The sequence below is a fragment of the Elaeis guineensis genome, chromosome 3 (genome assembly GCF_000442705.2).
Source record: "Elaeis guineensis isolate ETL-2024a chromosome 3, EG11, whole genome shotgun sequence".
Classification (NCBI taxonomy): Eukaryota; Viridiplantae; Streptophyta; class Magnoliopsida; order Arecales; family Arecaceae; genus Elaeis; species Elaeis guineensis.
The window spans coordinates 10,441,953-10,514,041 of NC_025995.2; the positions used below are offsets into that span (position 1 = coordinate 10,441,953).

At 35.9% G+C, this 72,089-nt stretch overlaps 1 protein-coding gene and 1 long non-coding RNA gene across 2 annotated transcripts; one reads left to right on the forward strand and one right to left on the reverse strand.

Moving 5' to 3' along the window:
• Positions 1–21,628: 21,628 nt before the first annotated feature.
• On the forward strand, positions 21,629–48,001 carry LOC140856428 (uncharacterized). Its single transcript, XR_012139626.1, has 2 exons — positions 21,629–22,353; positions 47,104–48,001. It is a non-coding gene; the product is annotated as an uncharacterized lncRNA (long non-coding RNA).
• Positions 33,379–57,406, reverse strand: LOC105042205 (protein argonaute 10). The gene is given in 24 exon segments (XM_073253646.1): positions 33,379–33,712; positions 34,167–34,198; positions 34,296–34,390; positions 44,560–44,633; positions 44,723–44,858; positions 44,962–45,025; positions 50,343–50,405; positions 50,701–50,843; positions 50,927–51,064; positions 51,727–51,848; positions 51,930–52,086; positions 52,187–52,309; positions 52,499–52,570; positions 52,717–52,824; positions 52,943–53,059; positions 53,158–53,293; positions 53,622–53,728; positions 53,821–53,930; positions 54,064–54,197; positions 54,306–54,324; positions 54,327–54,454; positions 54,792–55,000; positions 55,361–55,916; positions 57,201–57,406. Coding segments are annotated over 23 exon segments (2,919 nt in total). The 5' UTR covers positions 55,811–55,916; positions 57,201–57,406; the 3' UTR covers positions 33,379–33,530.
• Positions 57,407–72,089: the final 14,683 nt, after the last annotated feature.

Below are 72,089 nucleotides of genomic sequence, written 5' to 3' on the forward strand. Positions count from 1 at the left end.
TTGATCCAGAAACGGCTTAAAAATCCTGTTCATCATATCCATAAAAGCAGCTGGTGCATTGGTTAGTTCAAAAGGCATTACTAAAAATTCATAATGGCCACCTGGTTCTAAATGCAGTCTTAGGTACATCTTCATCTCTAATTCTTAGTTGATGATAGCATGATCGTAAGTCAATTTTGAAGAAAACTTGAGCACCTTGAAGTTGATCAAATAAGTCATCTATTCGAGGAAGAGGATATTTATTCTTTATGGTTATCTTATTCAACTCCCGATAGTCAATGCATAAATGCATGCTCCCATCTTTCTTTTTCACAAATAACACAGGAGCTTCCCAGGGTGATGTACTTGGTTGGACAAACTTTTTATTCAAAAGTTCTTGCAGTTGATCCTTTAATTCTCATAATTCTACGGGAGCCATCCGATAAGGAGGTTTTGAAATAGGTCTGGTTCTTGGGGTGATATCAATTTTAAATTCAACCTCACGCTCTGGGGGCAGTCCGGGTAGTTCATCTGAAAAAATATCAGAAAATTTCTTGACAATTGGGATATCATCCAACTTTATCTTTTTCTTCTCGGCGTCTATTACATGGGCCAAAAATACTTTGCATCCTTTCCTCAAAGCTTTTGTTGCATTCATGATTGAGATAATACCCAAAGATTGTTTGGGTTCCGTATTATGAACTTCATCTTGAAAGAAGAATTGTGGTTCATCCAAAATTTGAAATACCACTCTTTTTTTAAAACAATCAATATGTTCATGGTACGAAGATAACCAGTTCATCCCAAGAATAACGTCAAAATCATACATATTTAGCTGAATCAAATCTGCTGCTAATTCTTTTTCTTCTATTTGGATTATGTAATTCTTAAAAATAATGTTAGCAACAACAATATTTTTAAAAGGTATGCTAACATATAATGGTTCATTTAGTTTTTCAGGCACACAATTTAAAGAAGTAGCAAACTTGAGAGATATAAAAGAGTGAGAAGAGCCAGAATCGAATAACACACAAGCATGAATAGAATTGACTGGGATAATACCTGTCACCACTTGATCATTTGCATCGGCCTCTTGCTGGTTTAAAGTAAACACTCGTGCATTTTCTTTCTGTTTTTGATCAACTGGTTTGTTAGGTCTAGAGTCATCTCTTTTCTTATTTGGGCAATCACGAGCCATATGTCCTTTCTCACCACATAAAAAGCATGCTCCTATCCTCTTGAGACAAGGTCCATTGTGATTTTTTTCACAATAGGAGTAGGATGAAGATTCTTTCTTCTTATCAGAGTTATTATTTTTAAAATTTTTCTACTGATCCTTTAGATTTCCTGCTGATCTCGGTCTCTTCTTATCTCCTCTTTCCAGATCTGTTCTTTTCAATTCAGACTCCACTTTCAAAGCTCGCTCCAGTACGTCCTTGTAGTTATTGAAAATATGAGAAGACAGACGGGATCGAATTCTATATCTTAGACCTTGTTCGAATCTGTTAGCTTTACTGCTTTCAAACTCCATAAGCTGGAGGCAGAAGTGGCCTAGCTCATTAAATTTGTTAGCATATTCTAACACCGTCATATCATCCTTTTGCTTTAAGGCTAGAAACTTATTTTCTTTTACCAATCTCATTGTCCTCGAAAAGTACTGATCATAAAATATCTCTTTGAATTCTTTCCAAGTGAGCTGATCATCATTGTTTTCATAGGCAGCTTTTATTGCAGTCCACCAAAACTCAGCATTCTCTTTTAACATAGGAACGGCTAATCGGACCTTCACATTCTCAGGGTATTGCAGGGCATCAAACAACTTTTCCATCTCTCGAATCCATGTCTTTGCAGCCATAGGATCAGATCCACCCTCAAATAGAGGTGGGTTGAGCCTTCTGAATCTCTTGTAGTATGACTTCATAGATAATGTCGGTCGAGGAGCAGTTTGTGCTTGCTGCTGGATAAGCTGAGCTACCACTTGACATACACCAGCAATGTCCGCCTGAGTAGCCGGTGCGTCAGGAGCCCGCTCAACTGGTTGATTTGCAGCTCCCCACGACGTCAATCTTTCTCTTCTTGTCCTAACATCCATATTTGCCAAGGTCTCGCCCTCCCTATCGCTCATCGCTTCCTATTCAAATGCCAACATACATTATTTTATAACAAAGTTGCAGTATAGTTAATAATTTAAGTCAGAATCTAACTATGCGTAACCTAACTACCCACTGTTAGGTTTTAAGTTCTACCCTTGAGTAAACCTATCGCTCTGATACCATAAAATATCACGCCCCAAATTCGGGACATAACATGACCATGCTATCGAGGGATGGACCCACGATAACACAAAGCCAAAATTCATCTTTTTAAATATAATAACAGGTGTATCATAAATAAATATAATAATGAAGTTCAATTCAAATATTTAATTAAAGCAAAACTGGTTCCGAGTATCTAAATCCAAAGATAAAATAATCCAAGTCTTAAAATTCATAATGACTATAATCCATAAACATAAACTGAATTCTTAGTACAAAATTTTCAAGCTTGCTTTGCTGATTCCCAAGCCTGGATTTTCTTTCTATTAGTCCTAGCCTTATTTCTCTGTACATGAAAAAGAAAACAAAAAGAATATGAGCTACACCAGCTCAGTAAGTAGACTTCCGCTTCCTTACCGGATCAAGCATAAGTTTTCTATGATAATGCATCATTTAGCAAATAGTAATTATTGTAAAAATAAACATTTCATAGAGCATATAATAAAACAAGTTATAAGCTCATCATGCATGCATAAATCATGTATATTTCATAATTATGAATCGTAAATCATTTTCATCATGTATTCATGTCATGTTTCAAAATATTGCTCACAGATATTCGTGCTAAGATCACTATTATACCCGTGACAGGGTCATATTTCTTAATCGACAGAGTTCTTAATTCATGTGCCAACTTTATACCCGCTGGCAGGGCCATGTTTCGTATGGATGCTAGCTCCGGATATCGACCTTCCCGAAGAGATTCATTCATAGCCATCTGAGAGCCTTTGAAATCATTATATCTTTTTCTTAAAGCATATATATACATAGATGGAAAAATAATGAAATTCATGCTTCATAATCATGCTATTTTCATAAGACATATTCATGAAATCAATGCTCATAATAAAACATGCTTTTTCATATCACATATGCCGATCCTTATTTTATGAAAAATTATGATTTCATCAATAGTAATTCTTTATATAAAAATATGATCATTTAAAAATAAATAAGGAGCATAAAATTTACTTACCTCGATCGTCCTGAACCTTTTAATCTTTCTTAAAAGAATCGGACAGTCCTATTTAAAATATTAAATCATCAATAAATTTTATTTTATATATTTAATAAAATTATATAATATAAAGAAATGATCGATTTGATGATTAGTCCAATAAATCTCTCCCTTCGGCTCTAAACTGATTTAAGGTCATAGGTCCCTAGGAGTGGAGAAGATGGCCTAATAAAGGATTCATAGGGCTTCTTAGAGAGAGAAAATTTTTAGAGAGAGAAAATAGAGAGAGAAAGTAGAGAGAGAAAGATTCCAATTCTAGAGAGAGAAAGACTTTAGAGAAGGATGAGAGAAACTTTCTTTCATGTGTATTATTATTATTATTTATTATTATTATTATATAAATACATATTTTTCTTTTCTTTTCTTTTTCTTTTTCTTTTTCTTTTTTCTTTTCTTTTCCTTTTCTTTTTCATGTGGCCTTCTTTGGCCGAAATAGGGGACCTAGAGGTTCCCGTACCTTAGACCGACCATTCACGACCGTACCTTGTCCGACGATGGCCGGCGGTAAAGGGCGACTCTCCCGAGTTCAGAGAGGCCCGAGCCGGCAGTCGGCATGACCGTCAATGCCTTAAAAACCAGAAAAAGGGAGAGGCCGAACAGGACTTCCCTTTTCCGACGAAATCCGGTGACTCCTGTCGCCGGCAGTCATGCCCACCGGCACGAGAGAGAAGGGAGAAAAAGGAGGAGGGACTTACCACAGCCTCCGATGACCCCCACCGGTGTGAAATCACGACGAGCACGAGTCGAGAGGCCGCGGCTTCAATCAGAAAAATCGGAGAAGAACTCCGACGATCGTCGGTGACTGTTGTGTCTTCTCTTAGAGGAGAGGAGGGAGGTTCTTATAGAGCGCGTCCTAGGGTATTTTAATGGCCCTAGGACTCCGATTCCTGATCGAAACTGGGGAAGGAGAAGACTCCGATCGGGAGTCTTCTTCCCTATTTTTTTTTTCCTAAGTGGGCTTAGTGGGCTTTTGGCCCATCGGGTCGGGTTATCACATCAGCCATATCACATCAAGATTAAATCTTGATCTATTTTTCAAATTTGAAATCTTTGCATAGGCTTCATCAGTCAACTAGAACCCCATAAATTTTGAATGAATTAAGGTGAGTTAACCTTAGATTTATCTAACAATCAATGAGATGATTCTAAACCAACCTTTCTTTGTAAAATAATTAATTCAAATCTTCAACAAATTAAAAGATCTAAGGTCAACATCCTTATAAGTAGAATTAATCTAATTATTTCTCATAAAGCTTTTTTCACCATAATCCTTAGCATATAAATAAACTGACATGAAATCTTGTCCCCTCTTTGTCAAAACTCATATAAATCTTCCAAAAATATAATAATAACAAGAAACTTTAGAGCAGCTTAGAAACCTAAACTTAAACTTGTGAATAATTAATACACCCACTATCTCCAAGAAATATAAAGAAGATTAAATAATCCAATTCAAAGATAGTATGTAATATAAATTATTAAAGATTCTACCAAAATGTATATATCATGCTCTCACAATAAAATCCAATCGACCAATAGGATCAAATATATTTTTTATTTATATGCAGATTTCATATATGATCATCTCGTAGGGTTCAATGCTCGAAAAATATTTCTCTCCTGTATGATGCAATATTTTTCTTAGGTCACATCCTAAACAACTTTCTTTCCAAAATTATAATGATCAGATAATCAATATTAAAAAGTCATAAGATCTTCAGCCGTGTCCAGTTTAGAATTCCAAAATCATCTAAATAGTAATTGAACGGGTATATACAACACAACATAACTTATCAGTATAACATCCAATATTCAAAAGTTCACACGTTTTAAACTTAGATCAAACTCTACTTATTGATATCCAAGACATAACTCATCAGTTTTGTTATATACATCATATGCTACTTGTACATAAATTTTATCATAATACCTATTAATTTGAATTTTAGATCTTGAATTCTTTCTACTATCTCTATTATGTTCCTTGTGATCATAACCTTATACTTAAATCTCACTTAAGTTACAGTCTCTATTGATCATAACCTAAGCTCTGTTATTACTTATGTCATCCCTAATTATTTATACCACAATCTCAAGTGATTATAACCTAGGCTCTAATACCATAAAATATCGCATTCTAAATTTGAGATATAACACGACCATGCTACTAAGGGATACCGTCCTCATTAACACGAAGCCTATCAATCATAATCAGTTAAAATTTATCATAAATAAAATATAATAAGAGTTTTTCAATTTCATGATTCATCAAGTAATCAAACTAAAATTGATCCAGAGCATGTATATCCAAAATCAAATATCAAACTCATGTCTCACAATTCATAAATAATTCCTACAAGTCCATCATCAAATAACTATATTTTAGCTATAAAATTTTTAAATTTGCTATGTAGATCCTCAAGTCTAAATCCTTCATTGGTCCTAATCTCATTCATCTATAAAAAAAAAATAACAAAATGAGCTACACTACTCAGTACGTAAAATTTATGTTCCTTATCAGATCAAGTATACATTTTTTTATAATAATATAATATTTAAAAAATAATAGATGATATAAAATAAAGTATTTCATAGAGCATATAATGAAATAAGTCATAAAGATGATCATGTATGCATAAATCATGAATGTTTCATAAATATAACTTATAAATCATTCTTTTCTTGTATTTGTATCATGTTTCAAAATGTTACTCATAGATATTCATACTATACTCACTTTATACCCATGACAGAACCATCATTGTAATCAATAAGTTTCATAATACGTATTCGTTACCAATTTTATACCTATTGCAAGAGAGCCATTTATCAATTGACCGCACTTTTGTAAGACTATCATAGCTATCTAAGAATTATTAAAATTTTACATATTTTTTAAAATAAAATATTTATATAGATAAAAAATTCATAAAATTTATACTTCATAAACATGTTATTTTCATAAAATATATTCATGAAATCAATGATCATAATAAAATATATTTTTTTATATCTCATATGCTGATTCTTATTTTATAAAAAATATGATTTCATTGATGACAGATTATTTATATAAAAAATATGATAATTTAAAAATAAATAAAAAATATAAGATCTACTTATCTTGTTCATCCTAGATCTTCATATTTTGTTAGAAGAATCGGCTATTCCTATTAACATATTAAAAATATAATTAATTTTTTATTTGATGAATTTAATAAAATTAAATCATAAAAAAAGAGGACTGTTGATCAGATGGTCAATCTAACAGATTGTCTGGGCATCGAGATAATTCAGGACCTTCTAATCGAAGGTCAGATCTAAGTGACTCGATCAAAAAATTATGAAATATGGATTGAATCATATCTAATATCGATCAATAGAACTCATCAATAGTAGATTTTAAAGATACTGACATGTCCGATATGAGTTTTATATATGACACAAATATCAAAGTAGTTTTAGGTCATCTTGTTAGAGTCAATAATAGATCCTAAGAAGAGGAAGACATGGCCCAATACTGAAATCTTTAGATCTTCTTAGAGAGAGAAAGTAGATGAAGAGAGAGAAAATGAAGAGAAAATCTCCATATCCCTCAAAAGAAAATTCATGATCAAGATCATCATGGGTTATATTAGGATGCTCAATACGGGTTAACAGAGATCAGATACTATGAATTTCTAATGAAGGCCAGGTTGGGACCCAACCTACTGCAAGGATATCAAAGCAGTTTTGGATCTCTTTTAAAAGATCATCTTAGGTTCATACTGAGGCCCATGGATTAGATAGAGAGAGAAAGAGGGAGTAGAGAGAGACTCTAGAGAGAGAAGGAAAGAAACAAGAGAGGGAACCTTTTCTCTCTTTTTTCTTTTTTTTTTTCCTTTCTTTTGGGTCGATTGGGTGGGGTTTTGGACTAGGCTCAAACAAACTACGTCTCACATGAAAGATATGAGTGAAGCTGCTTATATTGTCGGTATTGAGATTTATAAAGATAGATTCTTAGAGTCGCTTAGAATATCTCAAAGGACTTACATCTTTAGAGTATTAGAAAAATTTAGGATGAAAAAATATTCCTCTAGGTGTGCTCTTATTGTAAAAGATGATAAACTTAATAAACTTCAATATTCAAGAAATGAGAAAGAAAGAGAGAAAATGAGGTATATACTTTATGCATTTGTTGTTGGGAGTTTAAATTATGCCTAGGTTTGTATATGTGCAAATATTGCTTTTATATATATATATATATCGAAGCTAGGGTGTTACCAACATGATCTAGGAATGGCGTATTAGCAAGTTGCAAAAAAAATCATGCATTATCTGTAGGATACAAAAGAATACATGCTCATATATAGATGATCTGATCATCTTAAAGTTACTAGCTTTTCAGATTGGGAGTTTGCTAGATGCACCTTTAGAAGGAAGTTTACCACCAGATATATATTTTTACTTGTAGGAGATATTATATCTTGGATGAGTGTGAAATAAAATCTTATCATTACATCCACTATAGAAGCAAAGTATATAGCCTATTACGAGACTTCCTTACAAGTATCTGGTTATGGAATTTTATCACATGACTTAGAGTTATTGACTTTATTAGCAAATTAATTAAGATATATCATGATAATAATTCTATAATAAAGTTTTTTTATAATACGAAGAGTACAAGCACTTATAAACATATTGATATCAAATACTTTACTCTTCATGAAAGAATAAAAGAGAACATAATGTCTATAGAACATATTGGTATAGAGTTAATGATCGCAGATCCATTGATTAAAGGACTCATTCTCAAAATTTTTAAAATCATGTTGATCATATAGGACTTATTCACTCATTTTATGATTGATATAGAATGGACACTATGTATAAAATCATCATATTAGGTTTTATAATAAAGTTTAGTTGATTTTGTTTAATGATGATCAGCTATTTATTAGATGATATAAAATGACCAAGAAATAGACATAAAGTTTCATCTATTCATAAAATAAAATTTTATATAAAAAATTTGATTATGAGGTGTTATTAGTATTATGATGCATGGAAGATCATGTGTCGATTGATAATATATTTGCCGCTATGATTTATACTGATGATTATTTTGTAACTAAATATACAATGTATATCCTATAGAGGAATTAAGTTTTTAAATGTGGCCATAGTAGTTTCTAATTTTCAGATCCAAATAAAATTTCATTAAAAATTTTTGAAATATTTTAAATAATTAAAATAATGATATCTGTGTTAGATTGTGCAAGTGAGAGAATATTGAAATTTATTTGATTAAGCCCATTTAGATGTGGTTGACACTAACATATACTAAAATTTGTTTTACATATTTTAGATTGATTTGGATTTTGATCAAAAATAAATCTCTGATAAAGTGATAGGGATATATTTGATCATTATTATATAAAGTCAAACTCTGGACAACTATTATGGATAATGTCCATCTCTCAGTCTTCATGATTGATTCAGATACTGTCTCTAATAGATAAGATATATTATAAAAGATATCCTCTTCAGACTTAGTTTCCAACTCATCTAAGAGCTTGTAAGATCTTCTCAATCAAAAATACTTGGAGTTGAGATTAAGAAATCAAGATGCTGCTCGATCATAGCGAGGAGCACATCCAGCTTGATTTCTTCTTATGATTATAAATAGATTTATTCAAGAGATCGTGGATTGCATTGATGATTTTCTTCATATAAGTTTGATTATTCTATAAAGTTCTAATACACCTTTCAGTATCTATATCAAATCTAAATACTAAATATGAATAGAAAACAAAACAAGAGCCACATGACACATGCGCGCACACATATATGTATGCATTAACTAATTAAGCCATTCACCATTTCTCCATTCGAAACATATGCTGCGAGGATGGAAGTTCCAAAAATTGAAAGAAAACAAGAGGAAAAATCACCAAAAATTCATAAGAAATAAATTGCAAAAGTATATATGTTGTACACAATTGATATATATACATGCCAGTGCTCGCAAGAACCAAAAAAGGTATATAGTGACAACTATGTCAATTTGAAATTATGTCGATAGGTTATAAAGATTTCATGATGTTGCAAAAAGATGAATATTCTGACGTTGAAACTTTTAAATTAAAACTTATGACATTGTTCATCATGTCCTATGATGTATTGTAACCTTGGCAGTAATGTCCACGAAATAATGCTCATATTTCAGACACTGCTTATCATCTTAACCTCCTACCCAACATTCAATGGAGCAAACCAAGAACACCTCTCAACATCTATATCGAATATAAATACTAAACATGAATAGAACAAAAAAAAGAAAAAAAGAAAAAATCCACATGAATCATATTTCCCAACATCTTTTTCTCTGCACTCAAAAATTCAACGCATGCATGGAGATTATTCCATTATTGCAGAATCTTTCATGCACGCGTGATATCGAATTTGGTGACAGCGTGATAAAAGGCGCAATGGCCTCCCTGATGCAACAATCCACCGCGAATCAAGTGCCAAATGGTCCCTCCTTCTAATGAATGCAATGATGCTCCATGAAAATTAAATAAACAAGAAAAAAGAGTTCTATATATATCAATCTTGGCCGGTGTTATATTGATATTTAACAGCCTCTTGCAGCCACACTGGTCATGCTTTTTGATTGGTGGTATGTCTTATTCAAAGAGGAGGGAGGGCTAGGACCACACCCTATGAAGCCACAAGCTATTTGGACCACTTTGGTCCCAGGGTTCTGATTTAGGGCCCCCTTTTGTTTGTTTTTTAAAGGGTTTGTTTCCTTCTCCTTGTCAGCAACACATGCATGGGACCTTAAGCCAGCATCAGCTTCAAATGACATGCAACCAAGTTGGAGAGAGAAAAAAATGAAGGTAACAGTCAGTACCAGTTTCTGTATAAACTAAAGAGTACATGTATCTGTCTCCAACTACTTGATACCAACTTCACTAACATATAAATATGACCTCATTTGCTCACTGGACCACCATATATTTCAGAACAGTTCATGCATACCGTACGATTGGAGTAACCATGGCATCGATGGCTGATGTCGGCCGGGGGCACAGTTGAGGTCATCGCAGTGCATCAGATAAACTCCTGATCACATGAAGTAGTCCTTCAAGTCATAGCCAGATTCCCTAGCATCAAAGGCAGGCTCATTTGCTCAGTGGACCACATGTTCCAGAACTGTTCATTTTGCCACCATACAACTAAATTAGCCATGGTGTCCACAGCTCATATGGGTCAGTAGGTACTAGACTGTTGGGATAATTTATACTGCATTAAATAAACTAGCCCTCCAATCTATGATGTAATTTGAAATAGTATGGGAGAGTTCATAGCTTCAGAGATATGGTTCTCAGGAAAGATGGGAAGTTCAAAATAGTATGTATTTAGATGCAGGTTATACAGGTTAATTAATTATTCGGTCTCCATCACAAGTTTGTGGCACTTGGTAGATAAAGTCTATTAACCTCTCCTAAAAGCATCAAATATGCACCATTGATATTAAGCTCATTTACGACACTACTTTGTTTTCTTTGATACAAGTATGACACTATTTTGTTGCTCACTTTTTTATGGCCATAAAACTTTAGATGATCTATAGGTTGTTGGGCTAATGGGTTCTAAGGCATAAGGCCCAACCTTTGAAAGGGGCAATTTCTTGTCAGGTTGTACCATCAGCATATAAATTGTTCAAGAACCTTTATGGAAGGCATTGGAAAGAAGAGTAAACAGGCACTAAGGAACAACCATTATATGACTGTAGATTTCCTAAAACATTTGAATCCTGGTGTCTTATATCATGTGACCATCTAGGCAAGCAGTTTCAGATATTATCCTACAAAACTTGGTGGGGTGAATAAATGATGTAACACTAGTGGCCAAGGAGCATATTTCCTCATATTTGTTGACCACCCTCTAGCCCAACATGCCTTTTGGTGGACATTTAAGTGGTTGAGACCATACCCTGTGGATAAGCCTACATTGATGCAGAAAGTAATTTGATGATTAGTATTTGCTGGTTGAGCCTACCTTTGCTTTTTTTTTTCCAAAAAAAAAAGGGGGGGGAATGCTGATATTTAGGTGGTAGCTTGCCCTTATTATCAAATGCAGGCGATAACATAAGGGTCAAGAAAACTATTGGGGCCTTAATTTGGATCGACTTGAAATTGTGTTTCAAAAATCTGGATTAACTACAATTATTGATATGGCTTCTTGATTTACATCACCACCTCATATTTTGGTATGCCATAGATCCAACACACCAATAGTCCATTTTGTTTCTCTATGTATAGAGGTAACTAGATGTACAATTCTTTTGCTTTAAAAGAGTCTTGAAGGTTACAAAACATGATTAATGATGCGAATTTTCAATTTGAATAACTTATCATGCATTTGTAATTAATAACATTTGCATACTAAATCTTTTTGAAAGAATTGCAGCCCAGGCTATTCATATATCCATCTAGTATGTGCATCTCTGGGTCTAGGTTGGATCTAGTTGCTTGTCTATGCAGAGAAAACTTCAATAAATAATAAGTGTCATGCTAGGTGAAGTCCATAGAAAGTCCAACACTCATCAAAATTGATCTAAATTTTTGTTTGAGCTAGTTGAGCATTTGCATTAGCCTAACTTAGCTAGGTTGCAATAGTTGGAATCATGTCTATTGTCGATCAAGCCCTGATCCTAATAATCTCCACGACCAAAAACAATCTTTCTAGACCTTTGGTTTTTTTGATGCTCTCCTCTTGATGGGATAAATCTGATCATTAGATCTATTTGGATGGACTAAGGCATTACTGCCCCTCTTAAGAAAGGAAGGTTTTGGGTCTTGAAGAGTGTGGATTCAAAGTGTGCGTACATGTTGCATATTGAGAATTGATCAATTTTTAATAATATATTTTTAAATACAAAAATATGTATCATTTATATTGATAAGATATCTCCCTTCATAAATATCTTGATTCTATAACAAAAACAATAACCACAATAACAACAACGATAGCAACAACAAAAATCTTTGGATTCGACGACGAAGACAACAACATGTGTGTTTTTGTACGCTGCATATAAAAGATTGATTAATCTTTAATAGTGTATCCCTAAAGATCTATTTTGATTTCATAACAGCAACAACACTAACAAAAACATAGGACAATTTTGATTTCACAACAACAACAATCATAAACAAAAAGTGAGGTCAAGGGACAGAACCACGGTAACCTCAGGAACGCAACATGTGGTAGAGAGAGAGAGAGGATGGTGCAGTTAATACTTAATGGCAAGGTTGCAGTATAAAATACCAATCCCCTTCTGAAATGTTGTAGCCGGACATTATTTTGATATCAAGGTTAAATTTATTTTAATAAATGAAACCTTTTTTTAATGTAGTCCTTGCCTCGGAATGGTCAAGCTTTGCAAACCGTAATTACCACCCTCTGCTCATATGCAAACATGAGGTACGGCCCTTGCGTCTGGATCCAAGCCTTCCTTCACCCTTCCCTATGTCCTGAACACCTACCACAGCTACGCCTACGCTCACCACCGGCACCTACGCTCCTTGTACCCTGTAACTCTCTCTCCCTCCCTCCCCACCTCCTGATTCAAAAGCTAGTTTTCCCGTCTAATCCTCTCCTCCTGCCATTGTAAACCGCGCACTTCTACCAACAAAAAGAAAAAGAGAATCCCCACAAACTCCAGACTGGGGGATCAGTGTGATACTCCCATTAGCTGTACCTCCCCGTTAGTCTTTTCGGAGTTTTCCTTCTCTTGTTCTATCCCGTAACCTTTTTCTTGGGTGGTTTGTGTTTTATATACCAGGTTTTCCTTTTTCTTTTCTTTTCATTTTTGTTGTTTTTATCTACTATTCTATTGTTGTCTGGCTTTCCACTGGATGATATTTTGGGTTGAAATTCGCACCCATTTGGTTCTTTCCACTTCTTTGTTTTACAATATCTATCTTAGTTCTCGTCAGAAAATATCTTAGTCTAGCTCTTGCTTTTTTTTTTTTTTTTTTTTTTTTTTAACTGCACATTTTCATCTTTTGACTTGACTTTTTTATGCAACTAGTTCTAGGTCCCATGGCACATCTTTTTGCTGAATTCTATTATGTTGCCATGCATGAGTTATTTTCTTTTTTTAATCTTTTATCTATTTTTTAATTTATGTAGTGCAATCTGAGCTCCGACTTTTTAGAAGTTTGAAGTGTTCAAGTGGTGTTAAATGTTTGCCCCTTTTTTACCCAGTAGAAAGTTGACCTAGACATCTAGCATTGAATGCTTTGGGCTCTTGCCATGTTACCTCTAAGTCTTTTTTTTAATGTTTTTTTTGATACAATGGAATTTTTTTTCTAATTTTTGATCTCTTTTTACTACTCCTGGGTCCTTTTATTGATTTATATCTTCCCATTGCCTCTGCCTTTGTCTTCCTCACCGCCTTTCTTCCTCTCCACCTCAAAGCCATCTTCTTCTCTGTTATATCAGGGAGAAAAAAAGGGAAAAAAATCAACTTCTTGTTCATCTTCCCCTCCTCTCACCTCCACTACCATTCTGTCCCATCAATTTTTTGTCAGTCACTTGCCTTATTTTTTTTTTCTCCTTCTATGTCTTCTAGTAGGTGCATTGTTTTCATCTTTGGTTCTACCCTTTTCTTTGTTTCCATTAAGATGTTTCCATGCTAATATTTCTCTGCATTCTTTCTGTAATTCTAATAACTTTTCTCCTAGAAAGAGGACTCTTTTTCCTGAACAAATATGTAAACAGTGATGCAAACTGCTTCTTTTTAGCTTCCCCCTTGTGAGTTTTCTTGTCTCTATTAAAATGAGATATTTGATCTTGGTTTTTTGGGCATTTATTTTTCTTCACAGGAACAAGAATAGCTTTATATGGTCTAGTGGGATATAAGTTAGCTCGTTATTTCATTTGCATCTTGGAAGTTGACCTAGTTGCTTATCATTGGATGCTCCAAGTCCTTGTGAGGCTACTCAATTAAATTTTTTCTTCCTATAGAACCACTTGTCTTAGTTGCTTCCCATGTGTCCTTAACCTTGCTATCTGAAACATGCATCTTCATCTCTAGTTGTTGTAGCTCTCATGTTTCTCTAGTTCACCTTCTCCCTCCTGACTTTGTTTCTTTATCATCTCCAATGTTCACATAACCGTATTGAGAAGTGCCCAAGGGAATGACTGAAGCTGCCAGCATGATCTAGCTCTGAATCCTAGATCCATAAACATAACCTCCTTTTTCCTTATAGATCCTGTCTGTCCCCTCTCCATGTCTCCCTGTGGTCACCCACTAGGGAGGGATACACAAGGGTGTATATGCCAAAAAGAAGAAACTATATTTATTTTATGTAAAGTAGATATTGGCTCAACTTGTCTAGATCATGCTTTGACAGCTTCATTTGTTCCCTTGGGCGCAGCAGATCCCTCACTCATCACAGAAAAGGAAAGAAAAAGTGAAGAGCAATGTGAGTATATTCTTCTTTTGTTGCTTCACATGACCATGCTTACTGACTCTTCTTATTTTCAAGATTTTTGTCAGCTAATCCTATCTCCAACAAGGAGGAGCTTCTCAACCTGGTATATTTCAGAACTTTCCCAATTAGTGTTCTACTACCACCACTGCTAACAAAGTTATGCACCCCATATGAGTGGGTTTTAAGATATATATATATTTTTTTGGTTACATATTTCAAAGCTGAGACAATAGAACAGTGGGTCACACTTTATTCCCCAATGATCTTTTCTTTCCATGGTCTGTATGCTTTTCTGTCCCCATTCATCATTTATCTGGCTTCCTGAACCCTAGAAAGTATCTAAAAGTAGTAGCTTCTGATGTCATGGACTACACCATTTTGACAAGACAAATGGGAGTGAGCACAGGTGTTTCACAGGAACACTCGTTTACATGGAAAAGATGTCTCAAGTTCAGGCTTTCTCAATGAGCTTTTGAAGGCAATGATGTCTCTTCTGGTCTGGTAGCAGCCTGCTTTGGATTATGCTTCCTGATTCTTGTGTGTTTAGGCTTCCCTTCTTCTTCAGTTGCAGTCTGAAGTGAGCTCAATGCACTATTTGTACAGTACTTTTTAGTTGGATGAATACTATGCTTGATTGAAGCGAGAATGACGTTATCCACATGCTGTCCTTGGATACAATGAACACAGTCTATGCCTTCATGCTTCTCAACTCAATAGTGGATTGGGCTTTTGAGCTGCTTCTCTCTTGTTTTCATTTCAACCTTCTTTATTTTGCTCAAGAGAGAGTCATGCCTTTAATCATATGGTATAGAAGATATAGGAGATGATGATTCATGTCATGTCTTGTAACTTAAAATAGATGGGATGGAAAGCTATGTTGTTTCAATTCTTACCTGTGGTTTGCCTTGTGAAAAGAACGCAAAAACCTAAGTTACTAGGAATGAGCTCCACATGCTTATAAATGGCCAAACACATTAATGGATTTGAGATCTTCTACCAGCAAAACAAAAAAATATCTTTGAGATCATGAACCAACCTATTTCGCGAGGCAATTTTGTTTCAATTCTTGAGAGAAATCCACATCTCTTAGTTACTTTCCAGCTTTTTAGCTGGTCCAAAGTGACTTCGAATATAGAACCATATTGTGCAAGGACACAACTTTGGAGGTATCTTGGCAGATACCCTCTCTTTTTAACAGGAAGCCTGCCCTTAGGGGGCCCACCTTTGGCATGTGGACTTCTTCTTCTCCTTTTTAAGTGTTAAATGAGGTTCCATCACCAGATTCTTCAGATTATGTTCGTATGGTTACTCTTAAAAAATAAATGTCCAACATCTTAGGTGCTTTTATATAGCTCACATGTATTTCCTAATCATAATCATTACCAGAAAGGTTTTGGATCAAAGTGGTAGCATGGGCCGGGAGGCATGGTAATATAGTCTCTGAAGCAAGAGTGAACAAGAAGTGGTATAACTTGAGTACCTATTTGCTTTCTTTACTGGTGGAAAATCTTGCATATCATACTCAGGAGGAGAATTACATGAAGAAACCTTCTAATATCACAATTTTATTGGAGAATTGAGTAAAAATCCTGGTAACCTTTACATGCACTTATGTCTGCTATCTTTGACCTCGACATCATGCTAGAATGGCCCATCATTATCTCCCAAAAATAAAACTAGAGTAGTCGGTAAGAAGATCTTGGGCGCATTAATAATCACGTTACCAACTATTAAGTTTATGAGTTGGTTTCATATATTATGTCCCAATTATCTTAAAACACCAATGTGGTGAATTGAGTCATTGCCCATAATTCAATTCAAGTAAAATTAAGGATGGCAATGAAGGTAGCATGGGACTCACTTGTTGCCGTGGTAAGTGGTGTATATGGAAAAAGAGAAACAACAAACTCTTCTGATTGGAGGCTACATAATCACATGAAAATTTTCAACAGGTTTTGTATCTACTCAATAGTTGGACGTCAAGATATGAAGGAAAGTTCAAAATACAGATAGTGGAGTTGATTGCAGATTTAAAAGGAGATAACAAAACTTCAACTTTCATTTTGTTTAAATAATTTGAAGACAACTAACAAATGAGAGGAAAAAAATGATGTTGAAACATTGCAAAAAATGGATTTTTGGTTCTTATTTTTCACGACCGTAGAAAGAGACTAAAATAGGCAGGGGCCTCTTAGTGAGGCTGAAATGGTGTATTTTTATATGATGCTGGTTTTCAGTGCAGTTTTTTAATTTATCTTTATTATTTTTTTCTGAATAGATCTTCTTGTGCATATACTTAACCTCAATAAATTTCATGGGTGGTTTATCACCTCCCTCTTTAATCAAAAAAAAAAGAATGGCAATGAAGGTCAATTCAGCCTTCGAACTTTGACCTAAACTACTCGGTGAAATTCTAAGGACATGGTTGGTAATGGCAACTAGATAATATTATCAAAGTTTGGCAAGTTGCTCAGCTACAAGAACAACCACCCCTACAACTAGAATTCTGGGACCAACCCAACAATGCTAAAAGGTTTAGCTAGAGATGCTCACACCTACTTGATAGGTTGCACTTAATTCAAAAGAGTGATTCCAAGGAGTCTTGAAATTCTTTTTCTTCTTTTTAGTTGAAAATCCTCAGCATTTATTGATGGGAAGAGTAACTCTTCTATGCATACTCATGCAATTCAGAAGGTAGATAAGGACTGATAACAAAACCAAGAACCAACCTGTGAACAGGCTCCTGCTAATTTGGATCACCCTTTAGTTTGTTATTTAGTGCATTCACTATACTCAGGTACATACAGAACACCAAACAAAAAAAAAAAAACTGCACTCAGGTACATTATGTTCAATGGGAACAGGTACTTGAGTTGTAATTTTCACATGCACAAGATTCCATAGCATGGTAGTAGATTTATTTTGGGAATTCATCAAATCGTCAACCTATTATAAGGTCATCTAAGTACTCTTAGAAAGTAGCCTGTTATTCTATTAGGCCTCTGGGATCTTTCTCTCCATCCCTTTGTCAAGATCAAGTAGTTGAATTAATTAATTGATTAGAATATGTACTTTATGTTCAAGTCAAGAAGGGCACTACCTAATCAAATTCCAATTAAAGAAAGAACCAATTCAAATGTCTCCGTAATCCTTTGTGCATTTGGCTGCAAGGACTTCAAGATCTAATTAATGGTCTACAACTGCAAAGAGAAATTAGATCCTGATTTATCCCACCAAACACATAGCCAAGTTGAATTGATGTGCTCTCTATGATCTGTATCTAATTCCCATCTGTTCAGTCTGAGGGATTTCTTTGGTCAGATCTAATTAATTGTAGGCTAAGCTGGTACAGCTTTTATGGCCTTCAGATCACTGTTCCAATGCCTATCAGATTTATTTAGGTCAAAACTAATTCTGGTTTGGTCCAATTTGACCATGAGACTGATGCCTAACCCCAGAGGAGAATAAACTCTATTTCCTAACTAAAACTCAACATATAGGTCCACATCTCAAGTCCATGCATCAAATGGAGCCAAAGTCAGGTTGATAATTCAGCTCTCGCTGATCGATCTGTAGACCAAAATATCATTGCTTTGCATCTTGTCCAACTATGCACTTACCTCGATCGGACCATTTATCCTAGTAACAGATCAGTTTTTATTGATGAAGTCCCTAAACTATTCTTGTTCGCCGAGAAAGGTGGTACTTAGGCATTTTGGATAATGTAGATTCTGATGAAAGAAGTAATTGACACTTTGGAAGGCATTTAGCATTTGATTTGAAAAATGAGATTGTAGCTATTCATAAAAGGAAATGTAAACCTAAGATGGGGTTATAAAGGTCATTCGCCCAAGGCAAGGATTCCATATACTTCTGAGCCAATTTTCGTAAATATAATTTTTTTTTGCTTCATCACCTGAATAACCTTATAATGGTCCTCTAGTACAACCCCTACCTAGGTAAAATGGGTTCATGGGGGACCTCTCTTCCCCTAAGTTATCCACATTTTGGTGAAGTGAACTTAGTGCTGCCAACCACTTTCTCTCAATGGGAAAAAAAAGCGAAATCTATGATTTGAAATGATACTTCAAAGGAGATTCCATTTGATCTTTTTCCTGTTACTTAATTGACTAGCAATGGTTATCATAGTTCTTCAATCCTTTTAGACACCATGTTTTCAAAGTACGAACGATAGAGGTTCGTTGCTTATCATAGACTTTTTTCTCATTAACTATTAATTAAGTCATGTCAATTCATTGTAAGTACCCTTTTGCTCAAAAAAACCATTGTAACTACTAAATTATTTTTCATTCAACCTCCCCCTTGACAAGAGGATTGTGAAAATAATATATTAGTAAGATTCTTAGTCGCCTCCTTGTCGGCTTAGAAATAATTAATTCTGTGGTCCAAAGGAAGGCTTTACCTGAAAAAGTTTCCTTAGCTTTGTCTTCGGATGCGCAAGCCTCTAATCCCATGTCAATTTCAAGCAATAAAATAACATTATAGAACATGGACTTTGAAGAGCATTCAACCGTGTAGCATGGAAATTGAATCACAAGATCACATCCCATTTGGCTTTTGGTGGCAGAAAGTAATATGAGAGGATTAAGCTACCTTAATTTAAAGCAAGTAAAGAGCAAACATTTCCACTGTAAATCCACCTCAGAAGTTAACTAGTTCAAAGGCAGTCTGCAAATTAGATGGGTTAATATATATGTGTTCCTTAAGCTGTTCTACTAAACTCTTTGGTTATAAACTTTATGATCAAGTGCAAACAGGGCTATAATGGCCCGGTGGTTGGGCTCTTCTTCCAATTGGAGGTGATTCCAAGCTTGGGAGATGTGTCCTGATGTCAGACCTGGGTAGGTATTCCATCACATCTACAAACAATGGGGTGATTGAGGCCTACCTCTGGATTTATATCCGGGATATATTTAGATGGAGGGAGTTGGAATTTAAAATAAAAATAAAAATTAATAATTTTTATTTTGATTTTAGAAAAAAATAAAAATATTTTAATTTTTTAAAATTTAATTTTTATTTTTTATTAATATTCAAATTTTATTCCGATCACAAACTAAATATTTTAAAAAATATTATTTTTTAATTTTTATTTCAATTTATTTTAATTTTTATTGCAGTTATGAACCAAACATGCACTCAACTCCCGCGGATCAAAAATTTTATAGTCTATCCTCAATTTTGAATGCCATTTGATATTTAATTCTTGCATCTATTCACAAGTACAAACAAACAGGGTAACTGTATGTACGAAAAAGAAAATATCAATTGTAAAAAAAATATATCTCTTTATTACAATAAGTGGATTTCAACCAGAAAAGAGAAAGCAAACCATTCCATAAGTGTTTGTGTATGTGTGCAGACGTGCATGTGAGCTAAAGATACTGAATTGCAAGAGAGATTTCATTGGAAAATGTTAGTGATCTCAAAAAATTCCAATCATATACATATGATTTTCTTATTTCTTTGAAGAGTCTGCTATAGATAGAGACCGATCTTAGTAGAAGCTAATGTCTCGAGCTAGGACTTAATGAATAACAAATACAAGCCACAAACAGTAGCAGCAATTTTTAAAATAAAAACAATCATTTCATCGAAAAGAAAAGATTCCTATTTGTAATGGATTTATTGTACAAGATACATATGTATACACACACATATATACAATATGTGTGTGAGAGAAAGAGAGAGAGAGAGAGATGCTGTAATAGTGATAATGGTGCACATACGTAACAATCACTGTTTATATGATGATATATGTTATGGTATAATGGTAGAGAGGGAAGAAAGAGAGAGCCACATGACATTGTTTGGTTAGGATGCGCTCTTCCTGTGGAGACTGATCTTAATAGAAGCTATTGTCTTGAGCTAGCACTTAATGAACAACCAATACGAGCCACAAACAGCAGCAGCAATTTTTAAAACAAATGCAATTATTTCATCAAAAGAAAAGATTCCTGTTTGTAATGGATTCATTGCATGAGAGAGACCGGTGGTGGGGGGTGGTGGGGGGGGGGCGCCGCGGGGGGCGGCGCGGGGTGGTGGGGTGGTGGAGAGATCATTTATAATTAATACTTCTATGCCCTTGAAACAGAGATGGCCCAAGATCATTACTGCTTCCACAATGACTGAAAGGATCCAATTCATAACTATAACATTTCTAAAATATATGTATCTTTCAAATTAAATGCTAACTTTCTCCCACAGCACATCATGGGTGATGACAACGATGTATCAAAACTACTAATGTATATTTCTAAAATATATGTACCAATATTCTATAATCATATCAAAATTAACCAATATTAAGTCAATATACTTACCAAAACTTTATATAAAAATTAATATTAAATTCTTTGAACATTGTTATTGTCAATAAATCTTTACTATGACTGATATACATGCATACATACGATTACATATGTATGTATGTATACACGTATATGCACGTACACACACATAATTAAAGCTGTTGTAATAGTGATAACAATAGTACACAAATGTAACAATCACTGGTTTATGTGATGTTATATGTTATTAAATAATGGCAGAGAGAGAGAGAGAGAGGAGGGGGGGAGAGAGAGAGAGGGGGTCACATGACATTGTTAGGTTGAGATGCCTTAAACTTGTGGCACTCAAAACAGAAGGGTCCATGCAAAAATGGTCCCCCCCCCCGCCTCCCCCCTTTTTTCTCTCTGGCTTTGAATGGGACGTGGAGATGCATGAAAGGGCCCCCGAAAAAACTATTAAAAGCTCACAGCAAATATAGAAACCTTAACCTGCATGGTGGTGGGGTGGGCATGACCATATTCAATTCTCCATTCTTTGGGACCACCATCTTTAAATTATTCCATGTCTTCTTTCAACCATTGCCAACACCCAATGGCAAAAGACGACCAAAAGCTAAGACCCCTTCTACACCTCCCTCCTTTCTTCTATATAGTTGTCCTCTCTTCACCCCCCAAACCCCTCTGGAAGCCTCTCCCTTGAGAACAATATCCTTTGCTTCTCTTCCTATTCTCCTCTCTATTCTCCTCCCTTCTTCCATACCAAAGCCTTCTATTGGATGCATGCATGGCTTCTCTTGGTGCACCACAAGTTGGTGAAGCTGCCAGCATGATCTGATGTCTCCTCTATCCTTGTATTCTTGATTTTTCCAGAAGGAAGCCCATCAGATCATCTGGCAGTTTCATCTACTGATGGGAGCACAAAGAAAAACCCAACCCTGATCCCCACCTGCTCACTCCGGTGTCATGAAGAACCCTTGGGGATCCACTGAAATGTTTATTGGTTTTGAATCTCTTGGTTGATTGATTTAATCTTATGGATGCCTATAATCTCTACTTTTAGGTTTTTTAATTTGTACTTCTTAATCTTGTCTTGATTGATGTTTGTTACCAGTAGTTGTGTGATACGACGAGGAGGACTAGAAGAATCGTATCAAACGAGGAGGACGCTAGCTAGGGTTTTGCGGTGGAGGGCGTGGGGCCTTGGCCTTGGATATTGGAGCTACACATCCTTCTATGTAAGTTTTATTTTTATTATATCCTTTTGGCTTTCTTTTGGCCATCTTTGTCATCATATTTATAGTTTCTTGGGGATATTTGATATTTGGAGCCTGTTAGTTCGAAGATTGGCATGAACTCTACCTCTAGTAGGAAATAGCAACCATATGTACAATTTGGCATATATGTTACATGGTGCTGGAGGAGGAAACAATCCTTTCTCCTCTTCTGTGTTGTTTCTATCCTATTTGCATTGTATGTATGCACATAGATGCATGGTTATGGACAAATGAGTGCATCCATGCGCAGAGAATAAGAATTGCATTCATATATGTGTCTGGATGTGCTTGTGATGAACTATGAGTTTGTGACAATACTCATATTTGATATATGAGGTCTTGCATATAGCACAATTTCTCTCTACAAATTCTAATTGTTTTCAAAGCTGAATTGGGTTAAATTTGCTAAAACCTTTCTGTAATTTTTTTTGTTTGCAATACCCAATTTGGGGATAAAGTAGAGAAAATAATTTCTGGTTTTTGAACCTATATGCGTGCAATGCTTTTTAATTATATCATAGCATCATTTTTTCCTATGATAAACAAGTCATATTTTAAATGAAATCATCAACTTATTTTTTAAAAATTAAGCTCCAGATTTCTCCCTCATTCCAACAGTGTCTTTCATGTACTAAATCTATTCCTTCTTTCTTATTTTCTAGCTTAGTGCGGTTGTCCTTATTCCTCCCTTATTTCTCCTTCATCTTAACAGTTTCATCCAGATATCTACTTCTGATACCCTATAAACTCTCCCCTCTCATTTCTTCCTCTTTTTTGGTTCTTTTGGATTGCTTTGGTTGCTTTTGTTTGCTTAGAAGCACCATTTATTGCGAAAAAGTCTACATATCCTTTTGGTTTGTTGGTACCAACGCGACCATAAATCCCCACCCACCTTGGTTCCTCTTGAGTGCTACTCATGGGTTGGAGGCATATGGGAAACTGTCATGTCCCACTCAATGTTTGTTTCCATGCAGTTTAGAGTTCTTCTCAAGAAGTCCCAAACCCCATGCCACCTTTCCTGACCTTAACATCAAAATGGCATATTTCACTCTAGCTAGTCTTCTAAAGGTGATCCTGAAGACACTTGTTTTATCAAGCCCTTGTGTGGTGGGGTTGACATGGGCAGCTAGTTTAGTATGAGATGTCAAAAAGGAGACATGAGAGAAAGGGGAGATGAAAGTCTTTCTAATTTTGGGAGGGAATCTCCCTTGGACCATGATGTCTATTGATTGGAAAAATGAGAATTAAGGATGCTGAGATGCTGTTGTTATCATTATAGCTACAATTATATTTGATTGTCTTCACATGGGCTTGCAAATAGTAGATGAAGAATTCACTAAGGAAAAATTTATTTCCTGGGAGAAATAGGTTTTGCTTTCTTGCATGTTGTGATCTTTTTTGGGAAATAGGATTATGCCCATTAATTAACTTGAGTGTCTTTATTGTTACTATACCTAGTTGTGGGTGGCCTTGTTCTAACATTAAGTACACCATACAGTCCTGTTCTAGTTATCCAAAAAAAAAAAGAAAAAAAAAAAGAAAAAAGAAAGACAAGAAAGTTTGAGAATCGCATGCATCCTCTCTTTCAGTGCCTTCATATTAGATCATGATATTTGAATTAGCTTAAAAGCTAAATCTGTGCATGTGTAGAGTGGAAATAGAAATTTCTCATTGCTTGCCATCAAATCGACCTATAAGTAGCCAGTGTCTCGATATTGTGATGTCAGAAATGTTGATCTTGTAAGCTAGATCGTGTTACTAAACATGCCTTGGAAACATGAAATGATATATTCATAAAACATATATCTGGGATCAGTGGTTACCACCATGTAGTTTGTTTTATAGGCATTGGATAGATTAAAGTCATAATGTTTATTCATTTCATGCTATCTGTGATTTAGCTGTAGTTGTATATTTCTTAAATAGCGCAAGAAATTTGATTAGGAACTCTGCTCTCTAATCTTTCATTATTAGCATGGTGTAGGGCTAATGCAACAAACCATGAGAAAAAAAATAGATTTACAGGCATAAAAAAACATTTGTTGATGAAACATCTGTCTTGTGGTTAATGTTTTGAGAGAGAGAGCCATCTGAGGTAAATTATTGAGGTCCAAATATTTGGAGATCTACCCCCCATGACTGAAAACAGAACCTTCTTCAGATAAGAGGAGGGATGCATCACTTAGGCATCCCCAGGTCACTTGATGTCCAGGAATTTGGATAGCGGTTGTAGTCTAATTTTGGCAGATGTTTAACTTAATTCATTGTGAGAAGCTGTTAAACCAAAAACCTTCAAAAACGACAAGGCAGCTTATGAAAGGTCATACACTTTGATGATTTTGTTCAAAAAATAAAATTATTAGAAAAGATCATGAAATAGCTTATTTATGACACAATGATTCTAAAGGTTATTAAGGAACTCATTCCACCTGCTTAGTTAGTAAGATAGCCTCTAATATCTTTACAAGTTCAACTTTCTACCTTGCATATCAAATACCCAAAGCATCACTCATCCTGCTGGCTTCGAACTTTTCTGTTGCAAAGATTTTCAGTAATCTTCAGTTGGCCTTGGCTCCTTAGACATATCTGCTGACTTGATGCATCTTTGTTACCACATGATGATGACATATTATTGTCCTCAACTTGGTTGTCTTTTTTAATATGAAGTATGGAAATAAACAAATGCCTGGATGTGATGTCATTAGTTTTTCTTTGAGAACCAGGATGGATGGAACACTGCAATCAAGAAAGTTGCCAACTTAGAGAGTTGGCATGATAAGAAGCTGTTATTCTAAGTAATTGATGTTTGAATACGATTTCAGAGTATCAATAAGTACCGAACTGAGTTTGGTCAGATGTCACCTGAAACTTACAATATTTCACTCAGTACAGAAATTGAAAGTGAACTTTCTAGGTGATTAATTATTCAGTTCCCAAGTTACAAGTGATTTATTTTGATCCATGCTAAAATTCCCAGATTATATACACCACTTATTTCTTGCTTTTTCATTTTTATTCTTTGATTTTCTGATAAATTGATGAACAATATTGTTGTAGTAGTGTTTTCGTTTCTTATTTATCATTTTGTGGTCTAAGAACTTAAATATTATTTTGAGGAAGTAAGTGGTTGAATATTAATTTAATTATTTAGATGCGCTAATGATATTACGATATCTTGACAGTGCTCACGGATAGGGCTAAATTCTATCATCTAGACATATAATAAGGTGAGATATATTTCTCATATTATATATATACCTAGAGATGAAAAAATAGTAGTGAAACTATGAGGCCTCATAAGCACTTTTTTTATTTTTATTTTTATTTTGAACGGGGGGAAGGAGGAGGTGTTTAGCCAAGTAAAGTTGTTGACTACGCACTTAAAAGAGAACATTACCTCATTTCGAATGCAATGCATATACTATCATTGTATAGGTCACTCTAACCATCCTAGTTAAAGAGCACCAAATCTAGCCATCGCATCTACCAGATAATTTTGCTCTCATTTAATATGTTTTATATTGTTTGAGCTCATTCCATTAAATATATTTTAACTTTATATTTTTCGAACTTTCTTAATAGAATATCAATATTAGCTCTAACATTCCTATCTCCCATTGTGGCTCTACATTCTTCTTTATAACTTCAATCAAAATTGATGAATCTAAAAGAATCCTTGCTTTTCTCATACAAGGAGCACTAATAGATAAACTTTTGTGTTTGCCTCCAAATCCGAAGTGGAATCGCACTGGTTTTCTAGTCAATATAAGGCCAGCACCAAAGTCTTTGATTACACAATCAAGACTATCTTTTCTTCCCTCCATCATTATGGATACACAAGTATTGGAAGAGAAAATAATATCAGCTCTTATTTGTTTACTTTATTTAATGAAATCTATTCTTTAAAAAGTTTCTAATTTCTTTTGTGGCTTTGAATGCAAGGCTTTTGCCTTCTAAACTCTGTTAATTATGTAGCGGTCAGTTCATTTTTAAGGATTTCATTATTTGGATAGACTTTCGGTAGTTTAGAGAGGTAGGGCATCTCTCTCTCCTCTCTCTCTCTCCTCTCTCTATATATATATATATATATATATATATATATATATATGTATGTATGTATGTGTTGATGACAATGGGTGCTGTAGCTCACTTATTGTCTAAAAGAAAATTGCAAAGTCAATTTAGTTCAAAGTTCTACTATACGAATATTTGCATGTAAGTTTTCGATACCTCATTACCATGAATTATATCACCTTCCTATAATTGCAAGCTGCGCTTACAATATAGGGATGAGCTGTAGTTCTTGTCAATCACCGCATGATTTATGTCTCCTTGAATTAAAGTAAGCACAACTTGATTTCGATGTGACCTAACCATAACCAAATTGGACTATGCATTGAAAGAACTATATGGTCAGGGAAAATTATTTTAGAATAAGCATAGCTCTTTTTTAATGCAGACTACCAAGTATGGCTCCCGTCCAATGTTGCAACCATTAGGAGCATCTCCACAATGTTTAGTCTCTCATTATTTATTTGGATTTTAAGAAAACTTATTCTCCTTTTCTCTTAGTCATGCTCTTCTTGAGTTCTTTCATCTTTAAGCAGTTTTTGTTAGTGAGAGAGAGTGAAAGTGCAACTGTAAAAGAGGAGGATGAATTAATTTCTCCACTCAACCTCAATGTGAGAACCTCTTCATCTAAGTTTCAGCACCTCTCACTTGTTACAATTATCTTGTTATGCTTATGCTTTTCCAGTAAGCTTCTTTTTAATTTATATATATATAGAGTTCAGTATGCATGCATGTTTGGGTGGAAAAGAAAACTACTTAAATTGAGAGAGGATTAAGAGTGTGCTTGTATAAATCTGGCTGATCTGTGGATGTAAATCTGGCTCTTGTTGTGAGGCTCTTTGGTGCAAACTAATTCATAGCATGAGTTATGGACCCACATGCTGATATTTACATGGTAACCAAGTATCATGAACATCTTGAACTGCTTGTTGAGAGATTGTAACAAAAGCTAGATGACATGAGTTTTTTTAAAAAAAAAATTTCAATAATTTCTTTGAAGACTTGGGAACCAACCATCTTGATTATACCTGCACCTCCCATCACTTCTGAAACCAAGTCGCCAAGAAGATCGAGTCTAATGCTTGCAAAACTAAGATGTTAAGTAATGAAAAATGCTTTGTGCACCTTGATACATACCCTGACTGGATTTTTTTAGGTACTGCTAAGAATAAAATGGTCATTAAATCCCTTTATAAACTAGTAGAGAGAGAATACAAAGGAATGAAGAGCCCCCATTAAGGATGTCTTGGAATTACAAAGACTCTCCACTCTTTAATAGGAAAAGGGATGTTATGCAAAATAGAAGCAAGGGATCTGCTCTTCTTAGGAAAGACTTTGATGATTCTTTTCCTCCATATGCCCCCCAAGTTGTCATTTTTTATTTTTTTTGACTGAAAGGGTGGGAAACGCACCCAATACTAAAATTTGTCGATCCCATCTTTTCCTCATAGTTTAGGGATGCCTTTCTTGTCTCCATGCAGTCACTATCAAGAAGAGAGGAGGGAGAACAAGAAGCCCCAAATTTCCTTTTTAATCTTCTCCAAATACATTTGGTGACTGAACATTTTATGAAAAATTGGTTGGTACTTTCGGTCCCTAAAATCTTTCTTTTTCATTTTTTAAGAATATGGAAGCTCCCAAAATCTATATATCAGATTCTCACATCTTTAAATGCATAATGGAGAAGGGCAAAAATACTTTTTGAATTAGGGGTCTCAATGAGGTCAGCTGTTTATGGATTGCTATTAACAACATTGTTGCATATGTAGAAATAAAACTATAGTAAATATGGTAGTTATAACAATTCAGGACTTCACTTAAAAAGGCTAATCCAAATATATACTTTTCAGATTTTTTGATTTTATATAAATACTCAAGATTTATTCAGTATATGATCAACATGATACTAAACACTTGTTGGCATGGATCTCTACACATTCCCCCTATTTCTGATCAAGCTAAGAATCTAAATTCAACCAAATACAATCACAAATATCATGACTCATCTATGGTTAGCTCCAAATAGGTCTATGTTGTATATCACTTAGTTCATATGTCCTGTGAACTCAATCCACTTTAATTTTATTTTAGCTATGCAATATCTCACCCTCAAAATTTCGGTTCTTTAGCATTGGATAAGTAGATATGCATAGTGTGTAATAAATATGAGGTTAAACGTATGCTCCTATAGGTTCTCACGTCATACAACATGAGGACCTCCCAGGGAGGTCACCTTCTTGGTAATTTCTCAAACATCGTTGACTATAAAATTTTGATGGGATCCAGTGAACTAGTGTCGATGTGATTGTACTTAATGGTACAGACATCTTCAATCCAAATACCTATAAACTCTTTGGTCTTCTGAAATGAACCAAGCAATTTTATGGAGTTTCTAGTTGTGAGGACAAAAATTTCCAACCTTTCGTAAAAAGATTGAAAATTTTTTTAACACAACTCAGCAAGGATGAGCACCAACCTCAAGAAGGGTAGTAGATGCTTATCTATTAAGATTTGACGCTTTGAGATTCGGTCCATATTGAGCCACAGTGAGATCCGTGACAAAAAATAGAATCCAATGAGACCAAAATCACCCCAAACGGAGCTTGAACGGAAGAATACGAGCTTTTAAAGACGACATGTAATCCGAAACGACGGAGAACCGCCGGTGGCCGGCGGCGGGCCGGCGGAGAGAGCGGTGTGGCGCAGGGTGGTGCGCGGCCCAAGCGCAGCCAGCGCGCCGGCTGGGTGCGGCCCAACGGGCAGGCCTGGCTCAGGCCCGGGCACACAGGCGCATGGGCTGGCCCAAGCCCGGGCACGCGGGGCGTGGCCCAAGCCTGGGCACGTGGCCCAGGCCCACGCACAGGCCGGCCCAGCCCAGTGCGCCGCGCTGGGAACCCAGATTCCAGTCCATCGTGGACCGGGTGGTCCACGACCGAGTCCGTAGACCGCAGACCCATTTTCCATCCGTTTCGCACGGTCCACGATACTATTTCGTGAATCGATCACGATCGGACGGCTCTGGTGACTCCCGATCATAATCCAACGACTTGGGATCTTAATTAGGTTGGTTTAGGACTCATAATACTACTTAACAAGGGTTTTTTAAGCCTATAAAAGCCTGGAAACAGTGAGAGAGGTATTGTGTGGTGGTTTTGGTTTTTCACGGAAGAACCCAGGTGGTGGCTGGTGATCCCGTGAACACACACAGGCTTCAGGGAGACCTAACCCATGGAGAAAAAGGGGAGACGCATGACACTGTGAGAGAAGAGAAGGAGGCTCCTAAACAGGGGATAGCGATCGCTTCAGGATTCAGGGAGGTCTTCCTAGAGAGAACTTTTGTGAGGGAGAACTTTTGTGAAGGAGAAATTAGATGTACGAGGGTTGAGGGTGAGATCTTCTCTTGTAAATTTTTTTTTCATAGTAAAATTTGCATGCCCCTTCGAGGCGAACCCTTTTATGGCTGATCAACATATTTGATTGTTTTTCTATTTTGTTTCTTCTTTCTTCCTGCTGCATCGCGTAGTATCAAAAATATCTTAAGAGATGTATGTTGGCCAGACATCCACCCAATAAGTGGTATCAGAGCAAGACGGTACAAGGATACAGATTACAATGATGGTGAGCAAGACTGAAGATGGAGAAGACAGGATCATCAAGATGGAGATCAACAAATTTGATGGAAAGAGCAATTTCTCCTTGTGGCAGGCAAGGTGAAGGATGTGCTCATCTAGCAAGAGTTGATTGATGCTCTTTGTGCGAGGAGAAGCCAATCACCGTAGAGGTGCGGGATTGGAAACGATTATAGATGCAGGCGGTAGTACCATCCGCATATACCTAGCGGATGAGGTGGTGATCCATGTGCTGAGCGAAACTTCTCCGACGGTGCTGTGGTCGAAGCTCGAGAAGTTGTACATGGTAAAGTCTCTCACCAACACTCTTTTCCTCTGGAGGTAGTTTTACCAGCTGCAGATGGTTGAGGAACAGAGCATGCAGGAGCATCTAAGCCACTTCCAAAGATCCTCACCGACCTCCTCAGCATTGGCGAGAATGTTGAGGAGAAGACCAGGGTGCTGATTTTGCTAGCATCGCTTCCCCCTTCGTACGAATCTTTGGTGACTGCTCTTCTAGTGGGAAAGAACACCATCAAGATAGACAAGTCACCGCGACGATACTCCAGAATGAGGTTCTCAAGAGAAAGAACCCGGCTTCGAGCTCAGATGCGGTAGCTCAGCCTTGGTGGCTTTTTGAGGAGCAGGAGGCGGTAGACGGAACAACAGGAGATCACGATGAGGCGGTCCAAGTCAGGAGGGACTTGAGCAAAATCAACTGTTACCGGTATGAGTTGGGGCATTTAGCCAGAGATTGCCCTCAACTCAAAAATCGGACGGTGGCTGCTGTGGTGACGGCCAGCAGCGATTCAGAGGAAGATATCCTAGAGATATCTGACGAGATATCTACTTCTTCCCAGCAGTGAATATTAATTCTGTATGCACCCATCATGTATGTTGCAGAGAGGAGCAGTTTGACTCCCTAGAGAATAGTGAGGGCACTGTTTATCTGCGGATGAATCAGCTGTGTGATCAGAGGCATCGGGATGATCAGTTGGAGGACACATATGGTGTAGTGAGAGATTGGGGGAGATCTGATACATATCCATTTTAGATGAAATCTTATCTCACTTAGCAGACTGGATTCGAAAGGCTACAGGATGGTGCTGGTAGAGGAATCTTGAAGATGCTACGTGGCAATAGAATTGTACTGGAAGAGAAAAAGAGGAGCAGAGGACATTATTACTTGATAAGGAGCCCAGTGCGAGGTGGAGCTTCAGGAGCCAGGTGGAGCCAGAGCGATGTTGAGCTCTAGGTGGAGGTGGATGGGCACGAGACAGGAGACTTGGGAGGATGAGAAGCGACGTCGTAAGGTGAGATTCCTATTGTCACAGGATGATGCCTGAGCAGGTCTCAGATCAGGAGGAGCACAGCATACGATGGAGATGGGATCGAGTGATCTGGCTCGACTCTTATGTTTGTCCATCCATGATCAGCAGACGATTGGGGGACGAAGAGATCCAGAAGCTCTCGGAGTTAGGAGGAGACCGAATATCAAATCGAGGTGAAGATTGTTAGGATTTGATGTGCTCAAAATTTATCCACATTAAGCCCACAGCGAGATCCATGATGAAAAATGGAGTCCAATGAGACCAAGATCACCCCAAACGGAGCTTAGACGAAGGAGATACAAGCTTTTGAAAATGACACGTAATCCGGAGTGACGGAGGACCACCAACGACCGAGTGGGCCAGTGGAGCGAAAGCAGCGCGGCCGTAAGCAACGGTGTGCGACCTAGGTGCGGCCAGCGTGCTGGCTGGGCGCGCACAGGGCACGGCCCAACAGGCAAGCCCGGGCGCACGGCCGACCCAGCCCACGTGCGGGCGACCCAACCCAACGCGTCGCACTGGGAGCCCAATCCCGATCCACCATGGATCGGGTGGTCCACGACCGAATTTGTGGACCACAAATCCGTTTCCCATCCATTTCGCACAATCCACGACACTATTTATGGATCGATCGCGATCGGACGGCTCTAGTGACTCCCAATCATGATCCAACGGCTTGGGCCTTAATTGGGTTGGTTTAAGACTCCTAATACTAATCTAACAAAGTTTTTTAAGCCTATAAAGGCCTGAGAATAGTGAGAGAGGTGTTGTGTGGTGGTTTTGGTTTTTCACGAAAGAATCCAAGTGGTGGCTGGTGATCCCGTGGACACGCACGGACTTCAGGAAGACCGAACCTGTGGAGAAAAAGGGAGAGACACATGACACTGTGAGAGAAAGAGCAGGAGACTCCTGGACAGTGGACAATAGTCGCTTTAGAGTTCAGAGGATCTTTCTAAAGAAAGCTTTTGTGAGGGAAAACTTCTTATGAGGAAGAAATTGGGTGTACGAGGATTGAATGTGAGATCTCCTCTTGTAAATTTTTTTTTCATAGTAAAGTTTGCATGCTCTGTGAAGATGAACCATTTTGTGGCTGATCTACGTATTTGATTATTTTTCTGTTTTATTTTTTCTTTCTTCCTGCTGCATCGCGCAGTACCGAAATGATCTTAAAGGTAGTGTGCTGGCCAGACATCCATCCAACACCTATCAATATCACTTCTTAACCTCGACTCTGCTATATTTCCACCCTAATAGCATCAACATTATTTATATAGAAAGTTATCATGACTCCTAAAATTGTCGGACTACTAATAACTTGACAGTTCACACATGAAAAATTACAACCAAATGCAATTCAATATGATAATATCAAGTCATTAATAGATGTGAAAGTAGACTTTATAATAACCACTCAATCCGTTTCGATGCCCAAATCTATCCAGATGTGGATACAAACTTGAGCATCCAATTGATATCTCTACCCATATTTACTTCTATTAAAAATAAATATAAATATGAATAAACAACTATTTGATCCATATCCAAATATTCAATTTCATTGTAATCTTATATAGCAGTGATGAATTTTAAAGAGAAATAGTGACCATATTAATATGATATGAACTTGATATACCTTACATTTAATAATATTTTTGATTTTATGATTATAAAATTCAACCACCCAATTTATATCCAAATTTATGTTCGTACTTTTAATATCCTATTTGTATCTATATCAATTTAAAATATAGATATAAATTTTTGCATCCAACTAACATTTGTATCTGCATCATATTTATCAAATAAAAATAAATATAGATATGGATACATACATATATGATCTATATCCAATTCATTTTCAATGCTACTCATGGGTTGGTGTTTGAAGATCTTAAATTCTGTCCACTTTCATCCTAAATTATTACCACCAAAATTGCATGAACACTTCTGAAGTCAGAAAGAGCAGGAGTAAGAGCACAAGAACTAAAGGCCTTTCACTGATTCAAAATGGAATACTCAACTTGACACACCATCATACAAGAAGTGCCACTCTATGCTACATAGAGCGACCGTAGGCAATGAGGCCATTGTTCCTCTATACATGACCTAAATCCTAATACTTTGAAAAGCTTTAACAGTAGAACATCACCTTCTTCACATTCTCCTTGAGTGCTGGCAACGGCCTAACTGCAGATTCTCCAGCTGCACATGTGATCTGTACGCCACTGCTTGCTGCACCATTCTCTTGGGAATCAGGCTCCACATAGAATCGAGCTCGGAAGGCCGCTAAGTGTGCATAGTACACCGGAGGAACTGCACAGTTGAATATAAGGAAAAGGATCATTTTAAGTGCAAAAACAGTGTGACTCCAAGAAGTCATGAGCAGGGTAACAGCACAATGAATTCTGGTCAGATGATTATAGATTGTTCACAAATCAAATTGGTATATGAAATAATAGATTGACAACATAATATCCCTGCTTTAAAGGTCCTAATGTTCATTAAAGCGATTGGAAACCACCGATAGTCCAATGGTATTGAATCCAGGATCAAAGAGAAATTTGAGGTAACAAATCAAAATAAAAACTATGGATGATAGAACATATTGTACACAGCTTGAAAATGCTTTTCATTATGTTGGATATAAGGAAACAGGGATTAGATAGGTTGGTTTGCAAATGTGAACCTTGGATATTTTGAAGGCAGTAAACCTCAAGTAAATCCTTGCTGAAAATAACTAAAAGGCAGAGTTAGTAGATTGGCATACCCACAGAGACCGATCGTGTGCACCTTGCATATCTGGAAAATTGTGAAGCACAGAAAAGTTTTCCAAAAGATTAAATGAAAAAAAAATGTAAACAGTTGAAAGGAGAAAAGAGAACTTAATTATACTTACGTGTAACATAGATTGTTTGTTAGAGACTGCAATCCATCTGCTGTAAAATTGTTTTCATCCCATAGAACATGGTAATGTGCGGGCCTACTTGTCCCCTGCCCCAGTAGCAATAATACATAAACCAGGTTTAACAGAGTACTACTTTTACAATGGATGCATGTATGGGTGTCTGAATATATTGCTCAATGTACTATTTCATGCATATCTTACATTATAGCATGCATAGAGACATAATTACCAGCATTTACTTATACCTGTGCATAGCAACATGAAGGTACCGAGTGCGTCTGACAAATTTACAATATTGCTATATACGACAGCATCAAATATTTCTACTGGATATTTTATGAAGTCAACTTAATAACTGCAAGGTAAATTTCATGCTTGTTCAGCATATCTTTGTACTAAACTGTGATGCACAATATCTTAGTCCATCCACCATTCATCGTTGTGCTTGACCATTAAGAATCCACAATAATGACCTTTGACTTTTCACGTAAAGTAAGCCAAATATTTGATGCTTGTGATAACGTAGCCTCTCATCGCTTCAACCTTCGCATCTTTCGTTGCTTGCAACAAATCCATGTATGCTGTTCTAGACTTGTGGGTTTTGAATTTCATGTAGTCCAGGATTATATTTGGTTACAGTGATGTGTTCCATGCCGCTAGAGGGCTCAAACTAGGAACATGCTCAGTCCCCATGGCTTAGCTATTTCAATAACTACTGCAGTGACATTATGACCATTATAGTTAACACAGATAACCGTATACCTCCAGAAAGGCCCTAAATGAGCCTGTCAATGTTCAAGTTAGTGGTTTCTTAGTAACCAGTTTAAACAGATCTGAGTATTTGATGTATACCAGTATTATATAATATAGTAAGTTAGTAACTCTTAAAAGTGGTTATGAAAATAGAGTAACTCTTAAAAGTGGCTATGAAAATAGCCTATAATCTATTTGGTGGTCCGGGCTACCGTCAACTAGTTGATGGCCTCCAGTGGGTACTCAAGTGGCACCTTAGTCTGATACTGTGGAAGAAAGAGAAAAGTTTTTTGTTGAGCACTTGTTTGTGGACATGGTCATGTATGATTTCAAGCTCTTGAGAATGATTAATTATGACAAAGAGTCTAGATGCTTGATACGTCCTTAATGTAGTCAATTGGAGTTGGTTAGAAGCTCTAAATCCTCTATATGTTTTGAGAGATTATAATAAAATGAATAACAGTTATGAGGCATCCACTAGTAATGCAACTCAGAATGTCACTCCAAAACACCGGCAAGGAGCATATCAGTGTCAATGATCCAAAGGCTCTAGATGCTTGATAGATCCTTAATGTAGTCAACTAGAGTTGGTTAGAAGCTCCACTCTGTATGTTCTGCGAATCATAACAAAATGGATAATAGCAATAAGGCATCTACTAGTAATGCAACTCAGAGAGTGTCAAGGTCCAGAACACTGGCGAGGGGCATATCTGAATAGTTTAGTGTCAAGAAAATAAGTCCAAGAATCCATAAGAACTATAAGCATCATTCAACTACGAACAAGAGAATAAATATGTTGCACTCAGAAAAAATGGTCTTCACCATTGCAATAATCTAGGAAAAGCCTGACATAGATTCAGATCTAACCATTAGCTAAGTACAGAATCAAATTTTAATCTAGTAAATCAGTGTATATTAAGTATACTTGGTCAGTGATCAGGATTAACTTTGGGGGTCAATTGTTCATAAAGTACTTAGAAAATTTTATGATAACCTTTCAACTTAATCAGCTTTCTGCAGATTGATGAGTGGGCCCACAGAAAAAGTTAAAATAAGAAGTGAATTGGTCCTGAATTTCTGACAATCTAAGCACGAGCTAGTGGATTTCATCTCTAGCAACAGGAGTCAACCATCAAAAATAGAAAAAAAAAAATCTACAATAGTTTTGCTAATTGAACCTTTTTGCTAGTTGGTATACCCTTAACTTGCAGACCAGCACAGCTCTTTTTCGAGCAAAAAAACCAGTACAAATCTGGAACTTCTAGACTGAACTCTCTGTCTACATGGGAGAAGTGCTTAAAAGCATTATAGATCTATACCCAAGGAATGCCGTACCGGGCCGAACCGCCCGGTATGGGGCGTACCAACAGGACCGGCGGCCAGCCGATCCGGTTTGATCATTTTTCCTGGAAAATAGCTCTAAACCGCACCGAACCAGACGGTTCGGCACGGTTCGACGCCATACCGCCCGAAAATAGATAGTATGGCTCGATACGGTTTGGTTCGGCATTGAACCGAACCGTACCAACAAGCTTCACATGAGGGAGAGGTGGGGGGGTTGTAGTGGGGTCTGGGTTGTCTTTTAGTGACAACCCAGGTGGTTTGTCTGAGAGACCCGAGAGCTCTCGCAGAACTCTCGAGCTCACTTGAGAGGAAAACGAGATGCTGAAAAATTACAAAAAGAGAAAAAAATTCCGTCAAATTGCAGCACTGGATCGAGAAGATGCTGATTTTTGGCCAAACATAAGGTGATGTATTATTCTCTTAGTAAATATTTTATTTTTTATGTTTTTGTTGTTAAAAAAAAGGATAAGAATGAAGTATAAAAATAAGATAAAATCATGTCAAAATTTTTTGATTTTGGTATGATTTGATCATAGGTGATAGATCTTTAGAAGATCTACATGATGATACTAAAATCGTTGATTTTCATTAATTATATATTTTTTAAATATTTATATATATTTATTAATAAAAAAATTATTAAAAAATAAATTCAAAAAAATAAAAAATCAAAGTTTCAGAATCATGTTTAAATGATTCAAACTATTTAAATCTAACCTCGAATTTTTTTAAAATTTTTTAAAATTAAAAAATATTTTTATAATTATTTAAATAATAAAAAAATGTTATCAAATAAAAAATATGTAAAAATAGTATTATATTTTACTTAATTCAAAAATGTTATTTGAAGCCTATAATATATTTTTTGAATTTATAAGTTTCAAAATTATTATCAAAATTTTTTGAATTTATATATAATAGTTTTTTAATAATTATTAAACTACCACATTTTGTTATACTTGCAGAAATTTGTAAAAAAAAAAATTTAGAGTGACATTCGTTGACTTTTATTAATCATATATCTTTTAAATATATATATTTATTCATAAAAAAATTATTAAAAAATAAATTAAAAAAATAAAAAATCAGAATCATGTTTAGAATGATTCAAGCTACTTGAATCTAACCTCAGATTTTTTTTGAAAATTTTAAATTAAAAAATATTTTTATAATTATTTAAATAATAAAAAAAATATTATCAAATAAAAAATATGTAAAATTAGTATTATATTATAATTAATTCAAAAATATTATTTGAAGCATATAACATATTTTTTTTAAACTTATGAGTTTTAAAATTATTATTAATTTTTTTTGAATTTATATAATATTTTTTAATAATTATTAAACTATCGTGTTTTGTTATATTTGCAGAAATGAGTAAGAAGAAAGATTCAGAGTGTGATATTGGTTAAGATCATGGCGAGATGCTCTCATCTCGACATCATTGGAGATGTAAATGGTGCAACACAAAGTTAAAGAGAGGAGGGGTGACTAGGTTGAAACAGCACCTAGTTGGTGGTTATCCTGATGTGTCTATGTGTCAGAAATGCCTACAAAAGGTTCGACAGTTGATGAAGAATCTCTTCGCTGATTCGAAAGCAGCGAAGGAAAGGACAAAGTAGAAGAGGATGGAAGTGGATCATTGAGCTGCAGAGCCACCTTTTAATCACTCTAGAGAATCAGGAGAGGCTTCCGCTCCAGATGATAAGGCACAGATTGAGGCTGCTATTCAGAAAAGCTTGGCTGATCAGTACCAATAGGAGGAGATGACCAGATATAGAGAGTGATTTGAACCATCATGTTATGAATCAAGGTCTGGATCAACGACCAGTGGAGAAAAATTCGAATTCAAGAAGACTACCTCAGTCAGAGAGTCCAGTGGTAGAGGGAGCAAACACAGCATATCATCTTTGTTGGGAGCTTTTGACAGTAGAAGGAGGTCCTCCAGAGATATTTCAGCAGGAGTCACCATCCATGATTTGGATCCACATACTTTTTTCAGCAAGAATTCAAAGCAGCAGAGGATTGACACTATGGTGAAAAGAGATAAGAAGGATATGTGGCGAGTTATTGGATCATAATTTTATTTCAGCCATATTTCAATAAATGCAGCAGACAATCCTCACTATCGATCTGCTATTTCAGCCATAGAGACTGCCGGCCAGAGTGTAGATCCGTCAGGACCTAAGAATATTTATGGTCAGCTTCTTGACGGTAACAAAGAAAATCTGCAGAGATGGATTGCTTCTTACAAGAATAAATGGTTTACATACGGATTGACAGTGATGTGTGATGGTTGGACTGATCCTACTAGATGGAGTATCATTAATTTTTTGACATACTATGATAAAAAAATATTTTTTTACAAATCAATTGATGCTTTAGATAAGATGCACGATGCCACATATATTCTTGGTCTGATGGAGGAGGTGATTGATTCAGTGGGTGAGCAATATATCGTATATGTCATCACAGATAATGGGCCACAATATAAGGCTGCCAGAGAGTTGCTGATGGAGCAGCGACCGCACATATATTGGACCCTATGTGCATATTGCATTGATCTTATATTGATGGATATTAAAAAAATTCGTAGGGTGCAGCAGGTAGTGGAGATTGTCCGGACTATTACTAGAGTCATCTACAATCACACATGGTCCTTTCATTGATGCAGACATATACTGGAGCGGAGATCTTAAGACCAAGTATCATACGATTTGCTACCAACTTATAGCACTTGATAGTCTTCTTCAGAAGAAAGTAGCCTTCATCAAATGTTTGTCAATGCCGAGTGGCAGGAGAGCAGATATGCGAGGACCGGCACTGATGAAACTCATGTGGAGAACTTGGTGACGAGTCAGTCATTCTGACAATGGACTGAGAAGATAGTGAAAGCAATTAAACTATTATATGAGGTGCTTCATGCCGTGGATAGTGAAAGATACCCCCAGATGGGCTTCTTATATTACATGATGGAGAGGGCAAAAAAATAGATCAGTGAGAATGATCCAAAGTACGCTTAAGAATTCATTAACATCATTGAGCGTCGTTGGGACTATCAGATAGGTAGAGATTTGTATCTAGCCGGTAAGCACAGATTCAAGAATATTTTAAAATATATTTTTTTTATATTTGTAAAAATATACTTAATCAATTATGAAATTTATCTGCAGCTTATTATTTGAATCTGAGATTCCAGTATACCATTCCTGGGATAGATATGGATAACAAGCTTCTTGCTGCTCTTCGTAATGTGATATATAAAATGGTGTCCAATCCAGAAATCGTATTGCTGTATCTGCAAGAGGTATGCTAGTTTAAAATAAATATGATTATTCAACTGAAATCGATCTGTACTCAATGATATATTTATAAATTTAATAAATATATTTTTTATAAACGAAACAGTTTAGAGAGGGATCAGACAGCTTTGGAGTCCCATCAGCTGTCGTAAGTAAAAAGCAGATGAATCCAGATAAATTACATATCAATAATGAGCAGCATAGATTGACATCAAATGCCTAATAATATTATAAAATTTGATATGTAATTTTGCTTTTGCAGCTGAATGGTGGATTCATTTGGAATATCCGCAGAATATTTGAGAGGTGTGGTTGTCGGTATTCTTTCCTAGATGATCTCTGCTAGTGGCTGTGAGTGCAATTGGTCGACTTTCGTCTTTATCCACAGCAAACAAAAAAATCGTCTGACACAAAAGCGCCTCAATGATCTTGCATATGTTCACTATAATCTGAGGTTGAAGTTAAAATATATTCAGAAGGAAGTACAACTCAAGTACATTAATCCGATACTAGATGATTATGCTGATGAGGACGACGAGCCGATCATCGGATGGCTTGTAGGTCAGCAGCAGGAGCCAAAGCTTGATGAGCCGGGACCCCTTCACGACCAACCAGTGTGGTAGCTGGAGAGATCAAGGTGGATCCAGGGCAATGGGTAGAAAGAAATATTCTACATAAGGTTTCAGCTGATCAGCCATAGCTTAAAGGGATACAGGGGACTCATTCATCACATGACTCTTTGTCCGATGCATCCTCGCAGAGGTTTGAACGACAAATATTTAGATGAGGTCGACAGTCAGCAACAAAACATTCATCCTCCCAACCACAGGAAACTCAGTCACAGAGAAGCACAACGAAAAAAAAAGAAAAGACAGTTGCACGTGCACCACTCTCGAGAGTACAGGAGCTATCTGACTCAAATTCGAAGATCAAGGAGAGTGATGATGATACTAGTAGTAGTCATGGATCTGATGTCAAAGAGGAACTGAAGAACAGGAGACCACTGCTTATGAGACAGCCATAGGATGATATTCGATTTACCGATGAGTCTCAATTTATACATGCCACACAAGATAGGGACCATGGTGGACGAGTCGATAGAAACTGTGGGGAGCCAATTTTATATAGACGACGGACTCCTAGAGATCGTCCAGCATACGATGCAGCTGCAGACAATCTTGCACGTGGAGTAAGATCCATGGATATATTTGGATCATTCTCGCATTATGAATCTTATTACCCGCAGCCACCTTATAATCCATATGAATATGGTGCATCTGAGGCATCGTCTTCTAGTGGTTACTATCCTATGCAGCCTAGAGCATCTTACAGATCAGATTTTACTATCGACATATTCGGATGGGCTCCTCCATAGCCATACCATCATCCCAAGTGTTGCGGCCAACTCTCTGTCGTCTGTCGTCGGTAGCGAACACCTGCAAGACAGCATCCACACAGACTAGATTGGTGTCGGATGGAGACCCTCCGATGCTTAAGTCAGAGAAGGAAGTTGGTAAACAGTAGTTTTTGAATGTAGAAAGTAGCAGAGTTCTCGTCCAGATATGGCTTACTAGTACTACTCACCTCTTTTTTATAGATGATTCTGGTACAACCGTCGAGCACGTGATCCCGCTTTTTATGACGCTAAATTATCGGACCATAAATATAAAATTAGTGGGGCGTTAATTCTCCTTAATAGCCATGACAAGTAGTTGATAACCGTTTGTGACGATTATTGTATGTTGAGCAGATTAGCCGGCCATATATCGGTAGAATCTATGAGCAACCGTCGGCTAGTAGTTCTGTTATGCCGACGGTCTAAGTCATTCGCTGTTGATCAGTAGTAGTCGAATCATTAGTCGGTCAGCCGACAGTAAATCGGCGCGGTTCGCTCGGTCGGTCGATGAAGAGTCAGAACCGCATGTTCAGTCGATGCGCAGTCAAAGTCGTAGTGACCAAAGTCAGGAGTCGGCCGGTTTACCCCAACACTAAGGATACTTCTCAGAACCAGAGTTTGAATGAGAGATCTAAGATGTCTTACAATCCAGAGAGGATACCTTATTGAATGAATATTCAGGAGTACAGTGCATCTTGGTTAGAGGGTTGGACTGATGTTCTTCCAGATTATGCCAATGATCCAGATATCTACGAGCGTCACAGACATTCGACGAGATATTAAATGCAGAGCAGATCTTGAGGTTAGTATATCATTTTTTGTGCTTTGTATTTTAAAAGTTTAGATACATTTTAATGCACATTTATATATATTTTTTTTAATTTTATGATATTAGAGTTGTAATATAATGTAAATAAATACATATTTAGAATTTTAGATCAAGAATCCCTATACCGCTATCGAACTCAAAAATTGAATCAAAATATGCCAATAATATGCAATATAATATAATTTTAAGGTTGTATTTATGAATTAATAACTTGGAGATCAAAAAAAAAAAGAAACAAAACAAAAAAAATTATACCGATATCCAACCGGTACGCCGGAGCGTACCATGTCGGTACGATACCAGTACCGTATCATACCGGCCCGATGTCGGTACGCACTTCGGTATCGATATAGTGGATCTTGTCTGTACCATTTTTTAATTCAAAATTAATAACATGAATTTTTCATGAAAAATTATGTAAAATTTGGTAAAATAAATTCACAAAACAAAACTCTTGATTTGGTACTGGATGCTCATTGCTTATGTTTTGATTTGTTTCTTTTATTAAACTAAAGATTTCTGTTTTAAGTTGAATGTTTAAAAATATATCGTATAACAATTTGAATGGAGACAACTTTTAAATTTTTTAAGTAAACTTCATTATTCCAGAAAGGAAAAGCTATTTGTAATAGAACTATAAAGGCATTAAACCAAGAGATAACCTCAAAAGAAATATAAATATATATATATATATATAAAAGGAAGATAACTGAAAGAATATATATGGTTATGCTTTTAGAGTAGTATGTTAATGACCATAGGGGCTCCATGGATTAGGGCTTAATGCTCGTCTGCTCATCTTTTATTTGCATAAACCCTCAACTAATATCTCTCTCCTTCATCTTCTCAAGCCTTCACCTAGTGCTCTTCATTCTAATCAGATAATTAGGGTATAGATTGAATTAGTTCTTTCAGATACATCTGAATCCTACATCTCCTCAAAGAATACTTTATCCAACCACCTACCGGACACAGATATTTGGAAAATAGCTGCAAGAGGCAATTTCAATTTGTGTTTCACAAGAAGGTTCCTTGATTTACAGATCTAGCCGCTTCTTGCAATACACTACATGTCAGCATTAATTTTCTTGAATTAACTCAAGGATCACTTCAGGTTATTTTTGAAAAAGTCCTGTTTTTCTTTTTTGGTCACTGATACCATTGATGTACAACCAAGGTGGTCAAAACAGCTTTTCATGGTCATTGATACCATTGATGTACAACTCAGATGGTTGGAACAACTTTTCATGGTTATCTTCATAGTTATGATACAATCTGTTGCAGCCAAGGGCACTTTCAACCTTTTGTGGGTTTAAGAGTCCCACTCCCATGTGCAACCAATCACCTGACTAGTCTTAGCCAATCAAATTGGACTCCAAGCTTTTTTTCTTCTCTCTGTCTCTCTCCCCCTTAGGAGAAACTTCCTCTTTCGCTTTGCTTGGCAATGTCTCCCAGGAACTTGTTTATAAATTTAAAAAGTTAAAAACACATCCTAGTACATTGCAATATATTTTTTTTTCATTAGTTTTTAAAAAGGTATGTCATCTTGGCATCGAGCCCTGTATTGATGCCACCTGGTCACTGTCATTGCACCTGGTACAGAGTGGTTCGGCACATAGTTTGCCCCCCATATTGTATATATCGGTACCAAACCAGTATGGTACGTCCCATACTGTCTAGTTCTATGTGCTATGGTGCATCTTAGTTATTAGTGTCGTGTGAAATCCTTTTTTCCTAGTGTTGCTTCTCTGTCCAAATTCACCTTTACCAACCTTTAGCAATTCCAATGTCAACAAAGTTATGAGTTTACTTAACTAGACTCCATTTAGACTTGCTGATTTAAAGAAGACATAAAATTTACTTTCTTCTCCTTGAACTGAAATATTAGGCCCCCCTACTCATGAGTAGGTTGTGCTCCAAAAAACATGGTTGAAGAATGTTTTTTGCACAGAAAGCCATAGACTGGACTTGAGAAACACTTCCAGGTAGCATCCCCCAAGCTATGATTCAAGAAGAAATAGAGATGGTAATTAGATGAACAACTCAAATTCATAGTGCTATCAAACAAGACAGAATGTTCAGTGATAAGAATAGATATAAACATTTTTAATGCCTTTTCTTCACAGAATGTTGTTTTCCTCAACAATAGGAATAACCCTGTTCTAAAGGAACTCTACTGAATTGTGTATTGTGAGATGTATATCCTATTTGATAATCTTGAAGGTTTGCATGAGATTAAGTCATTGTATCAGGTAAGGTAGTATACGTTAAATATATGCTTATTTAACTGAATCAATTCCCTCCATCAAGCTTAATATGCACTGGTACCTAATCATTGGTGATATGTCCCATAACAAATCATCATACTTAATAGAAAAACAATTTAGACAACTTGCTGCCTGAAGAGTTGGCTCCAGACCATAATGCTGGCAAATCACATTTTCCATGTTTATTGCTGAACTCATCTGGTTATTATGTGCAGTAGTATTTAATTGTCTTCCATTTTCCTGAGTCTAAACTGAGTTTGATGTGATTTAACTGTAGTATATCTTGTTCTCCATCCTATGCACTGCTTCAGCTAATCATAGACAAATTTATGATTGATGTCTCAAATAATAATATGATCACCTGAATTCCAGCGTGGCTACATAAATAGAAGTCAAACTCTGTTGGATGACAGATTTTAGAATCAACCACAGTGCCTGAATAAAAAACAAAAAAAAAGATCTATATCAGAAAAACTCCAAATATATCTACCTTAAAGTCTACATAGCTTAACTTAAGAATGTACCGGGTAAAATATTTCCACTCTTGTCAGTGCTAGCTCGATCCTTGTGATTGTTGGCAAAGAGTCTTGTATGATGCCTTTTTTGGACCACAATGAAAGTCACTGGTGGTTGATAATTTGGTTCTAGGGAGGCACAAGCCTGCATATAATTATGCACTATTTTATTAGGTCAAAGGAACTTCTGACACTATATATTTATATGTCTAACCATTAAAGAAAAAATATGCAAAAATTTTACTAACCTTCCGGATTGCATCTAGCTCATAGAGCAAAACTTGGTAAAACTGCCCTTCACTCACACCATCCCTGAAAGCAAAAACATCCAAAAAATATTGGTGAATTTGCATAAGTTATATGAATATGTTTATTAATTGTTTAAATATTATTCAAATAGTTGTTGAATATATGGACATACACCGCTTTGTCATGCATTTCATAGATGTGCCAAATGTGACAGACTATGCCATGTATATTTGTTGAATTGCCTCGATGGATTCACAGTAATTGTTCATTAGGTAACTTGCTTCAGGGTTGGGAATTGTCTTACCTAGCTGGTTGCAATACCCTAGGTGACTCACCATAAGAAATTGCCATGCCTATTGCCTTTGAGTTCAATGCAGACATCCTATCAATTTTTAATGTGTAGCTGCCTAGGCTTAGTAGCTTGTTGACGAAATCTAGAATCCTGACCACCACTGGTTGCTGCAAAGTTCATCATCATCACAAAACCTTAAGGTCCACATCCTCCCCCCCCCCCAATTCTTAATAAATATTTTGTTTTTTCCATCTATTTGTCACTGCATTGGTGCTCTGCCGTGGTGCCAATTTCTATAGGTCGTTTAATCCTAATTTGGAATTCCCCCTCCCATAAGCACCTTAGGGCCAATCATGAGCGAAAGAAGCCAGTTTGAAGCCATGTGATTTGATTTACTCAAGCTGAGTTGGATTCAGCTCTTCTTGCATCATTTCATCCGTACAACCACAAGGATTCCCTCTCCCTCCCCCTGCCACCCCTCTTTCTCATCTTCTTCATTGAGTCTTCACAATTTTTGATTCTTTGGGATGATAGTTCTGGCTTCATTTTTGTCTGCCTTTTTGTGGATCATGTTCTAAGTAGGTTCTTCACATCACTTTCCTAAAGAAGATATTTCATAATGTTTATCCATGTCCTCTTCAGCCTTTCATGTTTTCTTTATCATTGATTGAGTGCTGAGGTATATTCTCTTCAGAATACTCTGAATTCATGAGGCACTAATCTATCTCAAACATTTAATTATATAGGATTATCATTTTTTTAAGAACAAAAACATGTTGCTTTTTTGAAACACACATGATTCATTGTCACTAAATGCTCAATATAAAACATGTTGTAAAGAAATTATTTGATGTTTACCTAATCTTCTATGTTACAGTGTTCTTTTTGTTCATCCACTTTGCCCTCGCCTCCAATGCACTGAACGGTCATGCTAACTGAATGAGTTGCTATACTGAGCACATGATGTGTCATCTTGTACCTTCCCATGATATTCTTCTACAGTTGGATCTGACTGTTTATACATGTTACAACTTACAAGTAACAATCCAAGTATTAAGTAGCTTGATGTCCAAAATGACAAGCCACCATCATTTAGGAGCATTAGGTTCTTCAGCCTCATCAACTGCTAAATGAATTTACATAAATAAGATTTGCCCCTAGATTGATGAAGCATGATATGGTTATTCGCTCTGCAAATATAGTACAATATTGTATGTACCATTTACACTAGTAGCTAGTTTGACCATTGTGTATACTTCATGGTTGAGTTTTGAGGTTGATGATCCTCCTAATAATGCTCCACGATTAGCTCATATTCTTCCTCAGAGACTCTGATGATCTCACCTCAGAAGAAAACCAAGAGAAATCATCACAAGCTCTGGTATTACCAAAGTATTGGGTGGTGTCTCACATTATAACTGAAGGTGTTTGTCTATCATACTATCTCTAAACTAGATGTTGCTTTGGATCAAGGAATACTGAACTGACACTGATTAGGATGGTTTGGCCATGAAACTCTCCCCCTCCCCCCCTCAACTTGCCTGAAATGACCTCTCAAAGACCAATTATGCCCTAGCTTCTTTGAGCTGCTCTCTCTCTTTTGACACCAGCCCCACTGACAAGGTAAGTCACCCTCCCCCTCCTCGCTGTTTTCCTCCCTCCCCAGTGGGTTCTCTCAAATCTTGATCATGCCCTAGTCTCAAACTCCCAATCATGCCCTCGCTCCTTCGAGCAGCTCTTTCTCTCTTTCGATGCTGATAGGTATATAAATTTGCTCATAGAAGTATTAATTTATGGATCAAATTATCTTTATTCTTTTAAACTTGATACTTTTTCGTATATTTTACAGAAAAAAGCTGCACCAACATGAAGAGTCCGATCTGCAGGCTTAAAGGGATCAAACGAGATAAAAAATAGAGTTAAAATGAAATTAAATTCAAAGCCGGAAGTCAATTCAATCCAATACGAGCACGTCAGGAGTATTAAGAGGAGGGGCCCAATTGTTCAAAGCATTAAAAGAGAGAAGTTGGCTTTGGATTTCATGCGTGAAGGGAGCTGTATGCCGGCACAAAGCAGGACGCGTGGAGGTTTTGTGAATAAGCACAAACGGGGGCCTGTGCGAGAAAAAAAAATAAAAAAAGAGAAGCGAGCCGAAGTTCAAGCGGGGACGTCCATGGGCTTTTAACGTGCTGCACATGGGCTGGTTCTCATTGGTTCTTAGCATGTGCGATTGAAGCAGATTCACGCATGGAGGGAACAAATGCGGCAAAGATAAAGATGCATACGGTTTGACGCGGTGAAAGCCTGGAATGCGGAAACAGATTAACCACTAGGATGTTGGATATTAAAATTAAAAAAAAAAAATCTAGTCATCTATTTTTTTAGTTTTTATTCTCTTATTAGTCCCACATCGGAAAGATACAAAATCCTCTTCTCTCTAACACCTATAAGAAGACTTCTACACCTCCTTACTGAGAGAACTCTCTCCACTCCATAGTTCTTGTAGGGGGTCTGTGTGACAAGCAGACATACCCACCTTTAAAATTTTTTAGCCACCTTGTTCCCACTTTCTTCCACCCTTTCAACACACGAGAAGGAGAGTCAGCTAGGAGAAGGAGAGAAGTCTGGTTCTGTAAGAGATTTTATTTTCTGTTTAAACTCTAAGCCTTGTTAATGGCTTAGGAGTTGAAAATTTTTGTATCAGAATTTTTATTCAGAAATAAATTAGTTATTTTCTTTCTATTTAATTTTTGCAATTTTAATTTTTGCAATAGGATAGTTTAAATTTCTGCATCTTTTAATTCTGTAATTTTTAATTTCCGCAAGTTCAACTCCAGCAAGTAGAATTAGTCTTTATTTTATTTTTGACTTTAAATCAACTATGTCTGGCTAAGTAATCCCTCTGGGATTTGCGATGAAGCTAGATCATGAATAAAGTCTGCTTTATTCAATTTCTCTTTTCGAGCTTTTAAATTTTTAGAATTCTTCTCCCTTCATCTCTCTCGCTAAGAGACTTGATGGGCTATCATTGGGTCAGAATCCCTTCATAGTCCATGCTTGATTCGATGTAAGAGGAGATGATTGATAAAAAGATCACAATTTTTTAAATCATTTCTTCTCTTTCCATGTGGAAACCTTGATGGGTTATAGTTGGGTCAAAATCCCTTCATAGCCTATACTTGGATAACATAAGAGAAGTGAAGAAAGGAAGGATCTCTTAATTAGGGTGAGAACAAAATATTTGATGGATCATAGTTGAGTTAAATCTCTTTATGATCCATGCTTGTTCATATTTTACACCTTGATCAAGGGACATTATAAGAAAAATCATAGGAAGGCTCTCTAATTTATTGATCTAGTGGATTCAAGAGCCCTAGATCTTTTAGATAATTTACCTTCATAATTAATTAGTTTATTGCTTTGGTAGTGTATAATTCAATAAATAATCTCTTTCCTTTTTCTCTAAAGCTCGCCTGAGCAAGCATTTAAATACAATTAAAAATTCAATTCCCCATGGGATCGACTCGTACTCGTCGGATGTGCTACATTGCACACCGTGCGCTTGCGGTAAATTTAAGACATATCAGATACCAACCATCACCAATGAGATAAGTTTCCCCTCTTTCTTCTTCTCCCTTTCCCTCCTCTCAGCCGGTGATCATCAACCTCCTTCGACCCCCCTTCTTTCTCTCTCTCTCTCCAGCCCCCCTTGTCCCTCCTTCCCTCCCTCTTTCTTCCTCCATCCCTCTCCTTCTCCCTCTCCCCCTCTCTCTACCTTCTTTCTCTCCTTCCTCACCCTTGGTCCCTCTCCTTCTCCCTGGTTGGCTATGCATTGGATCGGCATGATACAAGCCTATACCGTATCGAACTAGTTGTTGACCAATATGACCTCCAATACCACTTTAGCAAACCTTGCCTTGGACACTCTTGATCCATTATACTTGTTAACCAGTTACCCAACAAAAGGCTAGTTTTTCATGATCTAACTAAGCACACGATGCACATCTTATAGTCAGTTAATACAAGACTTTTGTTCCCATCCTCTCAATGGCACTTTTTCTTTTTCATAAAGATTGACGGTGCAATATGATTTTAGTATCTACCAAACTCTTGATCTATGACTAGCATGATTATAAAAAAGGGAGGAGGAAGTGTCTTAAGTTCTATGGCATGGTCTACATGCAAGAATATATAAAATTGTAGTGTCTAGATGTGTTAATGCTCAGATCATGTATTAAATAAATGTGCAATATTTGATGATCTATGCCTTTATCATAAGCTTACATGTTTGGACTATCACACCATGGCCGATTTTTTGAATTCACTAAGAATTGATCATTAGTTTCAATATGTACACTGCAATACTTTTTCACATTTTAATTCATAAGACTCTTAGGAGCAAGATTCTCCATCTCAGTACCAAACCCCATACTAGTACTATCATATTACAATGTTGGTTCATGATATGGTACGGGATGGCAAGACATATTGTGTCGGCACAATACAAGACTGTGTATCAGTTTAGTACTGATACAGTACCGTATTGACCGATATGGTAAACCTTGCTTAGCAGTAAGGTTTTGAGTGCGAACCTACAATATGGAGCAGCACCATACTAACTGGTGCAGTACATGGACTTGGTGCACCCTCATATCAACACATGGTGATGGTATAGGTGCTATGCCAGTTACAGTAGTGTACCATGTGTTGGTATGGGGTTGTATTTGACCATACAAGTAAACTATGAATATGGGGTCTCATACAAGGCTGAAAACCTTCCTAAGAAGGGTAATGATAAGGGCCCCAATGACAAGGCTTTAGACCATACCGAGGAGGATATGGATTAGCTTCAAATTGATCAACTATATGCCTTACATTGAAATCCACCATATGTTGATCAAAAGGCTATACACAAGTAAAGAAATACTTTATCATTTGAAAAATCAATTCACCGTTAAAGCTTGGAAAAGTGGAAATAGACAAACAGTTAATCATAGGCAGCTTGTATCTAGAAGTTGGATCATATGAGTTGCTTCTCAATATAAAACCAACATTTAAACCTACACATGCTTGAAAATGTATGATAACCTGTAAAATATGATCCTCAATGGCTTTTGCCCGGTAGCCTTCCGAAAGGATATTAAGAGATCCCTGTGGTATATAAAAAGAAAGCATTTATCAGAAGGAAGATAAACTTCTGTTGGAATTTTAGCATAAAGAGACAAAGGTCCTAAAGCAGTTATGCTCAAGAAAAGAAAAAAAAATTCAAGTAATGATGGATGGTTGTGTGAACTATGGAACAGAAACCAGCAACGCTGGAATTACCAAATGATACTACTGAAAATTAAATAATTTCTCCATAAAGATACTTCCACATGGACATGTATTTATGGTGTACTTTAATTGAACCTATATGACTCTACCGTGGACAAGAGAACCTACATACCGAATCATGCCTCCACTAACTGTGCCCCGGACAGGATCATGCCATGTCTTACATAAATCTTGTATAAGTTCCTGCCGATGTGCCTGAGCACAAACCAGGCCGGCATATTTTGTAATTTCAGGCCAGTCCTGAGAAGCTACTACCTGCAAGGAAATGACCCATTGACATTTGAGATTTTGAACAAATATTATGGAAATTATCTAGCACTTCATAAATTTCTCGGTACAGCAGCAATTGAAGGGCTGGAGTCTTCTCCATTTTCTGGGTGAGTCACGTCTGCTCCAAATATTATAGTAGGTGTATCACTGACTAATGGTATTCTCCAACTGATTGCATCCATAAGAACAGTATTTCTTCCTCCCGTCTGCAAAACATCATATATTTCTCATGTAATCCTGCTTTTCTTTAAGTGGGACACTTTAAAGAACTTGAGCAAAAGAAAGGTCTAATATTCACAGTTTTTATAATTTTATATAAGTTATTAAACTTTCCAGGATCCAAGTTTCTTGGTTTCAGATGGTTAGCCTTGTACAATGGAAAAGCACTTGAAGATAGAAGCTAACGCATGCATCCATGAGCATGATAGCCAATATACAAAGTGTATATGACCCATGGAACATGGCCATGATTTTTTATGTGGGCAATATTTGGGCTTTTTCAGCCAATGCAAAACCAGGAAGAGAACAGTATCAACCAAAATTTCAAATAACAGTGCATATGATAAATTTCCTTCTACATGAAGTTTCAACAGGGATACCATTGTGTCTTTCATAGGAAGCTATACTTTATGATAACAGTAGATAGTTGGATACATCGACAATACACATTGAACAGCTGGAGGCATAAAGAGAACAACAAATTCGCATCAATGGACATCTATCTTGGTAGCAATGATCAGTTAAAATGGCCAATATCTCATCTTTAAAGTTTAAAGAACTTGTAAGAATGCAACTATAATAGCCATGAACAAGTAAACATACATGTATATCTATCAAGGTGCTTTAAATTAGGATGTCTCTTTTTTACCTTTACATTGATTTTCAGGGAGACATTGGCAAGATACTGTTTACTGATCCTGAAAACATGCTTTGTGAGACAGCATTGTGATATTAACCCCAGATCTGTCTCACAGATCCGCTTGAGATCCCCTGGAAATGTAAGACAATCACCATTTGACTCAAATCATAAATTTACACAGTGGGATCAAGTAAAGGACATGCAGAGTATACCATACAAAGAGCCATTATTGTTAGGCAAAATAGCTACTAGTAACTCCAATTCCTTCCCTTTGAGATTCATTGATGCATGATAGACATGCTTCAGAGCCTTCTCAACATGTTCAGGCCTGGCTGAATATATTGGAATTAGAGGTTCAGGATTGAATTCCTGGAAAAGAAAAATACAATTATAATGACAATAACAATCATAAGACAACTGTCATTTTTAACACAAGGTATAATGAAATATTTAAACATAATAAGATTACCATGCCTGAGACTTGACACATTTGAGCCAGTTCCTTGCAAAAATTGCGTGCTACACTCTCTTGGACAACACAGGAAAAGTTAATGCATGCCCACCGAGTTACCTTGCTTCCATTTATCATTTTCTATAAGGCAATCAACATGAAACCCAGGCTTCAAAAATCAGGCAGTACTTAAGAATGACATATCATATCTGGAAAACTGGATTAAGAGATGCAGCCTCAGGGAATAAAAATTGAGCAATCCATGTGAAAAAACTTGGTTGTGATTTTTTTTTTTCCAAACAGAAAAAGAAATAAGTAAAAAGGAAATACCTTGTTCATCATATTCCACTGACCAACATAAGGCAAACAATCTTTCTCCTTCCCAGTGTCATGATATTTCAACTGTAAAAAGATAACACCAAAGCAGAACGAGACAGGCAAAAAAAGTGACGCTGGATCACTAATAATGATAATGGCAACTACAATGATAATAATGATAACAACAATATAAGAATAATAATCATAAGCTGAATGAACTTAAGCACTACCCAAGGTGCAGGAAGAACTCGAGCCTCAACAGAAACTAGCTTCTCACTGATTTTGATCCCAAACTCCTTTGCATACAGATCTCGATTGTAGGCATTATGTTGAACTGTCTGCATATGACATTGGTATAAGAGGCTCAATGATACATGTGTATCAAGAAAACAAGCACTTAATTAATAAAACACATCCAGGCAGACAAATGTTTGGGACATGTGGTCCATAGAGCACCTGCAAAATGTCACTCTGTCTATCCTTCGGCCTTTGGCATTGGACTTTCAGCAGAGCAGTGATTTGCTTTTCATTTAGCCTTTTGGTGTACCTTTGCCCTCCCAAAATCTTACAAGCCTACAATTTGGATGTCAACAATGACTTTTTCAATATGACCAGCATAACTTAAAGGGTACCTAATGAATCAGTCTGACATCATAATATAATCCTTTCACCTCCATTGGCAAATAGTTAGCCTTTTTCTGGTTTCCCACTTGAAGGCAAGGAAGATGGGTATATTGGATGGTGAATCCATACATGTCCTTGAAGTATTCAACGACCGACTTCATGCATTGGTCATCAACTGGAAACCTAGAAAGTTGACCCATAATAAAGAATTTAGTCACCAACACAAACTAGCATCAAGATCCCTCAAATTTGGCCGAAAATAAACATTATAATCAAGGTTCGCCATCTTGGTACCGGACCCCATACTGATACCATCCTATTACAATGTCAATACATGGTACCGTATGAGATGGCAAGACATGCTGAGTGTCGGTACGGTATGAAACTGTATACAAGTTCAGTATTGGTATGGTACAATATCGATCGATATGGCAAAACTTGATTACAATTGATAGGAGTTGAAAAGATAATACAATCAAGCTATGTTGAGTCATCTACTCTGGGATCTTACATGAGTTCTCTAGTAGGTTGCGATGTTAATCCAGATATCCGGTACTTCCGTCGCACATGTCCTCTATGTGTTACTTCAACTTTGACTCCTCTAAGTGCTTTCTTAACCTAGTGAATATCAACAGCGAAGAGTAAGGAGCGTTAACTAACATGCGAAAGGGAAATTACACATATCTAACATTGTATAAACAAACTGATACCTTAACATGATTGGAATCAGAAAAGGGCCTCAATAATGCATCCTTTCCCAGGAGCTGAGCCACAAACTCAAGTACAGGCAGAGGCTCGATAAATGCTGCTGTAGACATGTCTAAAGAACAAAAATGAAACAACAAACATTTGAAAGGAGGAATTACAGAACTTCCAAGGCCTCCTTTCTAATGCATGCATTAACATATCAACATCATTTAATCATACAGGAATTGAATTTTAGGCAGATATACCAATATTTAGGGATAACCCCATCTGGGTAGGCCTTATACTCTGGTAAAACCCATGCCATGACTCCAAACCATCACCGAGCCTTTGTGGTGTCTTAATTTCAGGAGAGAAGAAAGATCTTCCAACAAGATAGTACCTAATATGCATAATTACATACATAGTAGGTTATATGAAGAGCTCAACCACTCATTGTACCTAAAGAAGAAGTATTAAAACCACATTAAAACCTCATTAGGATGGACACCTTTTACTCGAAAGTTCCTCAGAACAATGTCCAGAACTTGAAGAACTTCCTGTGGAGCATCTGCACGTTTGCCTACCAAAAATTGGCCAAGGTGGTGCAAGTTTGCTCTGGCAACAAACTTAATTGCCACCTTATATTCTCTCTCCCTTCTGCTTCAATTTAGCAATGTGAAAATAAATCATTACAGGAGCAGGGAATAATACTGTTCTGTGATGATGACTTGACAAAGTAGAAAAGTCCACAAAACTTGCAGCACAGATGGATAAGAACAGATATGGGAAACTCTAGAGCAAAGGAATGAGGGAAAAAAACAAAATGCTAACAAAATCCAAAAGAAAATTTTCCTGTAGATGATTGATTAGCACATTTTAAGTCTACCAAAATGTTTGGGGGTGCAAGAAAAGGAGTGCATGGTCCCATTAACAGATAAAGTAAAAGAGATTATGGGAAACAAATGACACAATAAATTTGACCACAAGTCCTTACCTGGGGCCATTAATTCCCACTTCTTCATCCACAAGCTTGATGTTGAACTCCCTGTAAGAGAAAGGGAGCTCTCCAGCTGTATACAGACTCTTCCTGCCATCATACGCAGGCAACCTCATCCCAAGATCAGATTCCCTGTATAGTTTCACCAGCTCTGCTATGATACTTCTGTTCACAGTTTTTGATGCCACCTCTGGTGTTATGTTCACCTGAAATAAACAAAATGCATAAGCTGAAATGTTACTTTTGTCCTAAAAACAAGGACAAAAACCAATATGGAGGTCAGATTGATATGTCCATTTGCACCCATTTATTTGAGAAAAGATAAGCCAACGAATTAGTATATTCATTTTTGCCATCTTGAAATGCTGAAATAAGTAAATAAAATTAATATCTAAAAAGCAATTAGAAGTGAAGAAAATATACTATTGCAATTGTAAAACATGAAAAATAACAGATGGTAGCCAGCAATGTAAATTTATTATAAGTTCGGTACTTGTTATGCTAACATGATACAAACTTCCAAAAATTATAAACAGGAGAGAGTTAGAACATATTAATTTCCTTACATCATAGTGGATTAGATCCTTGTCTGGTAGCTCAGCAAAAAAATGGTTAGCTTTTACTATACATCTAGTCCCTGCTTGACCAAGCCCAGGCCTTGGAGGAAACCCCAGAGATTTACTTGAAGAAGGGAAACCCCTCTCTGGTTCACCCAAATGACTTGCATTCTCCAAACACCCAGTTGGAATCTGGTATGTGGTTGGTGACTTCAAGCCGGATAGAGTGTCGCCTTGCCCAGCCCTTGGCACTCCTCGACCTCGTCTTCTGCTTCTATTCTTAGCAGGAGATGGGTTGTGGCTTGGCTGCTTTGCATTCTGGGGTGGTTCCTGAGGTGGTAGGCCTTTGCCATTCTGAGAGGTTTTAGAAGCCTTCTGAACTTGGTTCATGGGGTTATTAGCTTGGGCCTTGACCACAAGGTGCTGCTCTGAGCTCTCCTTCATCTGTCTTATAGGCATGGCTGCAGAAGAACTTGGAAGCAAAAACCCAACCTCGTTTAAAAACAAAGGCGTCTTTCACCAATTGAGTACCACTACCTCCTCAAAAATTTTCTGGTACCCTGTGCTGAAGCCAGAAGAAAGGAGAGAAGAAAACCTGTCAGCAAGACCTATGCAATTCCCAAAGGAAGGAGGAGAGTAAAATATAAATATATATATACATTATTAAAACAATGTACAGACCAAAGGATTGAAGCAGGGAATAAAAACACAATGTTTCTGCCACAACTCACTGTTCCTGCCAATTCATAAAACTCATTACTTTTGATTCAATATTTTTCTTGCATTGGGACAAAACTCAATGGAACCATGAGTTCCATCTTCATAAAACAAGAAACAACAACAGCAAGAACCCATAAAGTAGATAGAAGAATTTTGGTCAAAAATATAATGAACTATACAGTTCATGATATTAAACCTCTTTTTATGCGCCAAACAAATAAGCTCTTTTTGATCTTTGTATTCATTTCTGCTCTTATGAAATGAGTGATGAGGTACCCCATCTCTGATATCAAAAAAATTCATGATATTAAAGAACAAGAGTTTCGCATCACATATAAAAGAGTGAAACCTTTAAACGTTTCTTGAACTCATGAAGATGGAATAAGATTAAAATATTCCAACCAAGTATAAAAAGCATTAACAAAATCTTCTTAGATAAAGACTTACTCAGACCCTAACCCACTTCCATTCCGTAAATGAAAGGAAAGCATCAGCACATCTAATTTTCAGAAACCAAAGTCAAACAAAGACATTTATGAGGAAACTAATTAACAGAAACCCAACCTAAGAACTCATAAAATAAACACAAACCATTAAATTTGAGGGGGGAAGTCTTAAAGACCTCAACTCTTTAAGCCAGAAACTAGACAAAGGAGGATTAGAGCATAAACCCAACACCACTGTCAACTCATAAACACAGAGTTACGTTAAAAACTCATAATAATAGTAAAATCTCAATAGTAAATAGAAATGGTTACAAGTAGACTAATTACCCAGATTCAAAATAAAAATGTGAAGCTGATTCTAGAGAGCACAGCAAATTATCAAGATGACCATGACATCAAGAGGAAAGAGAGAAAGAGACAAGAGAAGGATTAGAATTCAAAAACCCAACCCCAAGACTGACATAATAGAACTGAAAAGATCCCATGATGCAGTCCCAAAAAGCCAAGCTTCCAAGAAGCATCAACTCCCCAGCTCAAATAAACATGCAGCAAGAAACAAATGCAAGCAGGTCAAAAGCAGAGCTTCCTTCCCCAGCCAAAAACAACCAGGTAAAAACAAAACCAACCCAATAGATAATAAAAGGCAACAGGGCTACAGCCAAAGTATCCAAATGCTGACTCACCAACTCAGTCCTATAGGCCTCTCCTCCTCTCCTCCACTGAAACAGAGCTCAGCCCAGTCCTCCCTTTAATCACACCAAAGGCTCAGAAAAGAGCTCTCTTTAAAGTAGGCTTGAAAGGGATATGGTGAGAAAGAGAGTGGGGAAAGCTTAAAAGGAGAAGGGCAGAGGCTGGTGGAAAGAGAGGGTGGTGAAACCCCATACACGCATGCATTAGCCTATGGTGGGCTTACACTTTCCTTTATCACGTGGAAAAGGCTATGAGGTGGTGTTTTCTTTTTTTCCAAAAATAAAAACTTTTTCAGTTGTTTCTAAGTGGGCACAAGGTTTTGTGCTGGTGTTGCTTGGTGACGGGTACTGTGCACTGACCACCAAAGACATCATCACCACACCATTTTGAAACGCTAGAACACTGCATCCCATATCCCACAAAAGAAACTGGTGCAGAGAGAGAGAGAGAGGAGGGAGAGATTGGTACCAAAATGGACCACAAAGAAATAAATGCGATGATGCACAGAAGAATAATTCGAAGCTCAGTCCTTTGGAGCCAGATGTATCAATACGCCTTCTCTCCTTCCCTCTCTAAAGCTAAGGATATCCTACGCTTGCCTACAGTGAGTGCAGTGTGAGTGCTAGGATCTTGGTAGTTTTAGGCCCAACCAATAAACTTTTTCCATCCACCTATCCCACTGGCTATATTCCGGATATCATATCAAGGGTCAGGTAGTGGACATAAGTTAGCATATGATTCGCTGGCAAATCTGATTTGATATACACCAAGCCCATTGGTGAAGGATGACCTAAACACTCATTTTGATCAGATCCACTATTGACCTGGCTGACTGGAGTAATTGCATTTTATGGGTCACAGAAGAGCAACATAAGTTATGCTAATCCAACCTACTTTTACATATGTGTGTGTGTGTGACATGTTATGCCTTGGCTTGGATGTTTTTTCTTTTTTTGAAAAAAAAAAAAATCTTTTGAGGATCCTTGGTGGGAGTGCCACCATTCGATTTCACAAGTAAGCTGTGGATCATGATGCCGACCATCATTTGAGATCAATTAGTATGTTAGTTTGATTTTGTATTCGAGTTTTTCGTAGGCAAGATGTGATGGTGCCTATAGGTAAACTCAATGTTGTGCTTGGTGCAATTGAATTGATCTGGTTCATATTTTATTTTTTTTAATTGAATATAATTTTATATTGATAATTCAAATTATTAAATATGATCTATAATTTTTAAAAATTATATGATTTAGAAATCAAGCGGCCGATACACACATGTACAATAATTTGCCGAGCCTAACAGAGAGAGGAATCAGGGACAAATGAGAAAAAAAAAATGTGGAAAGATCACCATCTGACATGCGTTTTCAGGAATGAGGACACGAAATTGTTGAACTATTAATTGTAGTCATAAACAATCCTGCATGCAACTACTTCACTGTGGAACTAAACAGTGGGAGTTTGCATCCAGTACCCATCTCCACCCAAATGTGCTAAGCGATGAGGTGCCAACCAATAGACTTGATATTGTTTGGTGCATTTATTTGGATCTTGTATTTAACTTTAACTTTTTCCAGAATTAATATAATTTAATATTAGTTCTATGATGGTATATTTTAGGGGCATCTTTGATTTGACATTGAGAAAGAATATAACAGAAATAGATATTTCTTCTACGGTTAGCATGTTTTGCCGGAATAACTATTTCTCTCTTATTCCTTTATTTTGATGTCTGTTTGGAGGTGAGTTCCAAACCAAACATGGCCTAACAGCTGAAAGACACCAGGATATAAACACTTGTTTGCAAGCTAATAAGGACAGAGGATCGGATACTTTGGCTGGTTTAGATCACTAGCCGTTGGATCGATCAGGCATGGGACCCACATGTTGGTCTCATGCATTGGATGAATCATGAGGGTTGGGCTAGTATGAGACAATCCAATCACTGAACATTTGACCCAGAAGGAGCTAATGATGAGAAGGAGGCCCCCTGAGATCTTCTAGCTTGGATTGCCATGTATCTTGGAGCTTGGTGGGCCGTCATGCATGGATGGGAATGATGATCATGTACTTGAACTCTATTCAGGATTCCATCATGCAAGGCACTAGGACATTGATGAGGAGATCTCCAAAAGCTCCCACTGAAGCCACCACTTTGGAAGTTGATGCATTTGGAAGCCATATAATGTAAAATATTTTCTGGGGAAAAAAAAAAAATCATGAGAATATGAAAGGATATCCATTGATGTGGTCAGGATCTTAGCGGCCACATACCTTATGGGTGGCCTTTATGCAGGCTCTTTTCACTGCTAAGCAGTTTTTTACCCCAAAAACATGTAAAAGAAATGATAGAAAATATATTGAATACATAAACGGTTGCAGAGCTAGTGAACCACTGTCACGAGTGTTGGTTGAAATGAAGAAGAATAGAGAAAGAAGATAAGAAAAAGGGGTGATAAAATATGATCCTAACTTTGTGAAGGCACAGATATCTATTTATTAACTATTTTTTCTTGTGAATCAACTTCTGCATGCTTCATTCTCTTATTTGGTATACCATCTAAGTTGAGGCCCTTGTTAGGTTTCTCATGTGCATGAACAATGGAAACATGCATCACTAACCATTGCAGTGGACCAGTTCATAATTAAGCACCCCATCTCAAACCATGCAAACCCATCCCATAGTCTACCGTGTGACTTTGTTTGGGTGTATGTGTTGTGTAGATAGATAGACAGATAGATAGAGAGAGAGAGAGAGAGAGAGAGAGAGGAGAGAGAGAGAGAGAGCTTTGTTTTCTTCTTGTAAACCTGAAGGTCAGCAGAACAAAGCATATGAGGCTGGGACTGTGTTCTCAGAGAAAAGGACCACTTCATGAGCCAGGAGCTGGGACCACATAACTCTCCCCAAACCCATCCTCAGTGACTCTTTCAAGCTTGGGAACCTCGACGTACAAAGTTAGGTTCTGTGATAGGGAACTTAGAGCACTCATTTCTAAGCCTCCATCTTGACCAAAGCATCCTTTGCTTGACCACCAACTTTTCCTTGTACAATGGTATGGACAAATTTCTTTTCTTGTAGACATGGTTGCTAGCTCTATAGCAAATTTGATGTTCCTCAATTTGTAGACCGTACATAGATTCCCTTTCACAACCTTTTATTTGTGCATATAGAACAAGATCATCACGGAGGTTGGCATGGAGAGTGATAGAAAAATGTAATTGGGATGACATGCTTGTTTGAAAGCAACTTGTGGAAAGTAAATTTTTTAATTGATAGGTGCATGGGACAAATCATAAAATGTTAGAGACCATAATGTCTTATCAAGGTGATAGGTAAGGGAATGTTGGGAGGAGCAAGGCCTTGGAAAGGTGGTATGGCCAATTTTGAGAATGGAAGGCTTGGATTCCCATAATCTATGTCATTTTTATATGATCGAGTCTTGTCTGTTTCCTATTGGAAGAAACACCATCTGAAAATATTAACATACAATGGACAATATCATTTAATTTGGTTATTTTAGGCGGAAGCATGTTAAATCACATGTTTATCTAGGTGTCCTCATGTGGCACATCTGTATTAGATGAAGGGTTCGGATTGTAATTTTTGCGTAAAAAATGATTCATCTTTTTTTACGACATCAACCATTGGACCTTGCAATAGCCATTTTAAGATTTGCACAAACGGACTGAAGAAAGAGGTGGAAGGCTTTGAGAACTATGCAATGCATGATCCAACGGCTGTAAATCATTCTTTTGTGCAAAAGATACAATCTGAGCCCTAAACTGAAGACAAAAATCGAAAAAAAAATCTAGATTTTTCAATCAATATTAAACAAAAAGGAAGAGAAAGCATCTATCCACATTCATCCTTATCTAGGTGATACATTTCCACCAAGCTTTTAGATTAACACCCACATCAATGCCTCTATTAAGATGCATAAAAGGTCTTGTACCATTCTTAGTAAGCTAATAATAGGACCTTTTTCCTCTCTATAGTATATCATCTTTTAGTAGCAGATCATTCTGCAACGACTTGAAACCTAATATCTTGATTTAGTGTTTATGAAAATTAATATTTTCTTAATTAAGCAGATTTGGTTTTATTAAGTAAATTTGGTTGAGTTTAACAGCCTTAGTCTATATGAGCTAGAAGGCTAGGGATGGGATTGCATAAATCCAGCATTCTCATAAAAATAATTCAAAAGTTCTAGCACTAAAAGACTAGTAAGTCATACATGATAATTAAAGGATGCCAATAGTCAAATAGTTCTAAATCAAGCACATCATATTATTTGGTAGTCCATGATTACTTCAAAAGCTGACTATCTATGAGACATCACTGAAAGAGTTTTATTTTGATCGAGCTCACCACGGTCAACAAACTCCAAGAAGATATGCTTGATTCGAAAAAGAAATATGGAGGATGATACTTTGGCTAAGCGATTGGTGGACTTAGCCAAGGAAGAGAAGACTAAATGGTTTTATACAGTCTTACTTATCACACTCTAAATCTAAGATATAACATGGCCATACTACCAAAAGATACCACATTCGATAATATGAAGGCAACATTCATAATCTTAAATAAAACAAAAGATCTATCATAGATAAAAAAATATAACAAATTGAGTTGATTTAAATCATTATTAAATAATTAAATTAAGACTAGTTCAGAGTATCTAAATCCAAAATCAAATATCAAAATTTATGTCTTAAAACATATAAATTTGATTACAAGTCTATATTCATCCAATAAATTAAGTTTAGCTATAATCAAAATCCAAGTCTTAAAACACTTAAATTTGATTACAAGTCCATATTCATCCCATAAATTAAATTCAGCCGTACAATTTTTAAGCTTTCTAGCACATATCTCAAAATATGGGCTATTCATCAACCTTATTTCTCTGTAAAAGAAAAAAAAAGAATGAAGAGTTACACCAGCTCAGTAAGTAAAATCTATAGTTCTTTACCAGATCAAACATAAATTTTTTATGATAATGTACTATTAAAAAAATAATAGATATTATAAAAGTAAAGTATTTCATAGAACAATATAATAAAACAAATCATAAAGACAATCATACATATATAAATCTTGAATATTTCATAAATATATTCATAAATCATTCTTATCATGTATTCATATTATGGTTCAAAATATTGTTTATAGATATTCATACTATGATTACTTTATACCCATTATAGGTCCATATTTCCTAATTGATATAGTTTTTGTTTTGAATGCTAACTTTATAGCCATTAGTAGGACCATATTTCTTATGGATGCTAGCTCCGAATATCGACTTTTCTAATTCTATAGATTCATACATAGCAATTTAAGAGCCTTTAAAATTTTATATCTTTTTCTTAAAGTATATATATATATATATATATATATATATATATATATATATAAGTAGGAAACACGATAAAAGATATGATAAGATTAGTATTTCATAAAAATGCTATTTTCATAAAATACATTCATGAAATTATTTATTATAAAACATGCATTTTTTTTTACATACACTAATCATTTATTTTATGAATACATGATATCATCAATAGTAGTCCATATGTATAGAAAATATGATAATTTGAAAATTAATAAGAAGTGTAGGATCTATTTATAGTTTAAAAATTAGTAAGGAGTGTAAGATCTATTTATCTCATCTATCTTAAATCTTTAGACTTCGCTAGGTGAATTTGTTGATTTTATTTAAAATAGTAAAAAGATGATTAATTCATATTTGATAAATTTAATGATATTAAATAAAAAGAAGAGGAGATTGTTGATTGGATGATTAGTCTGACAGACCATACATGCACCAGAGCGATTTAGGACCTCCTTATTGAGGTCAACTCGGGTCCCAAGAGTAGGAAGATGGGACTTGATTTTGAGATGTATTGATCTTCTTAGAGAGAAAAAGTAGACGAAGAGGAAGAAAATAAGTAAGAGAAAAAGAGAGAATCTTCGTCTCTCCTAAAAGAGATTGGCCAATGGTCAGCAACGGTGCATAGCCAACGATGATAACCAGCATGGAAACATGAGAAAAGTGCTTGTAAAATAGGGGTTCCACACCTTTTCTATAGTCTTTCCAATCATTGACCAAACACTGGTGGTCATTACCTTCGAGAAGGATGGTAGGAGGTCAAGCGAGATAACCCGAAGTGCGGCATCAATGGGCGGTGGTTCCAGTGGTCGAAAAAAAGGAAGAAAAATCTAAAAAAATAGGGGATACATAAAGTTTTTATTTTTCGACGGGTTTCCAGCATAATCGATTGGTGGCCAATGACATTGCCTAAGGCCATAGAGAGAAGGGGAAGGAAAAGAGGAAGACTAGGGCTTACCTTGGGCTTCGACGAGCTCTCCAACTACAATTTCCAGCAGGCATGGTGAAAGGAAGTAGCAGATTCAAAAAGAGAAAAGAGTCAGAATAATAGAGAAACGAGGCATGGTGCTTATACTGGAGTGCATTGGAGGAGAGGAGGGTTTTCTCTTTCTTTCTATACATGACTTCCTAGCATTTTGGTAGCCCTAGGAGTCCAATTTCTTGGCAGATTCAATAGCAAAGAAGACTCCCATTGGCAGTCTTCATCTCGACTTATTTTTTCTTCTTCGTTTATGGGCTTGTGGCTAAGATGGGTCGGTCCATGGACCAAGCCATCATGCTACTATTTACAAAGAGGCAATGGATTGTTGTTTCAAAATGAAAATACTCATTAAGAAATTTAATCAAAGAACATTATGATATGAAGTGGGCTAAACACCTAGAACAATGCTAGGGATGAAACTAGATTGGATAGGAATTGGATGGCAACATATCCATACCCATAATTATTTTATTTGACAAATATAGATACGAATCTATATGTTATTTGGATACAAAAATTTATATCAATAATTATTATAAATAGATGAAGATACAAGTTGGATACCGGAAGTATGGATATAACTACAAATATAAGTTAGATAATTAAACGTGATGACCGTGGAAGCAAAGATATTACTAAGTAGAAGGTAAATCAAATTAATAGTGTGTTAACATGGTTATATTTTTTTAAAAAAATCAAAAATACTATATAAAATTAAATAAGATCACAAATAGAATATGTGATAATCTAATCCTAAAGACCATCAGCATGAACCTAATGCAACCTAAAAGAATAATAAAAAAAAGAAAATAGAAGAACGGAGTCTTCTTCCCTATTGAATCTGACTCAAAATAGATATCCCAGGACCATCAAAAATCCTAGAAAATCCTCTATAAATTTCCTCCTCCCCCTCCTAAGTTATCCATGATGATCACCAACATTTCTCCCTCTTTCTTCTCCCTCTGTTCTTCCTTTGAAATCGCAGCCCCCTTTACTTGTGCTCATTGAAAATCAATGCCAAAGATGCTACTGAAGCTGAGGTAAAGCCCCTCTCCTTCTTCCTCTCCCTCTTCCTTTTATCTCCATGGCCTTAAACCTTACCGTCGGCCCTCAATTTTGTTAAAAAATGACCAAAGATGAAGTCCGTCCACTTTTCCTATTTTCTGAAATATTTTTTTGATTTTTTTCATCGTTCGGCTCTTGCCGTCGCCATCCACTGCTAGCCACCATCGACCGCACCCCACCGCCTATTATCGGACCTTCAGCCGTCCCGCTGCACTCCACCGATGCACGAGTCACCAGCCCCGATGTCCCCCTTATTCGGCCAAAGAAAGAAAAGAAGAAGAAGAGAAGAAAAGAAAAAAAAAGAAAGAAAAATAGAAAAAAGGGATTTTCTCTCTCTCTCTTAAGTTTCTTTAGGATTTTTCTTTTGTACTTTCTCTCCTTCTCTCTCTTCCGACCTTCTCTCTCTAGAAAATGATGGGACCCTAGATATCATTTTTTTTCTCTAATTTTTCTCTTTAAGAAGGACCTATAGATCATGTATCGAGATATTTTTTTCTCTTCTAGAAATCCATGTTGACCCTGATAAGATGATCCCGAATCGATTTAGTATCCCAGTGGTCTATCGAACTGATCATCCAGTCAATCACTTTTTTTATTATTATTTAATTTTATTAAATATATAAAATAAAAATTAATTATGATTTAATATTTTAAATAGGATTATCTGATTCATTTAAGAAAGACTAAAGATCTAGAACGATCAAGATAAGTGAATCTTATATTTTTTATTTATTTTTAAATAATCATATTTTCTATGCAAAAAATTATTGATGATGAAATCATATTTTTTTTATAAAATAAGGATTAGCATATGAGATATAAAAAATATGTTTTATTATGAGCATTGATTTTATGAATATATTTTAATGAAAATAGAATATTTATGAAGCATGAATTTTATTGGTTTCCATCCATGTATATGTATATGTATATTTTAAAAAATATATATAAAGATTTTAAAGACTCTCAAATAGCTATGAACAAATTTTTGTGGAAAGATCGATATTTGGAGCTAGCATCCATAAGAACACAGGTCCTACCAGTGGGTATAAAGTTGGTATATGAAACATAAACTTATCGATTAAGAACACTGATCCTATCATGGATATAAAATGATCATAGTATGAATATCCATGAGCAAGATTTAGAAACATGACATGGACACATGACAAGAATGATTTATGAAACAGATTTATGAAATGTTCATGATTTATGCATGCATGATTGGTTTATGATTTATTTTATTATATATTTTATGAAATACTTTATTTTGTATTATCTGTTATTTTTTAAGTATTGTATTTTTATGAAAAAATTTATACTGGATCTGATAAGAAAGCATAGGTTCTACTTACTAAGCTAGTGTAGTTTATATATTTTTATTTTTTTACTTTTATAGAGAAATAAGATTAGGACCGATGAAGGATTCCAGCTTAAAGATCTACATAGTAAGCTTGAAAATTTTATAGTTAAAATTTAGTTTATTTGATGATTATGAATGTGTTGTTATCTATTTATAAATTTTAAGATATAGGTTGGTATTTGGTTTTAGATTTAGATGCTCTGAATCAATTTTGATTTAATTACTTGATGAATAATAAAATTAATTTTTTTATTATATTTTATTTATATTAGATTTTAGCTGATCATGATTGATAGACTTTGTGTTATCGAGGGCTGCATCCCTTGATAGCATGGCCGTATTGTGTCTCAAATTTAAGGTGTAATATTTTATGGTATCAGAGCAATAGGTTTGATTATGGATAAAGTTAAAGTCTAGTAATGGATAGATATGTCTCGTTTAGCTAGATCATATTTAATTGAATAAGAATAGATAAATTTTTCTTAAATTTTTATTATTCATTTAAGAAAGTTAATTAATGCTAGTATTTTTAGATGACAATGAGCAACAGAGAGAATGGAGTCTCAACGAATCCTACCAGTAGAAAGAGAGGAGCAAGAAGAACTATGAAGGGAGATGCCAACCAATCGACTGAGCATGCTTCTAATGCGCCTACCACTTAGACAGATATTATTGGAGTATACTAAGTATGGCTTAGATTATTCAGCAACAACAGTAGATACAAATCGCTCCTCAATCTGCACCATCTTTAGAATCATATTATGAGAGGTTTAGAATGTTTTGTCTATCACTATTTGAGGATGGACCTGACTCTCTAGTTACAGAAACCTGAATTCAGAAGATAGAGAAGATGTTCGATGTCCTACAGTATCCTGAGAATGTGAAGGCCAAATTAGCCATACCTATGCTGAAAGAGAATGCTGAATTTTGGTGGATTGCAATAAAGGTTGTCCATGAGAATATCGATGACTAGTTGACTTGGAAGGAGTTTAAAAGGATATTTCATGATCAATACTTCTCCGGAACAATGAGATTAATAAAGGAGAATGAGTTCTTGACTCCAAGGCAAAAAGATGAAATGACAATGTTAGAGTATACAAGCAAATTCATTGAGTTAGGCGCTTCTACCCCAACTTATGGAGTCCGAAAGGAGCAAAACCAATAGATTTGAGCAAGATTTAAGATATAGGATTCGATCTCAATTGTCTTCTCATATTTTTAATGATTATAAAGATGTGCTAGAACGAGCTTTGAAAGTAGAATCCGAGATAAAAAAAATCAGAACAGGGGAAGAGTAACAAAAAGAGATCGAGATCAATAGAAAATTTAAATAATCAACAGAAAAATTTTACTAATAATACAAAAAATAATAAAGAAGCTATGATATGTGAATATTGTGATAAAAATCATTATGGACCTTATCTCAAAAAGTTGGGAGCATGCTTTTCATGCGGTAGAATAGGACATATGGCATGAGATTATTCTATTAAGAAAAAGGATAGTTTAAAGACTTACAAACCAACAGATCAGAAACAATAAGAAAATGCACGAATGTTCACTTTGACTCAACAAGGTGTCAGTGCAAGTAATTAAGCAGTTACAGGTACCATTCTAGTCACCCCATAGATACTCATATACTATTTGATAATAAATTTTTTCATTCCTTTATATCTTCCAAGTAATAACTATATATATGTGTAGAATTGAATAAACTACTATATGTTATATCTTCTCTTAGGAAAGTTATTCTCATCAATATTTTGTTTAAGTCTTGCATCATTTTGGATGAGGAAGCTAGGATAGATGGACACTGGTTTAGAGTAAGATAAATAAGGTGATATGAAAATAAAGATATGCCAAGTTTTGAGGATGAATTTTTTTTAAAGAGATAGAATGTGATAACCTGATCCTAAAGACTAGTTGCACGAATCCTAATGCAACCCAAAAAAAATAAATAAAAGAAAAGAAAACAGAAGAACGAAGACTCTTGATGGGAGCCTTCTTCTCCATTGAATCCGACTCAAAATAGATGTCCTAGGACCACCAAAAATCCTAGAAAATTCTCTATAAATTTTCTCCTCCCCCTCCTAAGTTATCCACGATGATCACCAGCGTTCCTCCCTCTTCCTTGTCCCTCTGTTCTTCCTTTGAAGCTACAGGCCCCTTTGCTTGTGCCTGTCAAAAATCGATGCCAAAGATGCCATCGAAGCCGAGGTAAAGCCCCTCTCCTTCTTTCTTTCCCTCTTCCCTTTCTCCTCATGGCCTTAGACCTTGCCGTCGCCCCCAATTTCATCAAAAAATGATCAAAGATGAAGTTCGCCCACTTTTCTTGTTTTTTGAAATATTTTCTTGATTTTTTTCATCGTTCGGCTCTTACCGCCGGCCATCTACTATTGGCTACTGTCAAGCGCACCCCATCGCCCATTATTGGACCTCCGATCATACCATCACACCCCACCGACGCATTAGTCACCAGCCCTAACATCCCCCTTGTTCGGCCAAAGAAAGAAAAAATGAAGAAGAAGAGAAGAAAAGAAAAGAAAGAAAATAGAAAAAAGAAATTTTCTCTCTCTCACTTAAGTTCCTCTAGGATTTTTTTTCTACTCTCTCTCCTTCTCTATCTTCCAACCTTCTCTCTCTAGAAGATGATAGGATCCTTGATATTATTTTTTCTCTCTACTTTCTCTCTCTAAAAAGGACCTATAGATCATGTATCGAGACATCTTTTTCTCTTCTAGGGATCCATGTTGACCCTAGCAAAATGATCTCGAATCGATTTAGTATCCAGATGGTTTATCGGATTGATCATCTAGTCAATTTTTTTTATTATTATTTAATTTTATTGAATATATAGAATAAAAATTGATTATGATTTAATATTTTAAATATGATTATCTAATTCATTTAAAAAAACTAAAGATCTAGGATGATCAAGATAAGTGAATCTTATATTTCTTATTTATTTTTAAATGATCATATTTTTCATGCAAAGAATTGTTGATGATAAAATTATATTTCTTTATAAAATAAGGATCGGCATATGAGATATGAAAAAGTATATTTTATTATGAGTATTAATTTTATGAATATATTTTAATAAAAATAGAATATTTATGAAGCATGAATTTTATTGATTTTCACTTATGTATATGTATGTTTTAAGAAAAAGATATAAAAATTTCAAAAGCTCTTAGGTAGCTATGAACGAATCTCTATGAAAAGGTCGATACTTGGAGCTAGCATCCATAAGAACACAGGTCCTATCAGTGGATATAAAGTTGGCATATAAAATATAAACTTATTGATTAAGAACACTGGCTCTGTCATAGATATAAAGTGATCATAATACGAATATCTGTGAATAAGATTTAGAAACATGATATGGATACATGACAAGAATGATTTACAAAATATGTTTATGAAATGTTCATGATTTATACATGCATGATTGGTTTATGACTTATTTTATTATATATTTTATAAAATACTTTATTTTATATTATCTATTATTTTTTAAGTATTACATTATCATGAAAAAATTTATGCTGAATCCGGTAAGAAAACGTAAGTTCTACTTACTGAGCTAGTATAGCTCATATATTTTTATTTTTCTTCTTTTACAGAAAAATATGGTTAGGACCGATGAAGGATTTCAACTTGAAAATCTACATAGCAAGCTTAGAAGTTTTGCAGCAGAAATTTAGTTTATTTGATGATTATGAACTTGTTGTTATCTATTTACAAATTTTGAGATATGGGTTGGTATTTAATTCTGAATTTAGATACTTTGAACTAATTTTGGTTTAATTACTTGATAAATAATGAAATTAAATCTTTTATTATATTTTATTTATGTTAAATTTTAGCTAACTATGATTGATAGACTTCGTATTATCGAGGACAGCATCCCTTGATAGCATGACCGTATTATGTCCCAGATTTGGGGCGTGAAAAAATCAGATATTCGGAAATGGATCAAATAGTTGTCTATCTATAGCTTTTTTTTTGACAATAATGGATACAGATATGGATATTAGTCAAATGTCCAAATATCTATCAATATCCGAATAGATTCGAATACAAAGATTCGGTCAAATAATATCCAATCCACTTTCATGCTTATACAATATTGCACCAGGAGCATTGGTGGAAGTAGGTTACTATTAGGCATAAATGCCAATAAGGTAGAGTTGTATATGAAGATTTGCCTTGTATGCCCAAAAGATAAGATGGAAAACTAAGCTCCCAATGGCTTAGGGAGCCACTTCCCACTCTTAAGCTATTTTAGGATAAATTATCCAATCTAATAATTAAATCACTAATGCACATATTTATCAATCAATTAAGATAGTTGTGTTATCTTATTTAGTCCAAACATTTTCATTAGGGGCGCAAATGGGTTGGTTGACCTGTGACCCATCCTAACCCACTTAGACCCAATGCGAATCGTTTTAAAGGATCCATGGGGATGGGTTAGTCTCTAAAATTGGACCAATCTATTTTTTGGATTGAGTCTGGATTTACTGAATTCTGATCCAACTAGACTTAATCCATTCAAGTTTCGGATTGATTTGAATCTTTTGCTCCATGAACTGACCTGATCTGAGCACACTATATGGACTTGAATTGCTAAACCTATACCTATATTCTCTCGAGTCCCAACTCAAGTGCCAAATCACTCTATATACTTCTATTTTTAGCTAATTTGAGCTCTTCTTAGGTCTCTTTTGGCCTCTGTCCTAATGATGAGACTTAATTCTGGTGCCATAGGGTTGCCTTCCTTGAGTCATAATGGTAAAAACTTTAAAGAAATTTGTTTGTCACGATGAACTAAGATTCTTTAGTATATGAACTAGGGAGTGTCCTGGTTGGCATCAGACTCCATGGAACTTTACTTTGAAGATGTATTATGATTTCTCTACAGCTAGTAGTTATATTGCTTGGAGATGGTCCTATCTCAATGTGGTATGAGCAATTTGATGGGAACAATTATCTCAACTTTTTAGAAGATACCATGTTGGTTCATTTATAAAAAAAAAAAATAGAGACAATTCAGATGAATAGCAAGTCCCTGAGTATTCTTTTTTTTTTGGTAGAAAGTCCCTAGGTATTCTTTAATGACCTAGTTTGGGTTGCAAGCCAGTTCTTACTTTACATTTCTTTCAAAATTTATGATGGTATTTGAAGATAGTGGTAGGTGTTGATGATTTGATAATCATAACCATAAAAAATATATACTCAGGTGATATATATTCCTGCTCTTAACACAAAGTTAGAGCACCATGGCCTGCACAAATTCAAACTAGAAATACTATATTGAAGAGAAGAATCTGGACCTTTTCATATATTTTACATCTTCTTACTAGAATTTATCTGAGCAAGTGCAATATAGCTAAGATCCGACCTAGACCTGAATCGAATCGAATTGTTTGGATTGGGACCAGGTTATGTATGGACCTAACTCGACTTGAATGATCTACTGGATTAAAAATTTTGACCTTAATTAGATCTGGCCGACCCGATCCAGTCTTCTATTGGGCTGGGTTTAGGTCCAACATTAGGATCCAATCAAAGAAGTAGATTGGATTGGGATCGCTCATGATCCGATTCGACCCGATTTATTTGCACGCCTGATTCTCACATAGAATCAAACATTTATGCTAAATTGAGATTTAAACTACTTGCAAGAAGGACGTCTATGTGATTTTTCTAGGGAAAGTCTTGAAAAGTGAATTCCATTGTTCTCTCTTGAGCAAAGAGATCGGTAGCCATCCCCTTTTTGCATTGATCTAGCTTTTTAATTTGGTTTCGAGATCTAGTTTGATCCTCTACAATTATAGGATGGTAGATCCATTGCTTTTTCAGAACTCAATGTATTCAATCTGACCATTCCTTTATTGCTTGGATCTAGCTTTTTGGTTTGACTGTTGGATCAATTTTGTTATCTATAATAAAATGATTGTAGTTTCATTGCTTCACTGAACTAGTTGTCTCCAATCCAATCGTCCTCTATCTCCACCATATTAATTGGCCATAACTTCCTACGTGTTGATGTTCCTGTAGCTCTAACAGGACA